General features: G+C 38.9%; 1 protein-coding gene across 1 annotated transcript; it reads left to right on the forward strand.

The window, feature by feature from the left end:
- Nucleotides 1–1,028: 1,028 nt before the first annotated feature.
- cpne7 (copine VII) lies at nucleotides 1,029–48,737 on the forward strand. The gene is made up of 16 exons (XM_041787417.1): nucleotides 1,029–1,075; nucleotides 2,218–2,544; nucleotides 10,939–11,121; nucleotides 11,390–11,464; nucleotides 17,159–17,233; nucleotides 21,046–21,129; nucleotides 21,219–21,308; nucleotides 21,497–21,595; nucleotides 22,056–22,142; nucleotides 22,374–22,433; nucleotides 28,551–28,684; nucleotides 38,194–38,248; nucleotides 41,861–41,912; nucleotides 42,343–42,476; nucleotides 43,466–43,702; nucleotides 46,967–48,737. The coding sequence occupies exons 2-16, from the start codon at nucleotides 2,371–2,373 to the stop codon at nucleotides 47,117–47,119; spliced, it is 1,692 nt and encodes a 563-aa protein (XP_041643351.1). The 5' UTR covers nucleotides 1,029–1,075; nucleotides 2,218–2,370; the 3' UTR covers nucleotides 47,120–48,737.
- The last annotated feature ends 23,352 nt before the right edge of the window (nucleotides 48,738–72,089 follow it).

Here is a 72,089-nt window from a genome sequence, read left to right on the forward strand (position 1 = left end):
ATACAGATGTAAGACAATAATGATACTGATAATCTGTAACGGTTGGTTTAGTTTTATTCTTGTGTAATGCATAAACAATATGACCTGCACAAAGAGGCTCTCAGGACACCATTAGTGATTAAAAAAACACCACAAACCATACGTGGACACAAAAATAATACTAATGAAATAAACTCTACTACTAAGAAAAATAACTTAAGAATCTAACCCATGAGACCCTGAGCTAATGTATGAATACCTAGAAAATAACAAATAACTCTATTTTGTATTGAATCTGAAATTGTGTTGGTTTATTTCCCCATACCCCAGCAGCTTAATCAAAATAAGACAAACACAGACATCATACTATTGAGAGTAAGTGGGATATCCAGATCTTTACATGCAGCCCTTCTTGTCTTTGTTTGTGTTTTTGTGTATTGTATGTCGTGTATTGTTGAGGTCTTCGGCTTTTTTTGTCATCTGAAAAAAAAAGATTAAAAACTGAGGAATATAAAAATATAAATGGTGAAATGAATTTTAAATTAAGAGTTAGTATAATGTATTAATGAAACTAATGACTTGAATACCTTTAAGCTGAAATGGAACAATCAATATGCACATATCAATATCAGCCAGCCTCAGACAAAAAAGACTGGATCATCAGCATACAAGATATGGAAAAAAATCCCCTATGTTAATAAGATCCATTCACCTATCCTGCAGAGGGTTATTGATCCAGATAGATTAACTTCAGTGTTATATTCTACTATGATAAGCTGTCTTTGAGTTTTAGATTTTTTATTAACATAATATTAATTGTATCATGCATGTCTACAGTCTCCTATCGTTCGTTTAAAGGCTCGATATTTGATTCAATCTCCCAATAATCGAGCCCCAGCTGAAACCTCCCCTCCATCCTTACATCAGCAGCTGGACTCTCTCCACTCCCCATCTCTCCACGCCGAGCCTACTCCCTCCTCAGCCGCCTAACCAATGAGTTTCTGTGGAGGAAAAAACAGAGAATCAAGCAGCGTATTATTATGGGAAAGGATTAAGCAAGAGTGTTTGACAGTAAGGAACAACGACAGGTAGGAAAGTAAGTTTTTGGTCATTGTACTTGAGAGGAGTTGATGTTTTATTGTTATTGATGAGGATTCAGCGAAGATTGTCAATAGCAAACGATGTTTTCAAAGTAGCTTTTTTAGTACGACGCTTTCCGTACAGTGTGATTTAAAGATATGATAACAGATTCCAGCCTTTAAAATGTATAGAGAAGTTATTTCTTTGTAAATCAAACGATTAAGGAGTATTCTCTGTGTCGCCGTCTCCTTAGTAGTTGGATGGAATCGGCCGCTTTTCGCTCTTTCACGGACGTGTTGCTTTACCGACACTTTCGTTTCTCTTTCCATCTCTCTTTCATTTTTTGACACCACAACTTTTCCGTGCTTCGGGTATCATAGCCTCTGAGTGTGAATGTATTTCGAGCACAGAGCTAGTTAGATGAGAGATGGATGCTTTTGGGTCACATCTGGTCTCCAGACCAGCAGCTGGTGAACAAACCGCGGGCGCTGTCCGTGGTGCTGAAAGCCAAACGCACAGCTTTCTTGTCCATTTGTCACCAAAGAATGCGACTCTTTGAGCCTAAAACGAGTATATAAGCTGGTAGAGAAATCCACCACCCCCATCCGACCCCCCACCGCGCCACCCTCATACTCACCTCTCCTTTAAAACACTTAAAGTGGGGTTAGAAACCCTCTGCTCAAGGTTGCCTACTTCACTAGGGTGGGTGCTCTCTACATTTTAAAAATCCTTAGTTGTATACCATCAAAAAAGACTTAGATATTTTTAAATTAAAACTTGCATTTATTTACCCACTGTTTAGAATAGAGAAATATCTTTCTCCTTAATGGAATTGTTTTACCTTATGTTTAGGACCAGAAGCAGGTTAGAAAGCAATATTTCTGTACCTGTGGATTGTGTTGTACATCAGATGCTCCTCTTCTTCTCTTTCTAGACATTTAAAGATAAAAAGATCTGTCTTTGCCTGTCTTGATTGAATCATTTCAGTGAATCTACCCATCTAAAAGTACACCTTCATGTCCTGTCTGTCATCATTACGGAGGTGAGATGATTCCTCTGACATGGGGATATCTCAGACAGGCAGTGATAACTGCTTGCTCTTGCTTTGCTCCCCTGGGACTTAACAGGAATCTTTCTTCTTTTTTGTGTGTCATCAAGTCAAAAGAGCCTGTCTCCTGTGAGCGTGCTGCTTCTTTACTGAGCTCCCTCTACCCACCACTATATTTACCCATCCCCTCGGAGCTACGACCAACATCCTCACACCGCTCACACTGCTCCGCTGGTTGGCAGCTCCTCTTGCCCCGAGCCAGGATGAATGACGTTCAGGAGGCCACCTCCCCTGCAACCAGCCTCAGCGGCCCGGCTACCTGTGTCTCCAAAGTGGAGCTGCGGGTGTCTTGCAAAGCTCTTCTGGACCGAGACACGCTGAATAAGTCAGACCCCTGTGTCATACTAATGGTACAGACCAACGGGCAGTGGACAGAGGTGAGCCCCCTCTTTTTTCTTCAATCTGACAACTGCTAGTTGGACCTTATGGGACCAATTCAGTAGGCAGCAGCATTAGGTTTTTAAAAATTAACCCACCATCTTTTATTCATCTTCCTATCGGAGTCATTACCCACTGCATTTAATGTGTAGAGTTTCACTTTAATTCACACATGTATGAGTTACAATTATACAACCTGAGGTGAAGTGAGCACATGTTTTCTTAATGGTTTCACAGCTAGACTTCAGGGATTGCACACTTGGCCAACCCTTCCCCTATAGTCCATTCTCTTAAATCTGGAGAGGCTCAGATTCAAAGATTTAGCAGTGATGTGTAAAATATTCTACATTGGTCCCATCTGTGCTGTTGAATGAGATTAACTAGATAAATCAGTTCATGGCTGGGTGAACTTGCAGCTGTTTTTTGACTTTTTTTGGGAAGAGATCAAGGCTCACACAACAGCAGGATTCAGATGATATGACAGTATTTCAAATCCGCTGGTCTCAATGCTTGGACAAACACCAGGCTGGTAAAGTGAAGTGTGTAGATTATTGTTCCAGCGGCAACTGTTTACTTTCTTGGATGGGTCCCAAGCTGATTTGGAGCGCAGGCAGCAGGTCTCTCACTTCCCTGTTAATTAAGCCGTTTAGTTCACGAGGGAGATCCAAAGCACAGGTCCCCATTAAGCGCAGGATTTGTTCAAATGTGGCGGAGAATATCTAATTATATAAATTTATTTCCCCCTGAACACTTTATCTAACAAAAACCTCCTTTTGCATTGAAATGGAAGGTAATGATTAACTTTACAGCTCTGCTTGATTCCTGCCACATGGGAGCCATTTGTTGAAGATGCTCATAGTAATGTCTGGGCTGTATGAATGTGGATCATGAAGATACTATTTCGTGGCATGTGACGGTGTAGAGCACACTGCAGTTATGGATTTTTCGTGGTTGAAAGTAGGTTGTTACATGAGAGGATTGACCTGGGTTCAATGTAGCATATATGAGTGGTTATTTTAAGCTCCTCTTACCAAGCCGATACATATAATGATGTCAGAGGGCTTGTTCTATCTATCTTTCTATCTATCTATCTATCTATCTATCTATCTATCTATCTATACTTCTTTAGTTTTTCCTTTACTGACAGTTTCTTGGCAGTCACCCATTTTATGAACAGAACATGATGCATCGTCCAGGATTTCACAACACAACTTGCTAAAACATAGTGCGTATTTTCATGTAACAAATTAAATCTTACTATGTATACTTTTACAACTTTAACTTTTAATCCCTGGAAACCCAAATGCTCAAAGACACTCTTTACCTCCAACAATGTCATCTAGAATTTATTGTAGGGCTGCACAATATTAGACAAAATACGGCTATGAATATTTTTCTTTGTTAGCATTTATTCATTTGCACTTATTGCTGTAATTTATATTTGGCAGTGTGGCTGTTCTGGGATCCACCTGCCCTCCTACAAGCCTATGTGGAAAGCATCAAGCAGGAACAGCACACATTCCTGCCAACCTATGCCTACAAGGAAAGCCTAAAACAAGGAGAGAAGCTGCAAAAACCAAGAGCAGAGCAGGCATCAGTAACTACAGAATGACACTGATTAAATCAGAAGCAAAATAAAGGAAGAGCTGGGGTGGAGGAGGGTTGCAAAAAGCAACTTGCCAAAGGAGCAGCAAAGCATAGCCAGGCTAGAGTAGTTTAAAAGTGGCAACATGAGTGTCATTAGCCATTAACATGCTCGGAGTGAATCAGCTGGCTATCAGCTGATGAGAGCTGATCAGCTGATCTCAATTATATAGCAACACTTTACTAGGTGGCCTGCCTGAACTATAAACTCAAATATATGTTTTACAAAATATATGTGATTACTGCAATGTGAAAAATAAAAGAGATAATCGAACAATGTTATGTAAAAATATTTATGTGTCTACACCCCCAGGGCAGTAAACAAACAAATATCGTATGAGCTATCACTCATAGTCTCTGTGCCTATCTGCTGCAGTGTTTCACACAGTACTTGTGATTACAGTATGTTGCCCCTGACACCAAATAAACAGGGATGCTTGATATTGATTTTTACTGATGTCTGACACGTTGATATTTACAAATTCATTTTCGCTGATACTGATATCAATGCAGATATAAAGACCTAAAACTTAAATCCTTAAAATACTAGACTGGGGGTCCTCATCAGTGTATTCTACACTGTATTCTGTATAACAAAGTTGGTTGGACATCACTGGCACAGAGACGTGATAAACACTTGTATGTTTTCATCAATAAATCCCTGATTGGATGTACACCGTCTTACGTAACATCTCTTTTGAATTGGACCACTGGACATTAACAAACATGCTCTACTGACTGTCTAATGCTGCAGGTCCCAAGGGTTTACCCTGAATTAGGAAAATCTGCTTTTAGCTTTAATGCTCCTTAAACAATGAACAATACTGTAACAAAGTCTCAAGATTGGCATTTTAGTGTCTCTTAGTCAATTTAAAATGATGATCTCAAAGCATTTCACCACAGTTACTCTTAGTGAGTATTATTCTTTCTTTGATTGTTTTAAATTTTTTTTATTGTGTCTGTTTATATCTTGACATCATTGTAAATGAGGAAACCTCAATGATTTTAAAGACTAAATAAAGGTCAAATAAATGCAGAAATAAAATAAAAGTAAATGGATGAACAAAGAAAAAGTGTTCAGCTGACATATGTCTGTTACAGTTTTAATATCCGTAGATATCTAAAATTTAGTCTTAGTCTTGTTCTTTGGATAAAAATGCCTTTTAGCTTCCAGCACATTTAAACCTTTGTTAAGCTTTGTAGTTTAAGTCTAATTTTAGTCAACAAAACTTAAAAATGCTTGGGTCAATAAAAAAGTCCTTATATTTTGGCTTTATTTTTAGTCAAGGCTTTAATTTTCTTTGAACTTGTTTCATCAAATTTAAATACACTGCCTGGCCAAAAAAAAATGTTGCCACCTGGATTTAACTAAGCAAATAGGTATGAGCCTCCTATTGGCTAATTACTGCATGGGCGATTATCTTTCAGCTGGCAACAAGTTATTTAACCCCAGCTGATGCAATGAGTAACTTCTCATTTCTTAAAAAACCATGTCGAAAGACACATCCTGTGGTCGTGGAAAAGATGTTAGTCTGTTTAAGAAGGGTCAAAACCACTAATCAGTAAGGCTAACCCGAAAAAAGGCTTCAGTTTGCTAGGGAGCATAAAGATTGGACTCTGGAGGAGTGGAAGAAGGTCATATGGTCTGATGAGTCCAGATTTACCCTGTTCCAGAGTGATGGGCGCATCAGGGTAAGAAGAAAGGCAGGTGAAGTGATGCACCCATCATGCCTAGTGCCTACTGTACAAGCCTGTGGGGGCAGTGCTATGATCTGGGGTTGCTGCAGTTGGTCAGGTCTAGGTTCAGCAACATTATGTGCCCAAAGAATGAGGTCAGCTGACAACCTGAATATACTGAATGACCAGGTTATTCCATCAATGGATTTTTTTTCCCCTAATGGCACGGGCATATTCCAAGATGACAATGCCAGGATTCATTGGGCTCAAATTGTGAAAGAGTGGTTCAGGGAGCATGAGACATCATTTTCACACATGGATTGGCCACCACAGAGTCCAGACCTTAACCCCATTGAGAATCTTTGGGATGTGCTGGAGAAGGCTTTGTGCAGTGGTCAGACTCTCCCATCATCAATACAAGATCTTGGTGAAAAATTAATGCAACACTGGATGGAGATAAATCTTGTGACATTGCAGAAGCTTATCGAAACAATCCCACAGCGAATGCGTGCTGTAATCAAAGCTAAAGGCGGTCCAACGAAATATTAGAGTGTTTGACCTTTTTTTGGTGGCAACTTTTTTTTTGGCCAGGCAGTGTATAAATGTAAAACATGCATATTATTGCACTTGCAAAATTGTAATTGATTCAAAACATACTGATGAAAATACAGAGATACGTAGCACAGAGGAGGAATATCGTGGATTTTGAATGTTCAACAGAATTTTTGTAATCAAACATTTATTTTTCACCAATCTTAGTAAAAAAATTTTCATATTTTTAGTTGACCAAATTAACACTGGTTTAGCCTGCCTCAAACTTGATGAACTTTCTTCACCTTATGTTTATAAGGTCTGCCTGCTCTAAATAACAGCAGAAATGTTCATTTCTGTTCACTTTCTCTGCCCTGTGTTTGTGAGGTAAAAACACTTAAAAGTTGCATGGCAGATATTTGGCTATTTACATCAACCATTGGTATCCTCTAGGGTCATGTATTGAGTGATGCAGGCACTGAATTTCAACTGCTGTAGTTTAGTTTGGGATGTTGTTGATCCATTTTGAGTGGTTGGAAGTTTTGATTTGTAATAATATAGCCAATAGTGCAGGCTACAGAGCTATCATTTAGCATTACATTTATAGTATAAGAAAATATATGTGCCTCTTAGCTTGTATAGCTTGTGTATCTTAACTGCTATGAATAATATGAAAAGCAAGCATTTTGTAACTAAACATTCAAGTGAATAATCTTTAGATGGAGGGGCTCTGCTCCTGTGGCTCTGAATCAAACTGGACAAGCACTAATCCAACTGTCACAGGCGTTGTTGTTGTGTACGGAGTCAAAAAGACGTCTATCAAAATGTGATTGGCTATGGTCACAGAGAATATTCATTCTCTCTCAGACTCTTGTGTAGGCTTACTTTACTTTGATTTAACATACAATATGCATTTTTAGTATCTTATGCCAGATTTCTAGACTCCAGGCCTTTTGATTCCACTAGACTGATAGTCTTATTATTTCTACTTTATTGATTAAAATGTCTGTCTGTCTGAGTCTTTACAGTACTGACAGTGCACACAACTTCTCCAGTCCTCCGCTGTCAAATCCCTCAGCACTGGGAGGCACCGTTGCTTGAGAAAATTGTTTACTTGCGTCAACATCTGAGTAAGAGGCTGAGCCCACTCATATCACTGCCACCCTCTTCCTCTGTTCTGAGCTCTCATTGTACAGTCCCTCTGACTTCCTGCTGTTTGTAGAAGTGCTTTATGTCTTTATTTAACCACCTGATGTCCCTGAAGGACAGAAAGACACAGATACATTGTAATTTTTCTACAGCAGATTGTATGAACCGAGCTCATTGTGCTCCCAAGATGATTAGTTGATTCAAATCTATCTGTTGATATCTAACCTAAGCTCTATGACGGATCACGCTCTACATAGCAGGCAGAACTTCGCTTTAATTTTCCATGCCAGGAAACTCTGTAGCTCTGGCCCCTCACCAACAACAAGCAGTCGTCACAGACTTCAGCACAACCTATCCTCCATAGCTCTGATAAGCTTTCATCAACAAACAGACTCTTCAGACTCATCCCAAATCTGTCCATCCAGATGGCACACATAGAGGAGAAGAAGGCAAGCAAAGACAATAATGAGAGACGGGAATGAATGAAGCTGAGGGAGTCCAAGATGATGGGTGGTGAGAAGCCTGGTGCTTCTTTAATGTCTGTGTGATGTTTTTCACAATGAAAAAAGAGACATCAGATCATTTATGAGCATGATTATTATTGTTTACATTTTACAAAGCTGAAAATGAGCCAGGTGATTACAGGTTATCCAGCTAGAACCATGACAGAAAACAAAACCTGTTCTGTTTAATCGAAGCAAATAGAAATGTGACGTGTTAACAATTTACCAAACACTAAATTGAGTTGCATATTGATGATAGAAAAAAAATGGCTAATGACTCAACACTTTCAACTCTGTTGTGGTGAATACTTAAAAGCAAAACTGAAAAACAACAGGAGCAGGACAGCAGTCCAATTAAAATGTTTATTCATGCATGAATGTTTTGGGCAGCCGTCCGTCCTCAGCATGCAAGCAGGCAACAGTGTGAATCAGGGATGAAAAACACAGAATTACAATAGGCAGGGAAAGCTTTTAGGATGTATTTTACAGACACAATAAAGGAAAAACATAAGGAAGTTTTAGGGGAAGATAATGATGATGCTTACATACAGGTGGGAGGAGTTTCCTTGGATTAGTGTGGGCAAACTTGTCCCATTAGACACAGCGGTCTAAGCTGATCAAGAGATCTGAGTCATCACTTTTATCCTGTGATGAAACATCTCTTTGCTGACAGGAGGGCTCTCTTTCAGGATGATGAAAGATGCCCCGACTCAAAGGGAACAAGGGGTCACTGAATGGTTTGATTAGATTTTGTTAATTATGTTATACTGCTCCAACAGTCACAAGGTTTCATCTGCATCACACAAATACAGAGCATTTTAGAAAGTATTCAGACCCCTTTCAGTTTTTTCAATTTATGTTGTATGTTGCACCCTGATGCTGCAGTCGTAATAATTTATTTATATTCCCATTAATTTGGCTCAGGTTGAGATGTATCTGCACCTTGATTGGTGTCCGTGGTAAATTAAGTCAATTGGACGTGATTTGGAAAGGGACACTCCTCTCTAAAGAAGGCCTCACTGCTGATAATGCATATCAGTGCAAAAAAAAAAAAAAAAAAAGCAACGAGGACAAAGGAACTGTCTGCAGGGCTCAGAGACAGGATTATTTGCAAGGCACAGATCTGGGGAAGGACACAAAAATATTTCTGTTGCACTGAAGGTTCCCAAGAGCACTCCATAAGTCCTCCATAATTCTGAAGTTGAAGAAATATTAGGACTCTTCCAAAATTCTGCTTTAATGAGTGTAGATTAATGAGGAAAAAATAATATAAGCAACTGCGATTTCAGGCTGTGACATCAAATTTAAAAAGTGAAGGGGGTATGTATGGGAGATTATACAACAGAACATTGATGAGTGATAAAGTCATATGTTTGAAAACTGATGTTTAACCCCCCTGAAAGACCTTAAGACTTGTAGTTAGAGGATATAAGGCTGCACCAATGGCATGGGTTAAACTCCTTCTTCAGTAAGGGTCAGGGTCAAGTTGTTTTCATAGTGTAGTCAGAAAACCTGCTGTAGGTATAGTAACAGGCAGGTGGTCATAGCAAGAACAGCAATAGTCCTTTAATAAAAGAAACAATGGTATAATTTTTAAGAGGACTGAAAAGGCAGCAATTGAAAGAGGTTTAAACACAGCTTGCTTCAAATCTTGCACAACCATTAGAAAGAAGGGCTTGTGGGCAAAAAACTATGGTCTGAAAAGTTGCAGAAATTGTTGCATGAAGCTCTTCCAGATCCAGAGATGAAGACAATAAGGAAGATGGCTGCAGGTATTATTTGACTTTTTTTATGACGATTTAGCTGGACCTTAAAAGGAAGGCCCTGAAGGCTAAACAAGCAGTTGCCTCCATTTGAGAGGCATCAATATTGCTTTTTTTGTCAAATAATCCCCTAAAGTCTTATAAATTGAAACTATCTGACTCAGAATCAGATATATGCCATAACAATTGGGCTATAAGCCCAAAGGTAGCAAAACATGCAACACTCACAAAATGTGTGTTTTCTATTGTTTTTTTGTTGCTGTTTTTGTTGTTGGCTTTTTATCCCTGTTGAATTCTTGTTTGCCCTGTTGTTTGTCTGAATACAGAAACATGCAGCAGTTTTACATTAGAACTGTTTGAAAGCTTTGATTGTAAAGGGGAAAGCTGCCACTGCCACAGACAAAAATGTGTTTTGGTTTAGGGTGACCACTGACAGACATTTGTACATGTGTCAAAAGCAGTTAGTCTATTTAGTCTGAAATTCATCCTCAATATCAGCTGTAGACTTGCCTTCTGATGGATCTGTTCTGGTCAACATTGGACATAGATTGAGACTTGATAAAAAATGTGCTTTAAAAGTAAACATATTTGCAGCAAATCATGAAAATCATGTGTGTATTTTCATTCTTCAATGCTAAAAAAATCCCCTGCAGACATGAATATCATTTTTTGATGATAATTTGTCCTTGTGACAAATTGGGCAGTGTACACATGTCCATGGATCTGTGTGGGAGCTAAATCCTACATGATGAGCTGATGAGGCTTCAGAGAGCTCAGCTTTTCTCTGTCAGCCTCTCAGAGACAAGCATGAGCGCTGAGATTAAACGTCCAGGGTCTACCAATCTTCTCATATACCATCCTCTTGACAGAACATAATAACATTTGCTCTACTGTATACACCGGGGCGCCTTAAAATAAGACAAATATGGTTTATTATTTCACTCCTATGAACTTGGTGTACAATGATATTTAATACAGTCTTTAAAGTCAGAGAAAGGCTTATTTCCCATAAGTCTGGTTCTGCTTTCATTGACGTTTAGTAAACGTGACCGAAATATTGTAATGTTTAAATATAATAGATGACAAATATAAAATACAAACTCTCATAAACTTTATTTCCTCTTAGCTTGACAGGACAGAAGTGATCAAGAGCAACTTGCACCCTGTCTTTGGGAAGGTTTTCTCATTGGACTACTACTTTGAAGAGGTCCAGAAGCTGCGATTTGAAGTCTATGACATCCACGGCACCCACAGCATCGGGACTCGTGATGATGACTTTCTTGGAGGGGTGGAGTGCACTCTGGGTCAGGTATGTGGATGCTTCTGCCTTTGTTGATTTGAATCAGTTTGTTTTCTCTTTTTTTTTACTTTGAAAACTACAATTTCTCCTAAACCACGCAGAAAAATTCCCTTCTGTCTGTGATGCTGCTGGTAAATCTGATACTGTTTATTTGCTGTATAGAAATGTAGAGTTAGCAGTGGATACCTATTGTTGGTGCTGATGACTCAGATCCCTGAGCTCTGCTCTTACTGCTGAGGACTTAAAAACAACATTGTGTTTATGTTGCACTTTGCAGATCGTGGCCCAAAAGAAGATGGTTAAACCGTTGTTGTTGAAGTACGGAAAATATGCGGGCAAATCCACCATCACGGTACGTTGGATCAGAAAAATGATGGGTGTTAGAAGAAAGATATCACTTGTTCACTCTCAGGCATCATTATGAGCAGTTTTTGTAATTTTCATGGTTTTTCTTTACTAACCAGACCTGGTTGAAAAGAATGAAGCTATCCTCGTCCAACGTTTTTGGACTATTTTTAATACTGTTTAAAGACAGAGTTTGTTTTGCTGACAGCTGTTATGTGTAATCATCCTCTTTGAGTATGTTTTATATCCTGCAGTGCTTATTTTTGTGGCATGGTGTGCTATTTCCGAAAAGCATGCAATCACATGCAGGGAAGCAAGGAAATCCACATGAAATGATCCAAGTTTGACAAATGACATATAAAATTGAAATGCTGTTGGCTCATTAAGCACCATCTTGGGTGTGAGCCATATGAAAACAGCCTTGTTCCTGTCTCTTGAGTAAACACTACTGTTGTCTATTTGACTATGTACAACATGTGCAGGATGTGTGCATATTGTATATAGACAATAACAACAATAACAACCCACTACAAGTGGGAGGAAGCTTTTCACCCTCGTCTCCGCACATAGAAGCAACCTGGTCTGAGAGTTGAACCCTGGACCTTTGTGCTGTGAAGAAAAAGTTAAGACAAACCCATCCGTTTAAATCTTTGTCATGTCATCTCTTGCCCGAGCTGGAATTTTTTCAGCCCACAGCAAAGACCTTTTTTAAGGTCTGCACGATAACAGTGAGAATTTACACAAGGGGATTTTCACCATCTCTTTTAGCAAACAGAGAATTCAGTGCACCATTTAGTGCTTCATAATGTTCAACCCTCATCCAGCATGTAGCTGCTACCCACACATGCTGTCTTTGTTTTTTCTGCATTTATAATATTGTAGCATTTGTTCCTTTTTGCTTACTGTACCCTTATAGAGTGGGATAATATTCTATTCATGAACACATCTGTCAATAAACTGTATGTATAGGAACAAAATAGTCTGAATACTGATTTTTTAAAGTAATAAAACAGGTACAAACACTTACGGAACGCTGACTATCTATTATTGGAGCCCTGCAGGCATATTTTATTTCTGAAACCCCTCCATTAACCTAAAAGGGGTCACTTCTTGGCATAATAAGACCCCAGACTTACCTCTCAAATCGAGTAATATGTTGATGGCCTACAGAGCTGTTGTTGATCTGGATGAGAGAGTTATGGAGGCTGCACTCTAACAAATTACTGTAAATTTACGGGGAAATTTCAACGGTAAGATCCTGTTATGTTTAAATACAGGACAACCCTGTAAAAAAATGGTTTAGAACAGTATTTTACTGTATTACTGCTTCAAGGAAAGAAAACAGTAATTTCTTGTATTTGTACATTGCATTTTTGGGAACAAGAAGGTGAGAGCACATGCTTGTAAGGAGAGTGAAGTTAGAAGTCACATTGTTATCCAACTCCATCCAAACAATAAACAGGTTAATGCCTTAATGCCTTGCTAGTTAGAATAGGCAAAAACCATCACTTACTAAGTTTGAGGTCATTTGTAAAATTAGCATTAGCTAGAGTTTGACATGACGCACAAACACCGCAGGCACACAGAGTGAGTAAATTCTTTGCCAGCTAACATTAGCTTGATCTTAACAGTTGCTAAAAATTGAATTTAGATAATTTGTTTATTGTATTATTACCTCCGCCAAGGAGGTTATGTGATTGGTAGGGTTTGTTTGTTAGTTTGTTTGCTTGTTTGCAACATAACTCAAAAAGTTGTGGATGGATTTGATGAAATTTTCAGGAAATGTCAGAAATGGCATAAGGAAGAACTGATTAGATTTTTGGGAGTGATCCGGATCACCATCTGGATCCAGGAATCTTTTAAACGATTCTTTACTATTGGGAGATAGGGCTAATGGCGGAGGTCTGCGATCTCCAAGTGCTTTTTTAGTTTGTCAGTTTTGCTATAAGGAAATGAATTCACAGCAAAGTATAGTATTTTGCTACAATTCACAGTAAAAATCTGTAAATATACTGTGGTGTTTCAGGAAGCAGTCGCCTGGAGCAGGGACTTCTGGATATTATTTTGTGCAAGGGAATTCACTCTTCTGATGTTCTTTAATGTTCATGTTTCATTGCGGGGTTGTAATTGTGCATGTTTTGTTCGTTGGTTCATGTTTTTTGGGGGAGGGTGTTCTTTTAAAATCTCACACCATGAGTGAGGAGGTTAATGGTGCAGACTACTCTGCCTGTATGCGTCTGTGTTGAAACTATATGACAGCTGCTCATGCTCATAGCATGAGGGCATGTCAAACTCATTCAGCTTGTCTATGAGCCATTTCTTATAACAGCATGCCACAACACCTCTAAAGAAAAAGTGTAATGAAATTTAACAGTATTTTCCTGTTAAGGTTTAAAATAACGTTTTTTTTGCTGTATTTATAAAAACCAGTAACTAACTGTAAATTTCAGCTACAGCAACATACCTTTAATTTTACAGTAACTTCCTGGCAACCCTAGTGCCAGCTGTTTACCGTTTTTTAACGGGGGAATTTCTAAGAGTGTGGGTGTGTGAACTCAGATCTGATAAACACTCAGGTATCACCTTTAACAGGAACAAAGCGGTGTCTTTTATTTCTTTACATTTTCATAACCATGTTGATCCAAATACACAAAACACAACATTTAATGTGTGTTTTTTTAAAGATGTAATGACTTAGTTCTGAGCGATTATGTCCCAAGGTTTGTGTACTGTGTCTGCTTTTGCCAGCCTGATGGTCAGAGCATTAAAGCAGCCTCAGGGTGTTTATTTCTATATTTTATTTCACACACAACAATATAAATACAAGGCCCTTATAAAGAAAAATAAAAGCATGTGGGTGTGATAGAAACATGTAAATGGCTCATGTGAAAACAACACAAAGTACCACAGACACTAACCAAACCAATATGAAATTAGACTTTACATATGAAATGCTGATGGGAAGTTTAACCAAGTAAAAGAATAAAAACAGAGACAATCAAAGGTCATTCCTAACAAATAATAAATAAACTACTAACAGTCAATATGTGTGGTCCCAGTGACCTTTGACTTCTAAAATCGAATTACTTCATCTTTGAGGTAAATTTGACATTTATGCCATGTTTGAGGAAAATCCCTTAAGGCATTCTTGGGCTATTATGATCACACAAATGGTCTGAATGGATGGAAGGAGGGACCTCTGGAAAATTTAATGCCTAAGGCTCTAACTATCGCCAGCATGGAGGCAAAAAAGAAATCTTTTAGAGATGATTACTGCACCATTTTATTTTCTGTCATCAAGGAGTTTATAAGTCAGTGACTGTTGCTCAGTAGGTAGAGTAACGTGCTGTCTCAAGAAAGCATACACAATGTGCTGGTGATTTTTCTGTTGAGCTTTCTGTGATTTTTTTTACACTAAGTATAGATATTAAGGATGCTTTCACACTGGGGGCCCAGAGCAGTCAGCCCAAAGGCTGGTTCTGTTTGGTCAGTGTGAATACTGGGCTAGCTTGGAGAGGAGGTCTCAGGCATGATTCAGGTGGACTCTGGCATAAGACACGTGTGATGTGAATGCAACCTTGCCCCAGTATGTCTTCTTAAAAAACCATCAGCGGAAGCCTATTTCTTCCCCTGAGCTGCAAATTGACATGTAAGTATTCACTGCATTTAAATTTGATTTAATGTATCCTCCATGGTGGCAAGGTGGACTCCTTTGCCATCATGAAAAAAGTATTGGTGCTCAGGTCATGACCCGAGTGGTTTCCATGTGGGGAGAGGGGTCCGGCTGTAGATCGTCCATCTCTGACGGCCACCCACTCTCACAGACCATCTGAGACGCCATATATCTCAGAAAGGAAGTGCCGTAATTTGCTTGTACAACGCATTTCCAGTTGTAGATTTAAAAAAAAATAAAATTAAACATAAAATAAAGTCTGACAGTTACATCCATGAAATAATCAAATAGCAAACATTGGACACTAAGAAATATTTCATAAATTAAAGAGAAAAAGATCAGAGGTCTAATCCAGGATTGAATTATTTATCGACCATTTTTAGAATTAGTTACACCAATGGTTGCTAGCTTTAGCTTCATTAGCTTTAACTAAAGCTAACATAGTTATGTGAGCTACATAATAAACCTTTGCTACATAAGCCAATGTAGCAAAATTAGCTTCAGGAAACATGGTTAAAGCTACTGTACTTATGTAGTTAACTTAACTACATAGCTTGCATAGCTGCTTTGTGAGATTAGCTTTAACTACATTAGCTTTTTAAGCTATGAAGCTACATAAGCTAAATAGCTCCTTTATCATAGGTAAGTTAGCTTTAGAAATGTGAGGTTTAGCAAGCATAGCTAAAGCTAATTTAACTACGTATATAAAGTAGATAAGTTGTTTATGTAGCTGCTTTGTTGGTGTAGCTTCAGTGGTTTACAGGCTAATAAAGAGTGTCATATAAATGCTCTAACAATAGAACTTAATCATGTTATTAATGCATTAATGCTGATAGCCTTAGCATATTCAGTCCATAAGACAAGATAATAACTAAAACAGGTAAATCTGAGATTTCATGATAAATTTAAATGGCAAAAATGTTCAACAAGGGCATGGTTGCAATATTGTTTTCTGAAGTCGGAACAAGGCTTCGTACTTAAAACAAAACCTAAATATTCTGCTCTGGGAAATTCACATTACTACATTAACCCATCCCTGTCTACTGTATGTTTATTATCAACCTCTTTTTTGGTAAAATGTGCAACATCCAACCTGATCTCAGCCCTGTAATTGATAACAATTTAGTTTTTAATTGGAGTGACATTGTCAAATAGGCACTTAATTAAAAACTGTAATATAAATGAAAGATCGTATAGACACGTAAGGAAAAAACACACACTCTTTCAGTCCAGACCTTTTATAAAAATGTTTCTATTCTCACCTGTCTGAGCGAGTTGACTCATAAAAAGAACAAGTTTCCTGCTTTGCCAATCATTACTGTCAGGGCTTGTCGAGGTCTGGCTGTGTGAGCTGCAGATCTGAGAGTTTGATGTACGTTTCTGTCAGTTTCCAACCGACAGAGAGCAAATGTCTGTGTTCTGTGAGAGGGCTAGACAGTCCAGTGCGGGCAGCAGACTGTGTTGAATCTCAAAAGGGCAAATCTGAACTTTTTCTTTTGGTACATGCAGAAAAAAGTGTACACATATATTAAAAAACTAAGATGAAACAATAAGCTGTGGGTCCCAGTGGTCGACGGCCACTGGGGTTCTATACTGGGACCATTAGCCTAAATGGTTGGCAGTCCTGTGTTAAATAAAAACCACTGTACTCTTCAAACTGCTCCACACATGAACACTGTTGTTACATTAAAATCTTGCGTTGTTAATAGATAGAAATAATGGTGTTTACATACTTGCATTGAAAAAAGGCTTTTGTTAAATGTCAGTCTTGGATAGAAAACATGACAAATAAAGGCTTTTGCACAGCCTTCCAAGTTATTTTTAGAACTGGGAGTTTTTGTGTAGGACTGACAGTTATTATAAAGTCTAACCCCGGGATAATATTGAAATAAAAAAAAGGTTATAAGTTCAGATGTACAGCAAGTAGGGAGTTTATTTTAATACTAGCATAGTCACTTTTTTTATTCACAACACTGCCGTCAAATATCTCTTGTCAAAAAATCATGTTTTCAATCTTATATTCTTCAGGTGCATGCTGAGGAAATATCTGGCAACAACGGATATTTGGAGCTCTCCTTCTGTGCCAAGAAGCTCGATGACAAGGTGAGGGGAGGACAGGCTTCTGACTGGAACAGCAACATGTTTTAGGATTTGTCATTTTAACAGCACTTGACAAGTTAAGTTATGCACATATGAGAGTTTTCTTTTTTAAATTAAAGTTAGATTTTATGTTACAGCCAGAGCAAGAGTGATACAGTGACATAGTGTTCTGATAATCTGCACTCGTCCAACTCTTACATGATAATAAATAATATCTCACATCAGGCTGTTTTCACTGGTGAATTCATGTGGTCCCTTTAAGGCAGGATGTGACTGGCCTTAGCTGCTCCTGCTCGCACACTGTCAAAGTTTGCTGACGGCATATTTCAATCAAAAAGACAGCGGGAGCTTTTGTCCAATTACAGCTGATGATCTGAACTTGCTCGTGTTCTGAGCAGCAAGCCTTAGGATTCAATAGTCTGAGGTTGACCTTGATCCCCAGTGGTGTTCCATTCAAAATCCCCACATCACATACATTTATTTTTTGCAATTTGCACCTACACCTGTTCTGAAAGGAAAGAGGAGCCTGAGTCTTACTGAAGGCAATGAAAAAAATCACTCCTAGTTTCATTTGCGTCATCTCCACTCAGTGTTGTGTTTGCTTCAAACTGTATGTCTGCTCTGCTATTAGAGATTCTGGTGAATTTACTGAGTTACTTTTTAATCTTACATGACTGCCACTGAGATTTCAGCAAATTCCAATAAATGACTGTCACAGCTGGATTTTTCAGTCGGATTTATCAACTACTTCAGCTGTAAATGGTTACCTTTCATTTTCTCCATGTGGAAGGAAATGCATGTGCACATGTGTGCTTTGTTTCATTCTAAAGTCACACCACCAACTACTGGCCTGGCATGCATACCAGGGTATTTTTTGTTATTTTGTGGATCCTTTTCCTCAGTGGTTGAAAGTATGAGGGTAAAGATAATGGTGTCTTGTAAGCCCATTTGGGCTGGGCATATTGTTTATGCATGACACAATAATAAAATTTAATCAATCAATCAAAAATAAGGGTGCTTGTGAACACTTGTCTTGGTTATTACGGTGACCGAATAACTAAAGGAGATATTATGAATGATCAAAGACCTTCAGTGTTTTATGGGTGTATTGGGACAGCAAGATAAACACATAGGTGACAGCCTAGTTCCTCTCTTTCAGGGCGGTGCTGACCAGAAGCATATGCATGTACACATCATATAAGTGATATCATAAAACATAAAAGGCAATGGCATGATACATACAATGGTACAATGGTTAAGCTTAAGATGCTCTGTAAAGAGAAATTCTTTGTCAGCATTTATAGATATGTTGGGTTTGCCTCAGTTCAAATAGCAGACCTGTTGACAATGAGCACATCACTTTCCTCAAGGTCTGCAGTCTTAACAGAAGTCCCCATGTCCAACTGTTGTTTTTATTGTTTTATTGTTTTATTTATTTTAGAGGAGGACAGTGGATAGAGTTGAAAATAGAGATGAGAGAGTGGGTGATGACCTGAGCCCCAGGTTGGACTTGAACCCCAGTCAGAGGGGGCAGGACTTAACACATAAGCAATCCATCCTGTTTACTGAAGTTCAGCTCAATCTAATTAATTCATGTTAAAATGTATTATATACGAGGCAGTTGTGGCTGTCGTGTGGTCTGCTAAAGTAACTTTATAGCGCCTGTCTTACTTTAAACTTTTTTATTAGCATCATTCAACTTCCTGTGATAATCAGATTCTATCAGCAATCAGGTGCATCACAACCTCATACATTTTCTCCACAATGCTAATTAGCTGTTATGAATCTCATGGGTGTAGCATTTTATCTGACACACATGGAACAATGATGAGTGAAGCAGCAAACTGTGTGTAATTAGCTTCCTGTCTGCTGTATCACCTCTCAGTCTGCAGTAAATATTGGAGAATGGACACTAATGAACAGGAGGATTAATGATGATATACCATTAATAGTGCTAATTGGCAATGATTAACACGTGAGTTATTGTTAGCCTTGGATTAAAATTTGATATGTGTGTCTGATCAGTCTGTGCCTCTAATGCCCCTGGCTAGTGGTTGCCATAACAACAAAGGAAAAAAACTACAGCTCTTTTTGCTCCCGTCCCTCAGGAGATGTATCTGGCTAATGTGGCGGGAAATGCAGAATTAACTGTCTCATTCGGTGTACACAAACCTCCCTAACCTTCCCCGCCCCTTGGTCACCACAGACACACACAAACACACACAGTAATTATTTGTTTTCCTCCCTGAAGAATCAATTGACGTAAATAATCAGCATCACTCAGCTCTCAGACGCATGTGCTCGAGACACAGGGGATCATTTAGGGCTACCACAAATAACCGTAAAGGATTGAAAATCATGTGCATTACTCCAATTTAGAGAGGTTTCTATGGACATTGATGACAGTAAAGCACACACCCTCAGCTGAGTTAATTTGAATGCATGATTGCAATAATGACAAGCCATTACTGGGCTATTTTAACTGACCTTCTGCACATGGGAAGTAATGGAGTGCAGAAGAAAGGGTGAGGTCTCTGCTTGCTCTGAGACCAATGAAGATATCTCAGGACTTCATATACAGTATTTACCTCTTTGAATGTTTTACGTTTTTATTGATTTTATAAATCAGTCATGGTCAATATAATTTGGCTTTTTTGACAAAAAACAAACAACAACACACATCTTTAATGTCAAAGTGAAAACAGATTTCTACAAAGTAATGTCAATTCAATATAAATTTGTACTGTAAAATAAGTGACTGCATACATATTCAACACCTTCAAGTCAGTATTTAGTAGACACATCTTTGACTGCAGAATCTTAATCAGGATCGCACATCTGGACACTGCAATTTTACTCCATTCTTCTTTGCACAACTGCTTCAGCTCAGTCGGGTTGCACAGGGATCAGGTATGAACAGCCCTTTTCAAGATCAGCCACAGATTCTCTATTGGATTGAGGTCTGGGCTTTTACTCAGCCACTCCAGAACATTCACCTTATTGCCTTTAAATCATTTCTGTGTACATTCGCTTTATGCTTTGGGTCATTGCCTTGCTGGAAAATGAATATTTTTTTATAGGATCTTAATGGCTGTAAGAAAACAGCATGTCATTAAACAAACAGGGATAAAGTTAGAATAATAAAAACTAGAGACTGACATGAGATCAAGACTCTGAAATATTTACAAATTCCTCTTTAACTCAAAGGTTAGAAAAACTGATATTTAAGCATGAGTATTCTTCATTACATTGATGATGTCTTTTCCAAAAGAGCCCCATGCTGGTTTGAAAATGTTATCCCTGCTTCTCTCTGACCTTAAATCAAAAATAATTACCTCTGTGTTTAATCAGAGTTAATGGCCGTTTATCCTAATTTCAAATATCCTTCATTTCCAGTCAAAGCTTCTGAACAATGCCAGATAAATACTGAAATAGACCAATAACTGAACACTGTATGCAGTAGAGACTCTTCTATGTAATTCAGTCTAACATTGGGCTCAGACTTGTGAGAAATATTGGGAAAACTAACCTGAGTCATTCACTTAAAGAAAAATGCATTGCTTGAAATCTGTCTAAAATTAACTGTAGGTGGTTATTTGTCCTCAAAGTTACATGTCTTAAGAGTGGGACTAATTTTTAGAAGAATAACTATAAATGGTATTTATTGCATACTTTTCTTCATTTGATTTACTTAATTTAATGAAAAAGTACAAAAGTTACACGTACTGTATCTTAACTTTGCAGACTTCCTAAGCATGCTATTATAATGAGCAGCCAGGTGGCTAGCAGTTTTTATATTCTGATTTTCTCTGCAGGATCTCTTCAGTAAATCCGACCCGTTTTTGGAAATTTACCGACTCAATGACGATGAAACAGAACAGCTTGTGCACAGAACTGAGGTAAATATAAACACATCTCTGCTTCTCTTTTCAAACAACAGATGTTTCTACCACTTTGCCTCATATGAAATGATTTCCTGCTCAAACAGGTGATTAAAAATAACCTGAATCCTGTGTGGGAGCCTTTCAAAGTGTCTCTCATATCCCTGTGCAGCTGTGATGAGGACAGAAAGCTCAAGGTACAGGACCTTTAATCACAGCAGTGAAAGCAATGGGGGTCAGTGACTCAGAAAGTGGACAGACAGGTTGTCTAAGCTGGTTTCAGAAATCAGCGCCAACTAATTGAAATGCATTTTTATATTCATGGACTTACATTAACGAAGAATATTTTAAGACGTGTATGAGCAGATGTTCTAATATTTTACAGTGCCTAGTGTGGGACTATGACTCCAGGGGGAAGCACGACTTCATTGGCGAGTTCTACACCACTTTTAGGGAAATGCAGAAAATTTCCAGTGGAAATAAGGTCAGTGAGTCACCTAATAGCCTTTTTACTGACTGGCCCTGAAACCCATCATAATGTAGCCTAATGTTCCTGCTTTAGTAAGTGAACAAGATTTTATCCTGGCAGTTACAACATGGATTTCAACCTTGGATAACTAGTTTCATCCAACAGGACTTGCTTCAAAGTTTGGGGGATTTTATCTCCACTACTTCAAGTTCATTAGGATGATTGCTTGAAGGTGCTATATTTAGTTTAATTTGATTTACAATGCTGACAGATAAATAATACAAAAACACTACACGAATACACCTAGTGCTCCTCTTAGAAACATTTACATTAACAGCAGTGTATTGATTGGAGTCTCAGGCATTAGATCTAATGCACAAACACTATTTTGTGCAAAAATCGGCCATAATGATTTGTTGCTGATCTGTAAGGATATCTTTAGAAAATGAAGATTCACAGACTTGTTTTCTCTCAGGTGACGTGGGATTGTGTGAATCCAAAATACAAACAGAAGAAGAGAAACTATAAAAATTCAGGAGTTGTCATCCTCAGTGACCTTAAGGTAAGAATCTGCAGCAGAGGTAATCAGAATGCTCTCACTGTCCACGTCAATATGAACATCTCTTAGCTGTTTACACCACGGACATTTTTGCCTTTACAGTCAACAGATTTGTTGAGTTAATTCTGTTTTAATGACCAGATGCTTCCATAAACATCACTGAATATTCATTCTCACACCCAAACCCCCCTGCTGAGATTTGCTTTATAGGGATCTGTGTTTTTTTTCTTGCAGCTCCACAGAGTGTACTCCTTCTTAGATTACATCATGGGAGGATGCCAGATCCACTTTACGGTAAATAGAGCTGTCTGAGTTTAATCAAGCCTCACTGTTATGTACTAGAAGTTTGAAGTATCTTGTATTTATGCTATGACTTATATACTTTATTACGTAGATAAATGATTCCGTTTGCATTGCATGTAGATAATTAGTTTTTGGTGCAGTTTGGCGCTTCATTAGTGAGCAATGTGTCATAAAATTTCTTTATTATGAATCACAACACAGCATGCTACATTAATCTTTCATTCAGTAAGTACTGAACTTAAAAAATGGTTTGAGTCATTTGCACGGAACTTGATTATGTTAATTTATGCAACTTCATATTTGTACTAATTTAGAGAAAGTAAAACTTTAACCTTGACTATGTACATGACTGCTTACACAAAGTCTTTTACATGATGTTACACAACATTACATTTATTTCATACATAATGATAATTATTTCATGGCTCCATTTTAATTTGTTTATAATCAGTTAATTCAGCGTACAATTTTCCTCATATTTCTGTCTGAATCCAGAGCTTTTACCACTTAAACAATTATCTATCTATCTATCTATCTATCTATCTATCTATCTATCTATCTATATATATATATAAATATATATATATATATATATATATATATATATATATATATGTATATATTATGGATCTATTTTAGAAGGTTTTTGAACATGTACAGGTGCATCTCAAGACTTTTTTTGTTTAAATGTTGATGATTTCTTACAATTTATAATACAGAAATGTTGACCTCCAACAAAATGTTCTTTTTTGCACTCATTAGTTGTTTGGATCTCTGTTTTGAACAAATTACTGAATCTATGTGGCACAGAGCCAGTTGGTCTGTGGCACTGCTGGGTTGTTATGGAGCCCAGGTTGCTCTAGCGGCCTTCAGCTCATCTGTTTTGTTGAATCTGGTGTCTCTCATCTTCCTTCTTAACACATCAGAGATTCTCTATGGGGCTCAGGTCAGGTCAGTTGGCTGGCCAATCAATTACAGTAACACCATGGTCTGCAAACCAGTTTCTGGTAGTTTTGGCTTCACTGTTGGCAGACCCAATGTCCTGCTGGAAAAGGAAATCAGTAGCTCCATAAAGCTCCTCAGCATTTAGTGCTTAAAATCTCCTGGTTGATGACTGGTAGTGTTGATTCTGGACTTGATAAAGCACAGTGGACCAACAGCAGGGTGTAGAAGACACAAACCATCACTGACTGTGGAAACTGAAAACACAGGACTTGAAGCACTGTGGATACTGTGCTTCTCTGATCTTCCTCCAGACTCTGGGACCTTAAATGAAATTCAAAATGAACCTTTTTCTGAAAAACAGGACCACTGAGCAATGGTCCAGCTCTTTTTCTCCTTAGCCCATATGGGATGCTAATAACTGTATTTGTTCAGGATTGGCCTTGATCCACTGACTCCAGCCTCAGTCCACTCCTTGTGAAGTTCTTCAATCTATGTTGTTTGACAATCATCTGAAAGTGGAGCTCATCCCTGTTGCTTGTGCTCCTTTTCTTACCAAACTTTTCCCTGACAGCCAACTTGATTGTCTTCTAGACAATAGTCAAGCAGTCTTCCATATGATTGTGGTTGTGTGTACTAAACCAGACTGAGAGAATGAAGGCTCAGGAAACCTTTGCAAATTGAATTTTTCCACAGTATTCTAATATTTTGAGATGGTGGATTTTTGTGAGCTATAAGCTGTAATCATTAAGATTAGAACAAAAAAAGACTTGAAGTGTTTCACTATGAGATCAGTCTAGATTAATGGAAGTTAAACTTTCTTAAGTAAATCACAGTAAAATAAGTCTTTTAACTGATATTCTCATTTTTTAGATGCACCTGTACAACGGAGCATCAAACCAACCTGGAAAAACCTGAGATTGCATTATTTTTTCTTTCTGTGATTTATATCACTTTTTAGATTTAAAAAAGTAAACCATTACAGAATAATTAATTGTCTATTAAATATGGATTCTTTGGGTCTTTTAGTCTTTTTTAGATTTTAGTAATCCCGCACTGAGTCCAGCCTGTGGCAGCAGCTCTGACACTTACACACAAACACACACAGGAAGAAGTAGGACAAAAAATGGTGAGAGAAGTAGTGGAGCTGCAGGTTTCCTTATAAACATCACAAATAAACAGGTTTCTTGTTATTGTTACTTAAATGCCATCCACCATTTCTAACGACATTCAAAGTTACATTTGGCGGAGCTGATCAGCCCCCTGAGTGTAACTAGTTAAATGAAAGCTTTCCGTGCTGAGCTCCTTTCACTCTCACACACTGCAGCACTCTCATACAGCTATAACGTAACACTCTCAGCGAACCATTAACGGAGCGTATATTAATGAGGGATGAGGGGCTACTGACTCAGTGCACAGTTCTCTGACTACTGACGGTGATATCAGATATTCATAAAAATGAGAAAACATACGGTTTTGGTTTTCATCTAACAGCACAGAAGCGGCAGCATGACATGCTTCAGGTCAAATGGCTACAGTTGTCCACCCTGCCATGGGACGATTGTGAATACACACATCACAACTGCACAATTATTCATTCAGACCTACTGTGTAAGGCAGCTCGAAATAGCTTTTCTCCAAATACTCAGTTATGGTGTGTCTCTTAAAATGCCTTTGAGCTCCTTCTCACCCTGCTTGTGTCTGACATGAGGAGCTACATGTACAAGCTAAGGTAGAGATACCAGCTGAGGTAGAGATACCTGGTGAGGTAAATACCAGCTGAGGTAGATACCAGCTGAGGTAGAGATTCCAGCAAGAGATACCAGCTGAAGTAGAGATACCTGGTGAGGTAGAAACCAGGTGTGGTAGAGATACCAGCTGAGTTAGATACCAGGTGAGGTGGAGATACCTGGTGAGGTAGATACCAGCTGAGGTAGAGATACCTGGTGAGGTATAGATATCTGGTGAGGTAGAAACCAGGTGAGGTAGAGATACCTGGTGAGGTAGAGATATCTGGTGAGGGACAGGTTTTAATCTATTGACTTTTTGATGACATCACTAGGAGCTCAAATTCTTCACAGAATGTCAGATTTAATCTATTCAGGCCTAGAATGACTATCAGCAAAGGACTGGGTTGGCTTAAGATAATAATTTGAATTCAAAAGCCATCACTTTCTCCCCACTGTCAACTCTGTCAGGTGATGGTTTTGTTTGTTTAACAAAAAATGCATTATCCTCTCTTCATTTTATCCTGCTTATTTGTTAAAATGCCAGCTAATCTATATGCAATCATCACTAATTTATTTTAAAAGATAGAGTTAGAGAACCATGAAATTCAGAGATAAGATACCTCAGGAAAAAATGAAAATAGTTCATAAAAAAGAAGGAAAAACCAGGCACTACAAACATAAAAAGATGTAAACAATGAGGAATGAAATACTTTAAAAGCCTTTATTATAATGGCCAAATCATTTAAGAAGCCAACGTGTTTTGACCAGGTCAGCCGTCATCAGGGCTTACAAACATTTGTTGTGTGGCCACACCTCTATATAAACTACAGCCAATGACAGGCAGTCACATGAATAAAAGAGAACAGAAATCAGGTGTGAGTCTTCAACCAGGGCTTACTAATCAGTCACTGTGGTGGCCTCTACTAACACCAGTGACAACTAATTAGAGGCAGCAACACCACTCACAAGGCAGGTGAAACCAAAGTAATCAATGACAAATGAACACACAAAATGTACCTAAATAATTTATAAAAGAAGAAAATACAAATATCAAAATATAACGAACATGCACAGAAACATCCAATGTATTGGTCTAAGAAAAACAGGAAAAAAATACAGAAATACCAATCATACAAATTACATGATAATCAATCATTTTAAAGCATCCAGCCAATGGATCCAGAGAGCTTCCCTTTGACTGAGCTTTTGGATTCTCTCACCTCCTCTGACCAAAGGTTTTACATGTTCAATACCTTTAATTCGCAACAAGGAATTGTTGGCAGTGTGGGATTCATTGAAGTGTCTAGCCACAGGGTAATCCTGATCCCTGATTCTAATGGCATATTTATGCTCAGCCAGGTGATCCCTCAGGCGTCTTTTTGCACATCCAATGTTGAAAAAAACCTTCCTTACATGGACAAATACAATGATATATGGCAAAAGTGGTGTTACAATTAATGAAATCCCACTGTTTGTAGGTTTTTTTTTAGTTTGAACATCCATAAAAACATTTTGTTTATGCAACATTATGACAGTGAGGGCAATGCACGCATTTAAATGTACCAGCTTGTCCTTTTCTTGTCCGCTTGAAGATGTGAATGCATTAACCTGTCCCTAAGGGTAGGTGCACATCTGAAAGAAACAACCGGAGTTTTCAGTTCAGTTTTCGGAGGTTCAGGCAAAATGAATGATGGCCCGGTTACTCTTGGCAATATGTTTAATCTGTTTAGCATGCATACGGTAAGTAGTAACAAAAAGGGCAGAGACTAAGACACTGGCTTGCATTTGTATGAAGAAGGGTATTAAGCTCTAAACAGTGTCAAATGATGTTTTCCTTTTTTAAGGTTTTCTAGGATTTTTTTTAAAAGTAAGACTCAAAAGAGCCACACATTAAGCATCACTGTAAACTCTGATAGCTATCCAGACTCACTCAAATTAAGTTTACTTTACTTAAAAACCAAGTATATGTGCTTGTTATTAGGTTTTTATCATGTAATGTTAAATTGCAGGGTGAAGGAAACCATTTAACTGTTGTTTCAAGTAAAGTCAACTTACAGAAGAAGTAAGGACGACACAAAATTTCTGTGATTTCAATTTTTGTGCTGCTCTATTGATGTTTCTGAAATGAAAAATAAGGCCTACATAAGGCCTAAAATTGCATATTTACTCTGTTAAGTCTGCAGCTTTGTAATGGTGTGCCAATCCTTTAAAAAACGGTTATTTTTGCACACATGGGCAGAGCTTGACAAACTTCTGTTTTCCTACTTTGGTTGATGGTTAAAACATGGTAAAGAGGAGAACTAAATTAACTTTCACTCGTGAAAGCCCATAACTGTCCTGGGACTGAACCGCTGATGGTTGTTAAAAAAACGAGTTGAATTAACGTCAAAATCTAAAACAGCTATTTCAGCACTATTTTTCTGAGTTGACTGAACACATTTTTAGTTTTAAGTAAACAGTACTCGATCACTTGAAGTATTCCTGACATTGACTTAAAATAATTTGACAGCCACCCCTTAATTTGCATAGATTTCCCAGAATGCATTTGGGCATTAGACTCTTTTGCACATGAGTGAAGTTACTGACTTAGTTAGAAGTCCCACCCGTAAGGAGCAACCACTATTGAACTTGGATGAATGTACATGGAATTGACAGTTTTAGTAAAAATGGGTATTGCTTGTACTCTTCACTTAGTGACCTAAGGTAATCAGTGATTTTTTTAAGTAAGGTTTACAAGCTGGATTTTACAGTGTATCGCTGCTTTGAATTAATAAGGGTAATAATCTTATACATTAAAATGTAATACTTAAATGTTCTATTATTCAGCATGAAGAACTTTGCTTTGAATGTGTGTAGCTTTTGCACTGACAACTTGTTGCTAAAGTTCATTGTTTAATCAAATCATAAAACTGTAGTGAGGTTCAAATACATTCACCTAAGTACAGAACTGATCACTTTCTCACTGCAGACAGGTTTTCAGATCTCTTTATGCCTGAAAAATCCCCACAGTGCCCGTGTCATTTTTTCTCATCGCAGGCAGCTTGATGGAATAAATTCTAACCTCCTTTAACTCTTGCCCTTTAGTCCGCTCTCTGCTCCTCTCACTCTGTGGCTGGATTATTACTGAAGCAGTGAATATTAATCTCGAGGACCACTGTGGTAGAGATGCAGTCGCTTGTTGAAAAAGCTGGTTGCTTGGATCTACTGTGTATGGGAGCTGTTGCAGCTTCAATCTACTGTGTGTGGGTGTGAAAAGTGCAAATTCTTACCACTGATAAGATAATTTATGCTTCCATTTGGAATATTTTTGGGCTTGTTCACACAGCATGGTATAATAACCAGCCAAACACAAGAATGTAAAAAAGTTAACATGCTAAGAATTGATGATTTTTTTGGTCATTTTTTTCATGTTGTACATTTTTAATCCTTCCTACAGGTTGCTATTGACTTCACAGCATCCAATGGGGACCCCAGGAACAGCTGCTCTTTACACTACATCAACCCTTACCAGCCCAACGAGTACCTGAAGGCCCTGATAGCAGTGGGAGAAATCTGTCAGGACTATGATAGGTTTGTCACTCTTTTGTTTCTCAGTAAAGACTCTTTGGTGCCTGAGAGGACTGACCATGTCCCCTGTGGTGAAAAAGAGCTGCAGAGTGCTCCTTACTCGCTGTTTCTGTAGGATCTCAAGCCACTCCATCTCCAACACAGCAGAAAGGATTGTGATGGGAATTATGGAGCACTGGAAACAGGATTGCAGCACAATCCAGCCAGTCATTACACTTCTATTAAGCAGTTTGCTGTAAAAATAATGGGGCTGAACTTCTGACCACTAGCTCTGCTCTCTCAGATTCAAATCCTCTCTGAAATACATTTTGCATTCTAAAATCTCTCTCTCAGTCGAGTAACAAGCCTTGTATTGTCAACACAGAAGCGAGGCAGCTTTGCTGCACAAAAACTATCTTGCTTTTTTGTCCACATTGTTTCATATTTGCAAGTCAGTTTAAATTTGCTTTAAGCTAAGTGACGCTTGAGAAAATGTTTGTACCCGCGAAAAGTGGAGCAAACAAATTAGGCTTCTGCTGGCATTACTTATGGATGAGGCTAATCTGGGACTGAAGCGGGTGTCTTGTAGAAGCAGCAGTCAAGGACACTGGCAGAGCAGTCTTGACCAAATCCTTTATGGTTCAAAGTATCTATTAAATTACAGCTTTCAGCAGTCCATCAGAGAGACAACAGGCTGACCTTTATATCAGCCACAGGCATTTAAATCACCAGATTTTTTGCTGACAGCTTTTTGCCAGAGATTTCACAACAACATTTTACAAAAAAAGAACCTCTTAACACAACATATTTTTGTGTTTCTTACTATAACGATGGGGTTAATGTCATGATTTTCTAGTTTTATGTCTAGAGGCTGAGCCTTGTAATGTTTTACCTGAATCTAATTTTTCGTGCAATACACCATGTATGGATTGAGATACATTTTTTCCTTTTTTAAAGAAACAGTTTCAAGCAGCCTTTTGGTGTTGGTGGGAATCTTGAATGAATTACTTTGAATGAATTAGCTTTTAATGGACTGAAACCATGTGTCATTCTTCATATTTCAGGATTAAGAAATGGTAAATCTCTAGACACACAGAAGGTTAATTCTGACTTCACTTTTAAACATACCTGGGATCACTCGCCGCACCAAACCAGTAATTCACTTTTAGTTTTTCTCCCTCATTCTGTGAAACTCATTAATAAAACAAAAATGGTGGCTTACTGTAGTATATCCAGTTTATAGGGTGCATTTTTTTATTGCTTAGGGTCCCCAAATCAAAACAAGAATGGTGGTGGTAGAGCTGAAAACCATGTTTTTTCTGTACCTAGACATGTCTACTGTAGCTTGATTGGCTGTGGAAGGAGGAAGTGTGTCGCAGGGGGTGCTTTGGTGACAGAAAATGCAGCCAAATGCAGAGAATAATTGTGGTCCATCTCACAGCACAAAACATGAATGAGATACAGCAACAGAACATCAGCTTCCAGCAGGAGTTCACAGTTGTGTAACAGTATTTGATGAAACATCCAGTCTGTCACAGCAGCTCTATTATGCTGGCTGCCTTGACAAGAAATATATTGTTACAACTATCAAACTTAGGGGTTTCTTTTGCTTTGAAAACTGTAGGAAATAGCTATGGTGATCAAAATAGTCAACTAATAAATATTTTTAACATAGGAGTAGAGTTTGCCTACTTCTTCTCACCAGTAAAAGCATCAGTATCATTTGTATTATATTGGTATTATTAGTTTGTTGTTGATATTTGACATCCTGGTGGCTTGTGTGATTAAGAGATATACCATAAAGCAGTTGCATTCCTGTGTAAATGAAATATGGTAGATGGACTTGAGCTTGTATAGCTCTTTTCTAATTGTCTGACTTCTTAAAGGGCACTGCACATCACATCATTAGCACCAATTCCATCCACGTTCACAGACTGATGGTGAAGGCAGCTATGTAGAGTGGTCATCAGTCTTATTCATACACACACACATAGCACTGACGCAGCAGTAGGAGCAATTTAGGGTTAAGCGTCTTGCCCAAGTACACATCGACATGTGACTATAGGAGCTGGGGATTGAACCCTTGACCTTCCTGTTCAGAGCAACTCTACTTACTGAGCCAAAGTTGCCCACATCTGTGTCATCTTGAGATATTTTTTGCATGTAATATTTTCCCCTCTTAACCCCATGTTTTTTTAAACTTCTGACACCCTTCAAATAATGACAAATGTAACCATTTTTAGTAGTTAAATCATACTATATTATGAGCTGTGTATGCTCCTTATAGGAGTGCATGTGAAAACATCTCCTGAATATAGAATAAAGGCAGTAAGAGGAAAGTCATGCTTTTAAACGCACATACACAAACACACTCCCACATATTTAAGCATTAACCTGTTCCTGTTTACACAATGTTGACAATCTTGCATGTATGACCCTGCCTCTCTGTACACGGTGGTAGCTGATCAGGCTTTCTCCTGTGGATAACTCAACAGTTCAGTTTCCTATCAGCATCTGCTGCCGCTACAGGTCCGCACAGGCTCATTACCCTGAACTGAAGAGGAACACATGCAGAGACTGGGGCTGCCATCAGTATAGCAGGCACTTCAGTGAGAAGTGGGAGGCACAGTGGCAGTAGAAATAACAGCGTGGTGTGGAATCAGATGTTAAGACAGAACACATGCAGAGTAAAGCCCGTTTGAGGAATCATTATAGACACTGAAGCTCTTTGAATTCTCGTTGCTGTAAATATAAACACTGGCTGATATCATGCAATCAGGATCTGCCTTTATATCAACACTTTTTATTAGATTCTGACTGACTAATTGAGAGCAAATATGAGATGATAAATGTGCAAAAAAAACACTACAAATTGCAAGCAGGCCTTTAGGTACTTGCTGATTAATGTGAAACTATTTATAATATGATAAATTTCAGAGAAAGACCATCTCATCTGTCAAAACTAAGCCAGATGAGGATTAACACTCGTGATTTATGCAGATCCTCCTATTGAATATCAGGGGAGCACTGTCTGGCTAATTATAGCATCCTGGAGATCACACTGGAGACATGTAAGAACCCGCCTGAAAATCAGCATCTCATTCTCGTAGCTGTGAAATGTTCATGTTTACATAGGTGCATAAAAGCGTCATACATGGAAGCATGCCTCTGAGTGTGGGCAGCCCCTCCCTCTTAAGTTGGATTCATTAGTGAGGTACAACATGTGGGCAAGCAAACCTTTTAGCCTTTAGTGAACATAGGTGATGTGGGATTTTAGAGTCCTTGCAGAGGAGTGCATTATGGAGCTGGAGTGACGAGCTTTAGTCTGTGTGGGCAGAGGCTCGTTTACTTTGCTGAGAGGGCTATTACAGCAGGCGTATTTCCCCGTGGCTCCTCACACTGACAAATAGAGGAAAACAAGGACTAGCATGCACATTATGGCAAAAAACTGGATGATAAAAATGATGAGATGGTTGCATTTTGTGTTGTTTGTCTGAGCTCAATTTGCTTTGTCACATCTCTGTAGATAACGAGTTTGACAAGCTCTGACATTTCCTCATTGTGCATATACAAATCTTTTCACTGAATCTCCAAGGACAGCTACTGTGGAAAGTTTGGGAATATAATATGTTGAATTTGACCGAGCAAGAATTCTGTTCAAATCTTTTTTAAAGCTTCTGCAAGAATCTTTTGGGTTACATTGATTTTGGCACCCCCTGTGGACAAAGGATCACCATTTGTCTGTTGCTGTGCAACTGGATTGGTTTTACCAGCCGACCTTTGATAAAAAATAATTGCAAAGGGACGTCCGTGCTTTTATTCCAGTGCAAACAGACCATGTGTGCAGTTTAAAAGTAACTGCCCAGGGCTAACCACCAACCATGTAACCATGCTAGTTTGAAATAGACACAAAATACTTGCCTTAATGAAAGGATGAGAGCGCAATTAAAAGACTATTAATCTCAATTCTGTCCCTGTGCAAATCCTCTGATAATAGTAATCCATTTCAAATTAGCATCAGTCATTTGGGTGGAAACTTGTTTTTTTGTTGTTGTTGTTGTGGGGGGGGGGCATGTCAGTGCATCTTTTTCTGAACTTTTTAGGCTGAAAATAACAGAGTAGCATTGGCCATTGTACACAAAAAAAATTATGTACATACGCTTCCATGTTCCATCATATCTAATGTGTTAAAACACACATTTGGGCTTGAACTTTACAGGGTCTTTAATGCTTTTATTCAGGTGTGCCACACAGCCTAGCCAGGGAGCCGCTGTAATCTGACCCAGAATGTATTTTCAGGAGACAGTATATTTAAAAACTAATTATATATTTTCATTAATGCAATATAAGCTTTATTTGAGTAAAATACCAGCACTAATTTCAAACATGTGTCAGACTTCACAGGCATGTTTTGGGGACCTCTGAGACCAAGATAAGCTTGTTTTAAAAGGGTAAAGTATGTCCCCTTTAATGACATTATGATGTAACTATCTTTTGAAATACACTATCTCCAAAAAACAGATTGTGGCTCACTGGTTTATCTTTATGTCACACCTGATATAAAACAATGCTATGTTGTGTTCACACCAAATGCAAATGATAGCCTTTTAACTTGTTTCTGAATGCACAAATATTGGGAGTTTACGTTTTTTTAACTTGAAGTAATAACTCGCTCCACTAGCATGTCAGATTGCATGAATGCGAGTGCCCAAAGGGCGCAAGAGGGGAGGGGGTTCCTCCGCTTGCATCCGGCACTTCAGTCAGTTGTCAACAAACATGTCAAGTAGTGAAGGAAATATTAGCTTTCCTGATGGGTTAATGCAAACTCAGGCAGTGCTAACCATGGTGCTAACTAGGTATGAGATGGCTGAAATTGAGAGACAGACTAAGGTTTTCACAGCTTACCAGGCAATCTGTCGTACAGCTCAGGGTAGCCACAGATAGACTCCACAAGTTTCTCCTCTATTTTCCGGTTGAATATGGCTCTCTTTCTATAATACCTGACATCCTTCAGGTAAAGCCGGCGGTAAGACATGAATTGTCACATTGCATCTTTGTTTTTTTAGTAGTGGTGATGTCTAGTATAGATTCATTGTTAGTGTTACATTCTATTGATTGATTTTCAAAATTTATTCTGTTTTACTAGCAGTGCAAAATGGTGTACATTGTTTTATTTAGCTTTGCTGAGACCCCCCTGTCAGTGCACCAGCCCCACATTGAGAATCACTGTGTTGAGGAAGGAATTCCAAAGTACAAGACATCCACTGGTCAGACTAATTCATGATGAATAGTACCTAAGAAGTGATTTCACCCAAATCTCAGCCTTCTTTGTTTCACATGTCTAATGTGTAATTCACAATGAGGATCCAGCAGGGAAACTATTTAAAAATGCTCTTTCTGCAACATGCTGTCCATCAACTCACTTATAACACCTAGCCTGTGGCAGGGTTCATAGGCATTTATAAAATCTATTTCTAAATAGTACTTTTTTCAGATGATCTTGTTTGCTTTAGTGGGTCAAATAGAGAGACCAATATTAGTTTGATTGCTGCCAGTCAAAAACTCCTCAAAGTAGCTTAAAAATGTTCTCTACATGAGCACAGCTTGTTAAACCGACATAACAACAAAAACACATTTATTTTTTCCAATAACTTTGCCTACATGCAACACTCCTCAGTGCATCTGAAAGGTCACAAAAGTGGGTGTTAGGTCTGCATTCAGAGGATGGCAGATATTTTGATGAGAATTCAGTTAAAATATGAGTTGAAAACATCTAAAAGCAGAGACATGTTTTTAATTCCATTCGATCTGTTACAGAATGATTGAATGAGTTCAGATTGTTTGGAGCATTTTTACTGAAGCATTTTTCTATCTGGACACAGAACAGCACACTGTCCTGGACATGTGGAGAGGTTGCATTACAGAGAAAAAGAGTTGGACTCATTCACATGTTTATTGCTTTTTTCCCTCTTGGACTAGCAGATAATGATGGTAACCAAATATGAGCTGAAATTCTCCAGAGCCTACAGGCTGTTTCTGTTGCCATTTGCAGCCACAGTAAAAGAATACTTCAAGGTTATGGGAACAGATACACATAATCATTTTTCTCCCTGAGCTTCCTTTAGGAGAAGGAGGAGGCAAATAATATTAACCATTAGAAAATAATCTCCTCTTCGTATTGCTGCTTGTACATTGCCAGTGATGCTTTAATGTTTGTAAAAATTATGGTAGATCAACAAAATCTTTCCAGGTTTAAGATGTGCCTTTCAGCGTTAACAAGAGTATATTTTATAGTCAGACAGAGTAAAATCCTAACTCTGCCAGCTTTTATTTAAGTCCACACCCATCAGCGTTAATTAAACACTTCTGATGTCTCTGCAAAGCTGCCTCTAAGCCGTGTTAGCTTTCAGGGGTGGATAAACAACTCCCCAGTCTCCACTTGTCAACTCAACAAATAAATCAACACTTACAGAGTGGCAAACACTGCATGGTAACCTTTGATGCACCACGCCATGTCCAGAGTGAACACAGCTTTTCTGATGTTGTTCCTGATATCCCGTGGAGCTGGAGATGCTATTAGTGATGCTCTGAGCTGGAGAAATTCTGAGTTTTGTCAATGATAAAGGCATGTACAAATGTTCTGAGAAGAAGGTAGGCAAACAATCACTGATGTTACTGGAAACAAACTGGCAGCTCTTATCTCAAACAAGTCCAGTGTTTTCAGTTAACATGTTACCTGTTTAACATGTACTTATTGTAAGCAGGTTGTCTCTCAGCAACAAGGCATTAACATTGATCTAGTGACATTGATTTAGTGGTGGTTATCAATATCATTGTCTTTAAGAGCATAGATTAGGAAGTAGGGCCATACTGTTTACTAAACAGCTGATTATAGGTCACTATCATGTGCCACACATCTGGAATTTATTTCAACTTCTACTTTGTAATTGTTTGTTAATATTATAATATGTAAGTATAAGTATATAATAATACTTGCCTATAAAAATATGTTTCCCCTTAGATGTTTTACCCTTTTATTGATTTTAGAAATAAACCATGGTGAATAAAATTTGGCCTTTTATAAAATAAAGGCACCAAAAAAAAAAAAAAATTTAATGTCAAAATGAAAACAGATTTCTACAATGTAATATCAATGGAATAAAACTATGGAAGGTAAAATAAGCGATTGCATCACCCCCTTTAAAATGACCGACCTAATTCAACAGAGGTCCAGACAGTTGATGCTAGTATTCTCACAATTAGTGAAATGGGGATCACATGAGTGCAGTCCATGTGTCTCGATTGTTATGTAAAGACACCTGAGTCTTGAAGGTCCAGTCGCTGGTTAAACAGTATTCTTGGATACCATTTCACCATGGAGAAAAAAAGAACACTCCAAGCAACTCAGAGAAAAGGTTATTTAAAAGTATAAGTCAGGGGATGGATCCAAAAAAAATTTCCAAGGCACTGAACATCGCCCAGAGTTCAGTTAAATCCATCATCAAGAAATGGAAGGATTATGCCACATGTGTAAATTTGCCTAGATCAGGCCAACCTCAAACTGAGTGACTGTGCAAAAAGGAGACTAGTGTGAAAGACCACCAAGACCCCTATGACTACTCTGAAGGAGTTACAAGCAGCTGAGATGGGAGAGACTGTGCTCAACAACTGTTGCTCAGGTTGTTCACCAGTCAAAGATTTATGGGAGAGTGGCAAAGAGAAAGACACTGAGAAAGAAAACTCATTAAATCTGGACTAGAGACCACCAAAAGACGTGTCGGAGACTCCATGGGGAAGTGGAATAAAGTTCTTTGGTCCGATGAGACTAAAATGGTGCGTTTTGGCCATCAGGCAAGACACCATTTTAAGTGGACGCCAAACACTGAACATGACCACAAAAACACCCTGCTGCAGTGGCAGCATCATGGTGTGGGGATGCTTCTTGACAGCCAGCCCTGGAAGGATTGTAAAGGTAGAGGGTAAAATGAATGTGGTAAAATAAAGGAAATTCCTGGAGGTCAATCTTATACAGTCTGCAAGAGAACTACAGCTTGGGAGAAGATTTATTTTCCAGTGAGACAATGACCTGAAGCATACAGTGAATGCTACACAGAAAAAGTTTAAAGACAACAAGGTGAATGTTCTGGAGTGGCCGAGTCAAAGACCAGACTTTAGGCCAAAAAAGAATTTGTGGCTGGTCTTGAAAAGGGCAGAGCTTGAGCAGTTATGCAAAGAAGAATGGTGTAAAACTGCAAGCCAAGCGCTCTTGGGCTTTACCGACTGATAATAAACTAATAGCTTATTAGTTTAATAGCTTAGCAGTTATCTTTTCTCAGTTAAGCTTGTTTTTCTGCCTCTCCATCTGTCTTTTGTTTCAAATGTTTGTATCAGTTCTCCTCTAATGCCTCAGTGTAACTTACTATTTACAGTTAGACCAAGACTCATTAGAATCAGATGAACTGGCACTCCTGCAGACATGTAATGAACTGTTGGAGCAAATGGGTTCTGAGATTGTGAACGGAACAAAGCAAAGTGTAAAGTTGATGTCTTAAGAGTGAAAGTCCATAGCAGTATATCTGGATGGTGGCTAAAACAAACATAATTCTTTCACCTAAGAGACCAGCTTGTTTCTCACGTTAGACCAGAAGTCAACATTTCTTTATTTTAAGATGAAGCTGAGGAAAATTCATCAGGAAGATGTCTTTATTTTCTTGATAGCAGTCACTATCACTTCCTCTAATCCCCGTATCTCTAACCAGCTGATCACAGTTATTCATTCATCAACATCAGCCAATTATCTCAGTCCTGTAAAACCTTTTTCATTTACTGAAGTACAGCACAACCTTGGTCAGAATTGAGACTTGCTGTACAGCAACAAGTCGGCAACTGTCCTTTACATTTCTTTAAACACCACATTTGTTGTAGGTGACAAGTGTGAAGCTGTTGACTGAGTACACATCTTGTTTTTGTTCCCTTTGACAACAGTTTCTCTTTGGAGAAAAAAATGCACGATTGCTGTATCTTAACAGGGATTGGGGCTTTAATTGTTCTTTGTTTTTTGTGGTTCGCCACATAGGGTCAATACTGTTGACATTAATATTTTATTTTTCATTGGGAAATTTTTTCAGGACCCACAAAGTGGATTAAGATTTCAAATTGGTTTCAGACAGATCCTCTGTCTTGCCATTTATATAAAAACAGAATCCTGGTCTTTCACCAGGAGCCCAGCAGCACAGAGCCTCTTAGAGGGATATCTGCTCATATAAATGGCAGGATGAAAAATGGAGAGGATGAAGACTGTTAGAAGCTCTTTGAACAGGTGCAAACACAGGCTGCAGGGACTGTGAGATGGATTTCAAATTGTAATTCAAGCTTTTAACATTTATGAAATGCAAACAAGTGGGGGGTTTGCCCTTGAAAGCATGAACAGATGGATAAACCATCAATATTTTTCAGATCACTGTCAAATGCTATCCCAGATTAAACTGGGGTTGCTGCTATTGTTTGACGGGCTCATTTGCTTATCGTTTCAGTGACAAAAGATTTTCAGCTTTGGGATTTGGTGCCAGAATCCCTCCAAATTATGAGGTGAGTATCTCTATTCCTACCTTGTTTCTTCCTAGTCTTCTATGCCTGAACATCATCAGCATTATTATGCATAATGTATATTCATGTGCTCTTATCAAATCCTGTTTTTTACCGGCTCCCTGGGATTTTACACCAAATGAGCTGATTTCCATTACCTTTTTGTATGACACAGTTTGTCATTCTGTCAAAATTTCACATTTAAAGTAATTACTGAGTTTATTTTTATTCATAAGCCCCCTGTTTTAAAATATCGACTTGTCTTGAGAAAATAACATGTTCCCATGATATAAAAGGCCTGCAGTGTTGAGGCCCAATTTGCTCAAGGAAATCATGAGTTTTACTGCATTTGTTTAAGCAAATTGAACCTGGAGAACCAAAAACCTTAAGTGGTTGTGAATAGATGCCTGTGGGGATGTTTGAGACGTGGAGAATGAGTGTGTGCTGCCATACACACATTCAGAATATCCTATATCTGGTGTAGGATTTCACTTTAGGTTGTGCTGAAATAAAACAATGATAATATTCATTTCATTTTTGCAACAACTTCTTGTCTCATTGAAGTCTGAAACAACCTAAAAGATTTCTGTTTGAGAGACTCTGCATATGAAGACAAATAATGACAGATTTATGGGTTTTGTTCTCAAAATGTCTGCTGTGCAATTAGATGACCAACAAAGCATGGCACATACTAACAGATTCATTCACCATCAACCAGTCTTCAAACTCAAAAATCAAAACTCAAAATCTCACACATTAAAATGCAACTTCAGGGTAAACAAGCTAAATGTGTTTGTTAGTTAACTGCTACATCCATTAATGAAGCTATTTCAGTTCCGCTCCTCTCCTTGTCAGTTCCATTGTGCTTTTTATTTTTACAGGACAGGTTTTATAGACACTTCTGTTGTTGCCACAAATCAACATGTTGGTCTCCCATATCCACCATCCATCTGACCCCAGGCCTTTCCATTGTCACCATGGCTGTGTTTGTTGTGCTTCGTTTTTCAGTCAGCTTGTTTCCTGATTGGCTCTGATTACTTCTACCCGAAAAGTAGTAACAGTAGTAATTAATGTGACTAGTTACACCTGTGCATTTCCTGCTAAAAAGGTCCATTTTGAAACAAGACTGTTGAATAGTTAAAAAAAATGTTAGTGCTTGCTTTTTGCATCTATGATTCAATTTTTTAAACATCAATAACTGAATTCAAGGTTTTCAACACTTTAAAGACAAAAACACTTTTAAAAAATAGCCAGTAGAAAAAGTAGTTTAATGACCTGGCTGACAGTCTGTGCTTGTGTTGAAAAAAAAAGTTTTCTTGTTAGTAAAGACATGAAAGAAATTTTTTTTTTTTTGGCCCGTTTATCGGCCTTGAAGTAAACAAAATGACGCTGACATTTAGTGAAAATTCAAAGGAAAATAAAAGAAGGTTTTCAAACTCTTTTCAGAAACTAGCTCTGAAGTGACTAGTGCATGATAAATTTATGGTGTGATGCATGGATTATTCAGGCTGTAGGTTAACAGCATGGTATTCTAAATGTAGATGAATCAGTAAAAAAAAAACTACTTCTAATCACTCAGATAGTCTGTGACATATGCAAAACCTTCAAGACTGTAGAAAGAGTTTATTGTCTCTGGAGTCAGCAGTTTTTTCCCAAGCCATTAGGCATCTAAATGCAAATTCATCATTTGCAGAACAAATGTATAAGCCTGAAATAAATCAGCCACCTGTTACTTAATCATTTAGATGTCAGAGGCTGTGGTTTATGTAAAAACAATGGTTATTGCTCAGAATATTTATTCATTTCACAAATGTTTAAGTTTTTCTGAACTATGAAAACAGCTCAAACTTAAAAGATATCCAAGAGGCACTTGAGAACAGCTGTCATTAGTTTTTCTTTTGGCTCTGTCTGCTCTGCTTGACTCAGTTTTTTCAGTTTTGTCTGGTCTGGCCAAATGGTCTGTTTTGACTTGTGTTATACTGAAATGGTGAGTCATCTTAAATGTGAATGAGGTAGAGGAAAATGTCTGGTGACATATATAAAGAGAGGAAAATGTATGGATAGATATTATCATAGAAATAGGGACAAAACAAGTGTTCATGTAACTTACCTGTCTGAATAAAGAGGCTTTTTTTTTTTTTTACCCAAATTGAAGCACTGACATTGTCCGACAGTTTCAAATATCAGAAAGCTTTTTATTTGCACTAGGTCCCTTATTTCAACATTTTGTGTCCATCCATTTAACCTTGATGTAAATCTCATTGAGAGCAGCTGTCATTTTCAGTGATGTGGACAGTATAAAAACAACATGTTACAACACAGCAGTCACATACAAAGACAGAATCATTTAAAATCATAGTTTCAAAATGACCCATGGGACAAGTGTGTGAAGTCTGAATGTTTGTTGTAAAGTGTTTCATGTGTATGCAGCAGAAAAGCTCAAAGCAGTTTGTCCAAATTGAGTGTTTTGAGCATCAGCCAATCACTAGATCTGGCTGAGTATTAATTATGAGAAGGATATAACAAATATGTGTTTTATGATGGCATTTTGCCAATTGAGGTATTTCAAATAAATAAAAATCAGCTCCTATCACATCTTACAGTTCCAGGGGCCCAGCCTACTTTTTCATATAAAAAGCAGTGATGAGTAAGGTAACTGTCACAGATTTTATTATTATTATGTTCAACAGATTACTTTTCCCTGCCCCTGGTTTTGTGCAAGGACATCTAGAGCACGACCGGGGTTGTGTCAGTCCTACTGCAGCCTCAGTTTTTAGCCCAAACGTGCCTAAAATTATGCATAGTACCGTGTGTTGGAACAGCATACTAAACATGAACTTAGGATGCAGGAAGAGTTTGATGTTCTTTAATAATTTAATTAAAGTAGTATGTAGAATGTGGTTTCAGAAAACCCCTGAATTAATGAAGCTACGTATGTCTTTGAGTTAGTTCAGGCAGACAACTTGAGCCATGCTGACTTCATACGTGACATGCATCATAATCCAATCACCTGATAAACATAATCCAAATGTGGCGGTCTGTTTAAGCAGCTGGATTTCCAGTGTCTCTCTCTCCTCTTCTATTGCCAGCTCTGCCTTGAATCAGTACTGCGCTCTTACTTTAAACCCACCACCAACCCAAGCATCCACCTGTAGGCTCTGATGGGAGTTTAAGATGCTATTGCATCACCCTTCATGTAAAATAAATCTGCGAGGGGTGATAAGGTCTGAGCCTGACGTCGACCAAAAACATGTTATGCTGCAGCAATACAGAAAGCTCATACCTAAACAAAACGCCTGTATATGATGACTGCGAGCGTTTTTCTCCATGGAAGCTTCTGTTATGACTTTAACGTAACCTCACCTAAAGAACTGATGTCAATAGACCTTCTGTTTAGTTGTCAGCTACTTCACATAAAGTTACAAGTGCTTTCAATTTTTTGTGGTTGTGACAGCTTTATTAAATTTCAAAAGTTACTAGATAGTAGTTGGCCTCAACCTGCTCCAAACATTATGTCCACTTTTAATACAATATAAACTGATAAGGAGCTCTAGCCAGCAGCTTGATTGCATTATGAAATTACAGTGTTTTACAATTGTCTTTATCCATCCGCAGGTGTCTCATGATTTTGCCATTAATTTCAACCCAGAAGATGATGAATGTGAAGGTAAGAGAAGACTTTGTCTTCCAATTAGACTGTAAAAAAATGTGGAATGATACTTGAATAAACTGTGATTCAACTGCAGAAAAACAAAAATATCAGCTTTGGTCACTGGAATCCTCTTCCCAAGTTAATTTATAGATATGATGGATCAAATTCATAAAAAACAGTTGGTCAAAGGTAGCTGTCCTAATGTGTTTACTGTTGACTCATTGTTGAAAAAAGTACATAAATAAGCTTTAACCGTAAGCTTCTCTCAAATGATTGGTCTTCTGTAACTTGTATAAGACACTGATCATGTTCTAGCTAGTCCCTGTTGGATGAAGTGGGTGATTCATATGACTGCTACTCTTTAGTGTACTTTGCTTGTTTAGCGATGGGTGCAGATAGCTGTATTGATGTTTCCTTCATTCCTCTCTGTGCTCTCTTTGATCAGAGATCCAAGGAGTGGTTGAGGCATACCAGAACTGCCTTCCTAAGATCCAGCTGTATGGCCCAACAAATGTTTCTCCCATCATTAACAGGATAGCTAAGTTGGCAGCGGGGGATGGTAACATTAAAGATGCCTCCGTGAGTGTCCCTTTATACTCTATAAAAAAGAAAATATGGCTGTAATATAGGCTTTAGTTGTTTTGCCTCCCGCTGAGCTCCCAGGGTAAGAAGCCTTTAGTTCACCTCACTGTTTAGAGCCACGATGCCCTCGAGAACTAAAGAAGAAAAGGAACTATTACAGAACAAATTAAAATTTCCTGAATTATGAACTGAATCCATTGAATTAGGTAATAGTGGGGTATATTTTGGACATATTTCTAATTCTTGGACCCCTTTAGTTTCAGAAATAACCTCATGAACTGCACTTAAATTGTTAAAAGTCTTAAATAGAATTACTTTGCTTCTTGTCTTCCTTTCATATTCCTTTAGGAGATAGGCTATTATTAGTTTTCTATTTTGTATCTCAAATTACCCAGGGCTGCGTGGACATTGTGTTCTGAACTATTAGACTCCTGTTACTCTGCTGACCTTCATCTAATTATTTACTCCTCTATGTTTTCTTCTTTTTTTGATCAGTAAATGAACTACAGTAAACAAGAAGGCCTTCAGGGCACACATTAAAAATTCACTGACTGAGGACAATCAGTAAAACAACACGTTCACCATTACTCCTCTTCTGTAAACTATCAGAATAATACAGGGGGTCTTCTCAATATGCTTTGACTCTTATTTTACTGCTCAGTGGACACGTGAAAATTAATTTCATACATTCATGCATGGATGTATGAAAAAATACGTCTCAGTTGAAGTTGGTGTAGTGGTATCTCTGTTATTTGGCTCTCTTTTGGATCCATTTGTTTCCTGTAACACTTTCATAAAGTGCCGTACACATTTATACTTATCTACAGAGCAGAGGCTGTAAAATTAACCAAGGCAGCGTAAAAAGCCTACTTCAGACCATAACCCACACTGAGAGGTGTCCTTGTTTGAAACTGCACGTTGCTGTTATAATGGGTAAATGTTCCCATGGATTGATTCACACTAAGAGCTCTTATCTTTTTTTCCAGCGCTACCACATCCTGCTCATCCTCACCGATGGTGTAGTGACAGACATGGCAGACACGCGTGAAGCCATTGTTCGAGCCTCCTACCAGCCTCTCTCCATTATAATTGTTGGTGTGGGCAATGCAGACTTCACAGACATGCAGATTTTGGATGGTGATGATGGAGTCCTACGCTCGCCGAAGGGCGAGCCAGTCCTCAGGGACATCGTGCAGTTTGTGCCCTTCAGAGACTTCAAAACGGTCAGTTTGTTTCTCCTTCTGTCCATGCTCATCTGCTCACATACTTTGCTGTTTTCTCTTCAGACCCACTCCATCGAGACTCATGGGGACTCACTGCATCTTTCTATAACATCCCCTCTCCTCGTGTTATTTAAAAGAGCAAACAGGAGGCTTATGCTGGCTTTGCTTGTACTGCAGATGGGCATCATGGACTGGAGGAGATCCAGAAATTTCTTCAGACAAGAACACATCTAATTGCAGTTACATGCAACATTTCTGCACCGCAGTTAAAGTGGATGTCTCAGTCACAGTCCTGCCAGATTTTCAGTGCATACTGACTATACCATACAGAGAGGTAGCAAAGAGAAAGAAAAGTGAGTGAATGAGTTTTGAAAACAAACAAAAGCTTTCATAAAGAGAGGAGCACTTAGACAAATGAAGTCATGAGCTATAAAGCAAATGAGCAAAACTCATTTATAAAAAAAAGAAGAAAAAAAAACACAAATCATCAAACTAAAGACACTCAGGCTTTTCTCAAGGTCTTTAAGACATCAACATGTTTTGAAAGTTTATAGATTGTATTTAAAGAGACTGGGCATGCTTTGCAGGGGACATGCAGCTTCATGTCAGTCCTACATCATACTAAGACATTAAAAGGACTGAAAGAATAACTGAATAACTGGGAATAACTAACTGATGTGATCGCTAATGGGTCACCAGAGACTATAAACCATTGACATCGTTGATGACAAGGGGCTTCAAGACATCATCCGGGTCACCTCTGATGACCCGTACCACAGAACACCTACGAGAACTACTGTCACAAGAATCCATGTACTGTATGAAAGCTAAAAAGGGACTAAAGTGCCTAAAGTGGAGTAGCTGGCCTGAGCTACATTTATTACACTGACAAGAGCTCACGGGACATCAGTCAGCAAACACGGCTACCTCAGGATAACAGCACACCTGATCATTCACTTTACAGCAGAAGTTATTTTGTGCCTGATCTGTTTGTCTTCTGGGCTTGTTTGGAGTTTATAAATATTATTGCTCAGTGAATTAAGACACTGATTTACAAACCACAAATAAGTTTAAAAACTTTAGTTTGTTTAACATTTCTTCATTTAAATACCATACTTGTACTAATTTATTTCAAACAAAAATGCAAGTAAATGGTAGTATTTTAAAAGTTGATTTATAGATAATATAATAATAGTAATAATAATAATAATAATACATTTTTTAGTAAAAAGTGCTTTCAAAGTGCTTTACGTAAAGATAAAATAATGAAAATAAACACTTGATAATAAGAATGTTTAAAAATTTAAAAATGCAGTTAATCACAGCATAGTGATGCGATTAACTTGATTAATTTTTTAAATCACACCTAGCTGCAGTCAGCTGATGGCCAGCTGGTTTCAGTTTTAGTCTCCCAGCTCTCACAGCTAATCACAGCTTGTTCTCTCACAGCTGGAGGAAAGCTGCTATTTTCAGGGAATCTGTTGCCCTAATCCGTGTCTTTTGATTGGTGTAAGGACTAGTGCAGTCAGCCAACTGGTTTACCCCAGAAAACTAGTTTGTAAACTGAGAAGGTGTCTGAGCCAGTTTCAGCTGCCAAACACCATACTGCTACTTGGAATTTTTGGATATACATCGTCTTTTTTGTGTGCTTGGCCAACCCTGCTCTCTGAAACTGCTCGCTTCTGTTAATGACTTCTGAGTTTGATTCACCTACTGACTGTTTAAAGATGATCGGCTGCTAGCCCCAGCTAGCTTGTTTTTAGCATTGGACTACCCCTCAAATTGTCATCATGGAGACTGTTTATTGTGAAGGCTGCCTAGCACTCTCTTGCACAAAAAGAAAGGTTATCAACTTGAAAGATGACATACGCAGGCTTACACAGGAGCTGCAGAAGAAGGGATACTCTTCTGTCCAGTTACATCAACATAGCAGCTTCTGAGTACAAGAGGAAACTTTCAGTTCACTCTGAAATCTCCGACACGTTGCTGTGAGATCCTGTGCGGCCTCGATCATCTTGCTTGACTCCCAATCGGCAGGAGTCTTGGATGGAGGGGATTGTTGATGGAAAGAAAGGCAGGGGGAGGCGGTCGTGCTCTCCCTCACTGCTCCTCCTCAGTAAACACTACGCAGTGCTGCGGGATTCAGCCTTAGACAGTAAAGGAGAGGCTGGTGGGACCTGCACTGACTCTGGCCAGGCACCTGTCAATCCAGCAAGCCGCCCACCAGAGCCTGCACACTGCACTTCGGCCATGACTGACCCGCTGTGGCCTCCTCTCCATCTGTCCCCGCCGCTGTCGCCTCATCCTCCGCGACTGCTGATGCCACCTCTGCCTCCTCTACTCTCACCACTGCTGGATCGTCACAACTAGTACCCTTAAAACCCTGACAAATTGCTTAACAGATGCAAAATCATGGATGAACAAAAATTTCCTTTCACTAAATTACAATAAATCTGACATCACAATCATCAGCCCCAAGAACATTCAAAACTTCAGCCTCACTGTTGACAACTCTTCCCTCACCCCCTCCCCTAAAAATCTTAATCCATGCTTTTATTACTTTCAGATTTGATAATTACAATAGCGTCCTCTACAGTACATCCTCCAAAGTTCTCGATAAACTCATATAAGCTCATTCAAATATCACATCCTTCTCACTAATCCCTGCTTCATCATTGCCAATCACACCACGCTGCTGCTGGTGAAGCTTCACCTCCACCACCCCAGCCGCCTCCTTTCTAAACTAAATGTTTTGTTGTACCCTCACATTTGCTTTCATCCTCATGTGGAGTAAATTGCAGCTAAACTAAATTTTTACGCAGTCAGTATGCATTAGTACAAATGTATCTATATGGAGGCTTCTATGTGCTGCCTGGAAAGTCAAATCTTGCTGCTTAACTAACCCAGGAACATCTTTTGAGCAAAGCCTTCACCATCAAGTAAAACTGTATATTCATTTTGCAATAAATGGTTAAATTTATAACCAGAGTATTCTTAACTTAGTATGTTTTAAGTATGTTGTAATAAATTATTTTCAAATATGCTTTAATAACTTGGGTCTTTTTAACAAATGTTTCCACTCCTGGAAGCATCATGAACAATCATGAACAGATAATCTTTCGGCCCTTCCTCTCACATTTCTGATATTAACATACTTCAAATAAATGTCTAATACAAAACAACTAGCAATATCAGTTGTAAGCCTAAAGTCTCATTACCTCAGATTGATTAGTTTTTTCTAACTTATCTCTGTGTCTTTTTCAGGCTTCACCTGCAGCCCTGGCTAAATGCGTTCTCGCTGAGGTGCCAAAGCAAGTAGTGGAGTACTACAGCCACAAGGCCATCTCCCCTATGTGTCCTCAGAGGGACTTACCGACCCCCATCCTCAGCCCACTCGCCACCACCCCTACAGAATAATCACCCACTCTGATCCTGAGACCATGCTTCGACCACAGCACCCATACGGAAATCTGAGAGGGAGAAAGGACGCATGCCTTTTGTCCATTTTGGACAGAAAGAACTGAGAGAATACCTTTATAAATGTGTTATTACTCATTTATTTCATTTTCCACTGCTGACAAAGTGTTTACATGCAGACAGGGCGGCAGAGACTGTGGGTGTCTTTTTTAAATTTTCTGCTCATTGTGATCATCAAGCACTTCTACTTAGCTGTGCAAAATGAGCATCCAGCTGTTTCAGCACCATGGGTCCTGAAAGATCGTGCTTTTCCCCTCAGTTTTTTGCATGCAAGCCAATCACTTAATACAGATCAGTTGATTGGGTACAGGGTTATCATTCCCCAAAGCCTGTGGATTAAAACACCTCAGTTTGTATATCACTGTCAAATAATTGTAAAGCTCCAGTGTACAGATTGCTTAACTTGAACATGCTAACAGTATTCAAACCAGATATGATGGATGATTCACACAAAGTTGAAAGACAGGAGGGTTTAGTCAGACTGGTGTTGGCCGTATCTTGAACTACAGAAATTATAATTTCAGACTCAAACATGGATTGCAATTCCTAAAAAAAAATTCTGTTAGACCGTCTTTAAAAGAATGGCTCTGAGCTAGTCTAGCCTCGGGACAGACCACAACCTCCTTAATGAGAAATCTCAAACCAAATTTTCCATAAAACTTCAGCCACCCAAATTTATTCAATGAATAATATTTTATTTTGGACCTTAAATGGAAGGAAGTGTATGACTGAACATGAGACAAAACAAAATAAAAATGTTTACAATAGCACATCACAGGGGTCAGTGGTCCAGCAGTTAGTTTGTGCTCCCCGTGTACAGAGGCTGATGTCCTGGGAGGTTCAAATCTGACCCTTGGCCCCTTTTTCTCAGAGAGACAGTCCTGTCTTTCTAATAAGAAGATAAAAGTATAAATATAAACCTTAAAAAAGGGCAGCATCACAGAAGCTTGGACATGCATGCATTTTATTGTACTCCATTTTCCCATGATAAATAGAAAATTTGAGTTGTTTTACTGAGAAATTGACATGTTATTTTGGGAAAAAATAGCTTTGTTGTCAGAAGAATTTCTCTTCATTTGGCACTCTTTTGCGACCTTGTGAAAACAGCTTTATGGCCCAATTTTGGGTCCTGACCCACCAGTTGAGTACCACTTACTTACAGTGCTTAAAGGGAAATGTAAATAAGCTATCATAACATTGTGATGACATTAAAAGCTCTGTACTCCACAGTGCAACAGCCATTCTCAACACTAAAGCCTGTGTGCAAAACTATGAACCATGAGACCCCACCCCTAGACAAAAAATATGACAGCAAGCAATGATAACAGCCATTTCAGACTGGGTGTCAATGTTATGGCTGCTTTGCAGCTTGATTTCCATTTCAGCATACATGTCAGTAAGTAAGGGCTTTCACACTGCCTGCGTGAGCATCGTGTGTCACATGCCTGATATGCGCCACTCACTCTTATAATCTGGAGAAAAGAAGGCTCGCCTATTCTTACTGTGAGCGCTCTGTGAAAAAAGACAGTGAAATGATAAACATAGCCATATTTACTCTGTTAAAGCAGATATGTAAGCTGACATCTGTAGAATATATTTGCAGTGTGTTTCTTGATGACTATGACGAAGGCCACAGGCCATAATCTGTTGGTCAATTGAAGTTGTCCTCTGAACTGCAAGAGTTGCAGGAGCTTTCGGTTTCCAGGTTAATTGAATACGTCACAGGGTAGATAAATACAGTACGTTTACACTTCCGGTTTGTGCTTTTCAAAGTAAAAGTTCAGTTTAGCTTTTTTTGTTTTGAAACTCCTCATTTGTACAGAAGGCTTTCAGTTTAAATTTTTCCTGTCTAGTTAAGCTATACAATAAGAAGTCACTTGTAGGGAGAAGGTTGACATGGCTGTGACAGCAGGGAGACACAGCGCATGTACCTGGTATGAAAGCCATGGCGACCGCAGCTGGAGTGGACACATGCTGCAGCCGGCACGCTGCAAACACACACCAAGTCTGAAGTGTGTTTGGCAAGTGCATGTGACCAAATTAGAGTATTAAGGGATGTAATGGTAACACTTTATTGTAACTACAAACTTTTAGCATAAATACAGCATTAATAAAGCATAACAAATACTTAACTCATCACTTATAAAACATTTTTAACTAATTTATATGTCATTTACAATTATAATTTATCAGCTCATAAAAAGTCATTAATAAGCTCGGCAAAAAATGCTTTATTGATAAATAAGTAAAGCATTCATAACTTTGCCCTTATTCTAATGTCAATAAAGCATTTCTAGCTCTGTGTTTAATTGTATCAGCTGTTTGATAATCTTTTATAAATGGTGAGTTATGTATTTACTAATGCCTTACCAATGCTTAATAGTGTGTAGTTTTTATCAAGTGTTTTATAATGGATAATTATTGAATAATAAGTTAAATCTTATATAATGAGACATTTTAAAATAAGGGAGAGCAGGGTTTGTTTTGTATTCAGATGTGTATGCCTCAGTAACAGTGAAGGAGACATTTTTTTATAGTGCTAGGTCTTTGTGCTTTTTCCCTTGAGACAAGACAGACAAAAACAGCCAGGTCACCAGCTGGCAGGTTGAAGGACAAGATGTTTTTGGGGTGATTTCCTTTTCAAAAGCCATGAAAAATGTCAGAATGCAATTTTTCTCCCAGACTTCCGAGTGATCGCGCCCTCATTTTAGTCTTTTGTAAGTTGATTGTGGTTGAGCTGTGAAATCACCTCGCATATCAGGTGAATCTTTTCCCCTATGATTTTTTTTTTTTTTATTGTTGTCTTCTCTAAACCAGCCATCAAACAGGTAGCATTCTTCACCTTCACGTTGTATGTCTCATTATTTTTTTCTGGAAGTTTCTTGAGGAATGTAAGTGTGAAGCACAAAGTTCAACTCAGTGAAGGCACAAACTCAGTCATAGCTGTTGATAAACCAGTGCTCTAACATGTTTAAACTTTCCACATCTCTTTATAAAAAGACTAAATCATTTATCATCACTTAACTTCCCTGATACTTCAGAATTCTTGAACTATAAATTAGTATAAAATTCAACTTAGATCTTTCATTTCAAGCTTCTCCTGTAAACATGGAAGCCTTTATTTGATTTTTAAGCTCTTTTAACAAGCTTTAATATGCTCATCATGTACAAAAAGCTCAACTTTTTCTTTCAGTTCCGTGACATATGTTGGTCTCCATATGCAGATAATAATTCAGTAGAGCTGTGTCATGTTTAACCACAGAAACATGAATGATAAGTAGTGCAGGCTGAAGAAGAACCTACATCTTAAACCACCTCTTCACACTGAGAACACAAGTTGCAAATAAGATAGTTTTTCAATTAATAAACTTACAAGAAAGAAGAAATGAAATCCATTGATAGATACATAGCAAAATAGATCAGTTTCTAAACTTCTCATCAGCATCAGTCTGGCATTTTAACATTTTCATCGCTCACATCTTGAACACAATGACCCAGAAAATAATGTGTACAGGCTCAGTCAAGCAAATACACAGAGAATTAATCCCAAAAGTAAGAGGGAAAACATTCAAGTGCATGAATTTTAAGATATTTTGAATGAAATATAAAATATCAACTGTGATGCATCATTTTCTCTGCCTTTATTTGCGTCTGCCAGCAAATTTCCCACTACATTAAAGATGAAAAGGCAAAAAGATTTACATTCAAAAGTAAAATAATAGAATATCTTCTGCATCTGCACCAATTTTAAATAAACTCAAGCAAATGTTGCCCACATCAGCAGTGCCAATAAAAAGCCTCTGTTTAAATCTAACTTTTCCTCTACTCTAGTACCTCTAATACTCTTACCTCATTATTTAAGACTATTCCAACAGTGACTCTTTAATCTGAATAACTTCTTAGTGTTTCTGCATTTATCGTCCCTGGAGTATTTGCTGTATGATTGACTTTAAATGGTGAATAATTCACTTGGCCAAGCACAAGGCTGTCCTTGCACAAGGAAGAATATGTACAGTAGTCTTTACAGCTGCTCTAACATACACATATCCAGCCCAAGCTGCAAATATTAATCTAACTTTGATTTCTCCCCTGGAGCTTCAGCAGCCCTCCCCAGATACAGACTATTGACTCCCCATGAATGCACCTAAACATGGCGAGCGCTGCTGTAGGCTGCTCCCTGAACTCCTTTGAAGAGCACAAGTATTGAGGATCCTTCAGTCACTGTGGATCACAGGATGAGGCCTATTGATTCAGCAGGCCTGGATCTGCAGCCATACACAGTTTCTTAGAATGTAAATAATCCTGGGGGGACTTTGGTTTTACGATTGAAGTGCAGCTCCAAGTGACTGGTTGATATCAGTTAATACTGATGCAGAACATAGGGAATAAATACCATTTCAAGATAAAGGACTACCTTATCTTCAGGACTTGTAAGGATTTTTTGTTGGTAATTTTTAGATCCTTTTTTTCTGAAAAAGCACAACATGTCTGTTTAAGGATAAAGATTTGCAGCTGAAATGTGTGACCATAAAGTTCTCATTTGATAAAGAGAGGTACCTATTTTTGAAAACTGACAAGTTATCCAGGTTTGTCCTTTCTTTTATGTTGCTCTTCTTAGGTCAGGTACACTGCATGATTTTGGGCTGTCCTAGGCGAAAGATGACCAATCGTGCTGATTGTTGGTCCTACGTCGCACTGTGAGACAGGTTGACAGAAGGCTGTTGTTGTAGTCTTGTGACCAAAGATAGCCTGGGATAAATTCTGACTGTTAGAAATTTAGGATGACCATCTCACAATGTGACCACTGCTACGACCATCGTCGACTAACCAACAAAAAGGAACGCAGCAAGAAATGACATAACAATAAAGAAGACACTGGCGCCAACAAACTAACAAGTTAGCATTAGAATGGAGACAATGCCAAAAAGCTGAGGTTTGTGGGATTCCATCAAGGAGGAAAATTTTGATCTTAGATGTTTTTCTAAGCATATGATTGCTACAGTTACAATGGTTTTGCTACATTATTTACCACAGCACTGGCAGGGTAGATAGATGATGTGCATTGATATGGTTCATACTGATGACATGTATTTCTTGCACATCTGTGTACGTCATAACCTGTGATTTAGCAGCATTTAGAGGGAGATGTTATAGAACAGTCTGCACACATCAAACTTTACGTATAAGGTTCATGTTGCACAGTTTAGCATGCCAGAAAAGTATAAGATTGCTAAAAATGCACAGTCTGTATGAGGCTTTGGTCACCTTTTGTTCCAACTTAAACCAGGAGATGCAGACCCATCAGCTTATATTTTTGCCTTCAGGGCAAAGCGGCTCACACAATAATATCTTAAAAGCATAAACACCCCTGTGAATCGTGCCTTACATGGCAATTTACTCTTAGTCCCCTATTACCTGCATCACTTTCTTACTTAGCCTCAGGTTATGAGCATCAATTGCTCAAATGGTCCATTACCCTGCAGCATATGTATAATGAGGTGTGATACACACAAATACTACAGCATTCAGAAGTACCACTTATAGGTTTTTAAATCATATTTAAGTGGAATATAGTAATCCAAAAATGTGGGCTCTATATAAATGTATGATGCACCTCTGGGTTTAGCTGAATGAAAACTATTTTTTTTTAAGTCTTACATTTTAAACAGTGATGCCTGAGACTTTAATGCCTCACCACACTTGCCCCGAAACAAATAACTCCTCTTTAAGGCAAATAACCTCATGTTCTTTATCTTTTTCATGAAGTGAGACATTTCATTGCAGCCAACCCTGTGTGAAATGCTCGAGTATTCAGAGAATGTCATTGTATGTACAGCCAGCTGAACCCAAGAGCACAGCCAACATTTTTACCAGCTTCCCCCAAAAAATATGCTCATGTCTTAATGTGAAAGCATTCATTTTCTACAGTGGTGCTAACAAAAATGAGCTGGAGACAATTAGAGCAGAGCTCATTTGGCCATCTAGCACCAAAGATGATGAAGCAAAACCTGTGAATGATGATCTGTAAGAGAACATATTGAAGTCATGGATCACGTACGACACTGATGTTTCCTTTTCAACTTAAAATCAGAGCAAAGTTTACAGCCTGGTACCTTAATATGCAACTGGTGTAACTACAGGCCATGTAGGTGAGAAGCAACCAACGCATTATTAGTCTATATTTGATTTCTTCAAAAGGGAAAGGGATTTATTGCATGCTTACTTTTACTGTTAAGCTGTGCTGTACAGTTATTCCTTTGGGTCTTATGATATGCTAATATGCAAGCCTGCATCTGCACAAACTTATGTTCTTGTAGTTAACGCTCTCTGTCTTGCAGTGAGGTAAAATAAATCTCATCATTTAACGGAAACTGTCTCTGTGGTTTGTCTACTCAGAAGTTAAATATTACATCTGTTAACTGTGCTGGCTGGTCTCTCTGATTCTACATGTTCATGCCGCCGATCGTCTCACTGAATATTTCCTCTCAGCTGTACAGCTGATGTGAATAGAAAGAGCCTGATGAAATGTAGGTTATGCTATCATGTACAGATTTGCCCTGTATGTCTTTGGCTGTGGGTACTTATTGCATGGAAAGGGACTGAGCCTACTCTTTAATTCCATCAGACAGCTCCTTTCATTTAGCAGCTATTGTTGAGGGCGCTGAATAATGGTTGTTTCCATGGTGACACCTACTTGTGGGGAGACGTAGACCTTCATTTTTTGTCAGATTCAGGGACAAAGATGCAGGATGTGCTGAGGGTGCTCTGGGAGGAGGCCATCCGCACATTATAATGAAAGAGAGAAAGCTTTGATGGTGATTGCTGCTCCCTTACCCAAGGCCAATGAATGTCCAGCGGAGCTGTGAGCCTCAGGTGAGCTCCCTTATTCCCTCTCTCTCCCTTCTGACCCTTTTTGTGCTCAGCCGTCTGATTTATGGCCTCAATTAAAGTACGTTCACCACCGTTTAACATTCATTGGCAATAAAATCAACAACAGGCGTGCACCCTGGGACCAACGGGGCGCTGTTGTTCAGTGGAAGCAGCCCATTCACTTCATGTGATCAGATTACCTTTTAATGCGACTTGGCTTCCCTTGCACTGCTGCAGCTCAGGGCCACGAGGTCTAGCTGGGGCACAGTGGAAAAAAAACAAAACAGGAAAGGCAGCAGATAGATTAGTTGTATTCTCAGTGGCTTCATGCCTTACGCCTGCTTGTAATGAGGAAATGGCTAATAAGAGGTGGAGAATGAGAAATCTCACTTGTAATTAGCTGTCTCCTCCTTTTCCCTCAGGAGCAGAACACACCTTTGAAATGCTTCCAGCAAGCTCTTCTGATGTTGTCTCTCACATGCTCTCAATCCCCCAGTCAGTGTGCGTTTACAACACAGCACATGCATGCATAAATGCACACACCTACATACAAATACACTTTGAAGAATGAAGTCGAGCTGAGAATAATTCCCAATATAATTATAAATAAAGATGATTTTGTGAAACCACCTTGGCAGACTGTGCCGTGTTACATATACAGCGCATTATAAAAGGAGGTTTGGACTTTTTAAAAAATACATTGTTGCTAATATGTTATCCTACTATTTTTAAGTGATGCAGTGTTCCAGTTCATCAGCAGCTTTCTCAGTGTCCTTGGTCCTGGGCGTACGCACAAAGCTTGATCAAAGTGAGACTATCGAAAGACGTCAATAGATGAGTCATCTGGATTCACACACACTGTGAGGAACTAAAGGAAGTTACAGCTCCACAGAGGGGACCATAGTTGTGATTTTTTGATGAGTTAAAGCGAACCCCTGGGAAAAATTTTCTCCCTGAAGCAATGTCATAAAAGTCCTTTACTGGGTCTCACCTCCTATCTCCCTTAAGCTTACATTCACACACTCTCTCCCCTTTGTCACACGCACACACAGAACACACACACATTTTAATTTTCACATTCATTCTGTGATTCAACTCAGTCATTGTGTGAGAAGACAAAAAACACCCACTCATGATTAGCATTCTATATAAGTATTTCTGTAACACTGGTATTTACGTCCATTTCTTCATCCTCACACTAGAGGAATTAAAAACAGACAGAGAGAGAGATAGGGAGATAGTGTGCTTGCAATTGTAATGCTAACATACCAGTTAATAAGGCCGAGGCTGATGGGAATGATGGCAGGTCTGCATGCATTTTTTTAAAATAAAAGTAAATGAAGATTCTTGCCTCGGGATCCAAAATTTAAGAGATCCCCAAAGAAAATACAGTGATCTCAGAGAGGACAGGAATGTCTGGATGAAATTTCTCTGCAATCCAGCTCATAACTTAAGGCTATTTTTTTCCCCAAAATAACAGTTTCCATACACAAAAGATCCACAGAAAGGATAAATGTATCATAAAGTGTTCAAGCATCAACCAAACTCTGTAGGAGTAATCTTCTTGGGTAACCTGACAGGCCAAATAGACTGTTTGACATATCCTTAACTCCTATCTATGAAAAGGGGGTTGGCCTCCCTTGCTTCCAGAGCCTTGGGTTTGCACCCCCAAGCCCTTGGACTACATTGCAAGTGAACACCGAGAATGAAAGATCTGTGCAGGGGTAGTACTCCTGACGCTGCAGCCATTAAACAAGAGTCAGTCAGGAAGGTTGAATGTTGCTGGTGGTGCTGAGGTATCATCGAATGGTTCTCAACAGTTTCTGCTCAACTTGAGGCAGTCTTTCCGGGGCAGCTCCTGAACCGTGACTTGTCTTCAGGAGGACTTGTGCCTACCAGCAATCTCGAGGGAACTGGCTCGGCTTGGGATTGCCGTTGCTGCCTTGTCTGAGATGAAATGCGGAATCTGTGTCCATGAATGGTGAGAGCGTGGAAGTTGTAGAGTGGTTCACCTACCTTGGCAGTGTAATCCATCGATCAGCTGACTGTAAGGCTGAGATCAACCACAGACTTGGTCTCACACATGGGGTGATGGGTTTGCTGAGCAAAAGAGTGGTGTTCCCGATGTCTGAGGATATGGGCAAAAGTCAACATCTTTTAGTCCTTGGTTCTTCGGGTCTTATTGCACTCGTGTGAGGTCTGGACGTTGACTGATGGATAGAGGTGCTGACTAGACTCCTTTTTGACAACATCTCGTTGGTACATCTTTGGGTATCATTGGCAAGACCATGTGTCTAATGCTGACATGTGAGGATACCTTGAGGATAGCTAGAGATGGGGCATGGGCCTGGCAAAAGCCTGGGTGATGCCCATCAGGAGGCCAGAGCAGTACAGGACCAATGTTGACCTGACCTGACAAATCCAGTTCTGATAAAACGTCCATCATATCTAGGCACATTTATCTCTTCATTGGCTGCTGCCTGCAGTACAGCACAACTAAACCATGGCTGTAGCTATCACCTCATTCTACAACTACACATTTTGCAATATGGATCTGCATGATGACAGACATGCAATCTGAACAGTCCATTGGCTTGCAGGGTTCCCTTTGGAGACCAGGAATATCTGCAAATCTGATGATAATCTTAAAAGTTTCCATTGTTTCAGCTGACTGAGCCCACCAGTGAAGTTCAAATACACACTAAACAGATTTGAACACAAGAAGACAAGCACACAAAAATGCATAATCATTAATGACACCAGATGATGTTGTCTGAGTCACGACAGGATCATTGGCACTTTGACTCTACAGGGACATTGTTAATGCTAGGGTGACTATATCCCACCTAGCAGCAGGCTGTGTCCCCCTATGGTGTTGAAACACTGGTGGTGACAGAAGGGCTCGTGGCTTTTGCCCAGGCTTGTTAAATGAAGCTGACGAACCTGATGGAACTGTGAAGACTTGGTGATGACAGGGGTGAGGGGGTGCACATGTGAAGACATCCTGAAAAAACTTAAGGCTGAGGAAAGGTCTTTTTTATAGAGATGACAGTATGATAACAGGCTAACAACAAGGGTGTGTCACATTGCTACTGGATTGATGGGAGCAGCTTTTAAGAGCATTTAAAAGCCTTACATTTATGTTTCAGAGGAGCAGACACAGAAAGGTATGAAGGATAAATAACACACAAGATAAAGTACTTAAATTAGCAGTCTATGAATTTAAAAGTAAGAGGAGACAGGCACTCTTGTGTAAGTGGATCTCCCTTTAAGTAGCAGAATTAACACCCTAACAGGACATTCAGATGTGGACCATTGACTTCATACCTCTGTGCCCCCTCTTAATATCCTAAATCCCACATATTAAGTACACTAATCAGACTCTACAGGGACTTGTTGACTTGTTTGGCAGCTCTTGACAGCAGCACTCTGGCCCTGCTTCTTGAACTAAAACTGCTTTCATTTGTCATTCACCTTTTTGTTGCTTTACCAAAATAAAATTGAAGAACTGAGCCACATATGGGTATCTGTAAAGCCAGCAAGCTTAGAGTTTGGGTGTAATTAATTCAGTAGTCAGGCTCCAGTCTCATTGCTTTTTCCCTGTTATAAAGACTCCTCTTCTTCCGTTTCTGATGGATCCAAACAGCCAGCAAGTCTGTTTTTGAGACATCATTATTATTCATCATTATTCTCCAGGACATAAGGCAGTGAGAGGTTAGGAGAATGTGTGTGGGTAGCTGTTAAAGATACTATTTTTGCTTTTAAATTATCTTCATTACACATAAATTGCTTGGCCCTGTCTTGTCAGCTTTGAAGACTGGTATAATCACCATGCTATACCCTGTTTGTATGGTGCCTAATATTCCCTCTAGTTGCTCACATAGATGCTTGTTAATTTTTGGTGATACCAACAGAATCTTATTCATGCAGAAAATCACAGAATTAATAGTTAACGGCAAAATCAAGGTCGTCTGGTATGTTACAGAGCCACTTCATTGAATAAACAGCAACACATTCATAGCAAAGGGCAAAAATATTAATATCAAATAAATCTATTCATGCTCAAAATGCATGTTCAAGCTGTAGGCCCCTGAAACAGTATGCAGATCTATTTCATTTATTTCTCTTTTTTCCTGTTTGCAATCTTGGTCACATGGTCAATGTGTGTCCAATTTTCACCTTAACCTCTGTCTTTGGTACCATAAATCTTGAGGAACATATTGTTCTAGTTTGCTGCTAAATGCTAACCTGACACGCCAGATGGGAAACTGGGAAACCACTCATAGATGGCGTTTGGGAAAGGACAGAGCCTTTGAAAAAAAAAAAAAACTTGGAGGGTGATTGGATGAACGTTCTGTCTGTCACATCTTTACAGGCCAATCAGAGCAACAAAACACGTGACGTAGCCGCTACCGAGCTGTAGACATGTCAGTACATGACTTTTGCCATTTTTGAAAAGACAACAGCTCAATTCTGTTCTTTGTTCTTCTTTTAATGAAGAAATGTCGTCAAGTTCTGATAAAACTGGCGCTTTAGCAGCATCCACGCTAATCTCTTCCACCATAATTGCACTTGGACCCCCAAGGGCCTCCCATTTGGCAATGCCCCAGAAAGCTCTCCCTTTTATCCCACTTAAGAGCGGCCTTGGATGTAGCTGTAGAAAAGTGGTAGATAATTAGACTTTGGCCACCTTTCTCTATTTAAATAAGGACAAATAACCACAAAGAAAGCTTCTCTCAGCAGAAAAGATGTTTTTGTACGTCTCCTGATAGGCTTCAGCATAAAATGCTTTGCTGTTCAAACACTACAGCAGCACTAGCCTACACAGTTCAGGTTACCACTGGAGCTGGGCATGTCTGCTACATCATTTTGTCTTGTCGCTCTGATTGGCCAGTCAGGAATGTGACAGAACATTTGTCCAATTACCTGCCGAGAATTTTTTAGAGAAATTCTTCCCTCCCCAAATGCTTTGATGGGAGGTTTCCCAGATGAGTGTGTATCTTCTGCTATAGATTTATGAAACAGTCAACACTTACCAATTCACACCTTTTCACTCAATCCTTTAATCTCAGTGAAGTAAATTAGGGTTAAGTGTCTTGCCCAAGGACACATCAACATGTGACTACAAGAGCTGAAAATAAAATCCACAACCTTACAGTCGACTTACTTTACCTACTGAGTCACAGTTTGCCTTGATCTGGTCATTTGCTGACCATGAACAAGTGTGTCAGCTTGAAGATTTGCATGATAGATTCACCTTATGATGGACACAGAATCTAGCCGTCTGCTTTTCATTACTATACCTATTTAGATTCCTGTTTTTCTGCTGTTCTGTGCCTTGCATTTGAAGACATTGCAAAAGGTAGTGAGAGGAAAAAGAACAAACAAGAACAAAACAAGAAGAAGCTGGTCTGCTAAACAATGCACTGAGACTAGAAAGTTGAGTAAAGCTGCAGATTAAGGTTTTAATTCTCCTTATGCTCGTTCCTAAGAGGCTCCCCTTTCATATTGTCTCATTGTTTTCACATTTCATCTATTAAAATATTGATTTTAGCCTCTGTGAAGATAATAAAATCCCTGTTAGCACCATCAAAAGTGTCGAACACTGTATTTTCCCCCTGCTATCTAGTGTGCTGTATATACAGCAGCCCCTGTGGCAGTGCTGTGCTGTACTTAGATAATAGACAGTATTAAGTATTACAGTATTTTATGTTAAACTGTCATGAGTCAAACATGTCAAGGACAACAGCTGATGGTAATGATGTCTTCTACAGTATGGTGGCAGCAACACAGGAGTCATGCAGATACAGCACCTGCAGTACGAGTCAGTGAAACAGATAAGTGCAAATCACGAGTAGCAGAGGAATGATTTACAGATTCTCTCAGTGCTTGCAGATATCAACTCATCATGCTCTGCAATATTAGAAGAACAACTCTGCTCTGAAAAAAGAGGCACGTAGTTATTGTGTAATATGTGTGTTTAATAAGGCTTTTGCTTTGGGGGATAATACAACGTGAAGCAACAGGAAAGCAATGATGGCAATGCTGACAACATGATGATTGGCAATTATATGTTAACCAGGTTAAATGAGCTTCTTTTATTCATGCTCTTGCCAGTGGTGGGAGTCAATATTATGATTGTCATGTGTGCACCTTTTTACAGGCATTGTGAGTCATTTAATTGAAGTGTGAGTTGGCGGTGCAGTTCAAGATTCAGGTTTCATGATTAGAAGTCACCAAATGAACTCACATGAATGGTGCTCTAAATTTCAATCTTAATATGAGTTTAAAAATAATTTATTTAACAATATTTAGTTGTACAGAGAAATATGCAAAGTCTTTGGCGATTAGACTCCGACATGATGACTTCATATACTTGAAGGGGTAGTGAGCAGGAATAAGATAGCCCAGATGAAGTCTAGACACTGGTGGTTTTAAACATTTTACTGTTTAGTTATGTATTTATTAGTTTATTCTGTTTTCTAAAGATTTATTTTTGGGCTTTTTCGTGCCTTTATTAGATAGGGGAGGACAGTGGACAGACCCGGAAACAGGGAAGAGAGTGGAGAGAGACATGCGGGAAATGGTGCCACAGGCCGGACCCAAACCCGGGCCGCCCGCATACGTGGTGTGCACCCCAACCACTCAACTTGACAGCCATCAAAGCTATGGCAAATATGCATTTGAACATTTTCAAATGCATTTATTTTGCCTTCATAGGACAGCTTAAAGGATACAATAACAATAAGCAGAGAAAGAAATACACCAAACAGCACCATAGACAGGAACTGAACCTGTGACCAGTATGTCAGAGACCACAGCCTCTGTATATTGATGCCTGCTCCACCAACTGAACTGAACCTGCACCTGCTAATACTAATTTAATGCAAAGAGGTGCATCTTCTGTCCTCTTTGTCGGGTTATCAATTTCTCTCATTTCTACAGATAAGTGGCAGCCAACATGACCTTGTGTTCAGACATTTCTAACTGTGCTGGGGATTAATTCCTCTATCAGTCACATAAAATGTCACCAATGTCATATTCTTTGAATTAAAGAAAGTAGCATTTTTCTTGTTTCCTCTGGCATTTAGCCATCCGAAAGGGACACATGTGTTGTAGAGGGCTAAAAAATCATTTATTCATTGACATATCTACAAACTGCAGATAGCAGAAATCATAGATGTAAATTACAACATCAAAATAGTTTCACAAATTGGATGCACGTTAATGAACACAGTAAGATGCAGAGATTGTTTTGCTGATCCACTGAAGAAGACGGCCCCAGAAATCCATGGAGAGAGTATTTCTCTATGTGTGCCGTGGCCACTTTTCTTTCAGCATAGTCAGAGGCTGTTTTCAGAGACAGATGGAGAATTTATACGTGTGCGTCAAGTATAGTGATGATGTTGTGAGTCAACTCTCAAAAATACAGAGGTCATAACTGTGTGCTGTCTTATCAGAAAATGACATCTGTTGTGGACTAAATGCTATAATGGAACTCTCTGCTGAAGATAAAGGGCAGTGTGCATCTGTGAATCAGCATAAAGCTGCACCAGAAAGAAAATCTGATGTTTTTAAGGATACGGGAATGAATCATTTGGTGTTTTATGCAGAGCTCGTTTTTAATAAAACAGAGGAAAGAATGGAAAATTTTGAGGTTGTTTATGTGTTAGTCTGATGAAAGATTTCAAAGTTTGGTGCTTAGGTTGGTATGCTAAACCCATCCTCCCCCTTAAGGTCAGATTGCAGTGCAACACCATGCACATTAATGACTCCATTCTCTGTTGAAAGAATCAGCTTGTCATATTCATCAGCTCTTTAATCAGATTGTGTTTGCATGTTTTTTAATTCTGGTAATGTATGTCATCTCACCAGCCTCAGGAGATGGTATTCCATCGATTAGTATCATCATTACTCAAAGCTTGCATCAGCATATGAGGTGCCTTAATCCTAAGAGAAGCTTATTGATCAGCAGTGTTTTTAAAGACACAGCCCTCCCTTTCCTGCTTAGATGTTCATTTTAATCTTAATTGTAATCTCTCTGTGTGCATTGAAGAACACTGACAAGACAAGGATTATATTCTATTGAAGCACCCTTCACTAAATGATTGATTTCTGTCATTAATGAGCTCTTAGAAGAAGAAAGGAGGTCAGTAATTTGTTTATTATTAACAGTTCATAAGACTGAATTAATCAAAGTTTGTGTAATCCATCAGGTGCTGCTACATGGTTAAAAATCCTAAATAATAACAGGACATGAGCAGCCCTATTTATGTTGTCTGACCACTCAAAGCGCTTATTTGCTCTCTAGTCAAAATGAACTGATCTCATTCACACAATCCATACACCTACACACCACTGCACAGCAGTGGGAGCAATTTGGAGTTATGTGTTTTACCCAAGGTTGCCAATAAGGGGGGATAGAGGGTAGAGCTTTATGGGGCTCAGTCAGGGTGCATGGAGGTCAGCAAAATCATAATCCACTGTAAAGCTAAGCTGTGATGACCATATTTCATGACCTCAATTATATCCACTCATATCAAAGAAACAAATAATGAATTTTATTTACTTTTATGTGCTGTAGCCTGCGGTAGCCCTTTCAAAATGTAAACGCATTTTCTTAATACAGAGTTACCTTTTATTCATAATGTTAAAATGTGGAAGGGCACACTGAACTAAACCATTAGGAAAGTAATGTCAGACTTCAAAGTTAAGCCATGATGTGCACAAACATCAGGATACCAAAGAATAAATAAAGATAACTTCAAGGAAAAAATGATAATGTATTTGTACAATAAGGGCAAAAATGTACAAAAATAGGAAAAAGTTGCAAAATTTGGCAGAAATAAGTGGGTAAAGGGTTGAAAAAGTGGTAAAATGGTGAAAAGGTAGGAGGGCCCATTCTCTGGGTTTTTCAGCTACCCAGTTAACTCTGTGGGAAGGCCTGAGGCTTGTACGACGAAGCTGGATGAACACGCCCACGATATCTCTCCGCTAGCTGGATTGACTTATCAAGACATTTGCAATCCAGATCAGCTGGTTATCAACTCGGTAAGTACACCCAGGGTTTTCCAATCTGGAAATCTCACATAAAAGGGGTGGTGTTTGCAGCGTCTGACCAATCACAAACATGGAGGAACCCTGCAGAGCAGCATATTTCTCAACGGAGGAACAGACAATCATTCTTTAAAGCAATCATCCTGGCCAGAAACAACACTGTGGCAGCAAAAGCCAGAAAGGAATGCAGTTATGCCATGTGTTATTTCAGATGCAACCCTAGGGGAGCAAAAAGAACTTGGGAACAAGAGAAGATCAAACATAAAAACATACATCAAAGCGGCGAGTGACAAGGCTTTATTTCTCCACACTGTCTCTGTTGTATAGATGAAATCACTGGAATTTATCTATCATCTATCCCTAAATATTCTTTCTCTCCTAAGCGCTCTTCTCACGATCCATGCACCATTGCTACAGGATCTTCTAAGAATGGGCAGGCCATTTTCCAAGAGAACTGATTGGTCAGGAGGTGATGCTTTTATACTCGCTGATACTAAGCATAAGTTACCGCGTTGATTTATCCCAGTAAGAAGTGAACCAGTGTCGTCGTACAGAAAATCCAGGGTTAATCCTGAAGTTATCTCGATAAGAGAAAATCCAGCTTCGTCGTACAGGCCTCTGGTCTCATTCAAGCACATGTCAACATAAAACTACACGAACCCTCTCTTTGAGAAACAACTGATATGACCTGCTGAGCCAGAGTCGCTCCTTATCATCTCATTCTGTTTATTTATAGTAATCTGAAATTTACTTTCAACAATAATATTTTGTCTCTGAAAGAGAACTTAAAATTATAGAGATTTTCAAACAAAAAGACATTTAAGAGTTCTTCTAGAAACCCCTCACCCTACCAAAAAAAGGAGACAGGCTACATTAAATCAAATAAAATCCTCACATACATATTAGATCTGCTTGATTCTCTTGTGTTTTTGCTTGCAAATATGTTTTTGCAACTCATTTGTTGATTCTTTGAATATCTCCTATTAAAAAACATAGCACTGGTATAAATACATAAATTGTCACGGTAGTGTCGGTCTGTTAATTCATCTGCCTATTTTTATGTCACATCCTTCCTCCTGAGACACTGCGCAGTGTCCCCTTCTTTACTACAAGGGAAGTCTCGTGTGAGACGTCTCAAGAGTGAGTTGCGTATGTGAACAAGCAACTCATAAAGATTCATGTTTGGTAAAAGCCTTTATTTTCAGTTTTGAACTCATTTCTACAAGCAAAAACCATCAAAAAATATCAGTAATATGTCAGGTGGACATTTAGATGTGGCAGAAAACCATCATAGTCAGGTGGTTTTAAAAGGTGTTTCTGGTGGAAAGAGATACAGTCAGTGTGACCAGTTCATTGAAGTTTAGAGATGTTCCAAGAAGGGTTAATTACAGCTCAGCTCCTTTCTTCATCAATCAGTAAATCAACCTGATCTGTATACCTTTACAAAAAACCTGTCAATGAGCTGATGCTTTTTAAAGTCAGTGAAAGGACAGTAATGGCAGCGATGACATTACATTTATGATGCTCTGTGATCTGTATCTGTAGGGCTTTAACAATGACCCAGAAAAAGAGAGGGTGGGTGTTTTTTCATTTCGCTGTAGCCTAATTCATACCAGAGAGAAATTAACAGATAAAACAGCCCTAATGTGTTGCAACCCATTGTGTCAGTGTGGCTGAATAAGCCAGCGATGTGAGGAACCAATTTCCAGCCTCCAGTGGCTCCGTGTCTCTGTAGGAGATAAACAGTCTTCATTTTGTCCAGCCTGCCCGACTCCATCACCAAAGCAACAAAAGCAGGTCAGAACTGAAATGAAACAGGATCTCTACGGTAGCCTGAGAGGTCAAAATAGAGATGAGAGATTTTTTTCCTTTACAGCTTCAAAGCATGCAGAATCGCCTAGCAATGTAAAATAAATTTCGTGTATCACTTAAATTCCTGTATCAACACTCAGGTAAACACATGGACAAGTAAGCCCTGCACAGAAGAGGATTTACTTCATATTATACAACACTTCTTCATTATTCTACTTCAGCAGTATAAACACTATCAACTTCTTTTACACATGCACTGTACTGACCTCCAGTGAAGTTTGATTAAAGAGATTAAAAGCCCTTCAGGAAGGTTTCCTATGGTGATGGGGAGAATATTATAAAGCCATGAATAGTTATGCAGTCTTTGTTATTAACCTTGGTAGAAATCAATAATATAAAGTAAATCATTTCAAACCAATAGCTATCAGGGCAGGTACGTGACAAGAAAGTCAACTGAACAAAGACAGAATTTCTTCTACATCTGTAACTTTGACAGAGACATAACAGCAGATAAAATCAGAAAAAGTCACATTACACCTGGAAGGAAGTGGCCCCAGGTTTCCCACTGGTGGAAACATTTGATCCCATCAAAACAGTCTTGACATGTTTATCTGGATTTAACTGGATTTAGGTCTCTGTTTTCTGGTACCGTTGAACTGAAATAGGGCATTTAATTTCTTAGTTTCTTGTGTTTTAGTGCTTTGGAAGTGTGCTATAAAAACAATATTTACGTTAATGTAAATATCCCAGGCTAGTACAACACTCAAACACAATTCTAGAAAGAAGCTTACAGAGCAAAGGCATAGTAACACTATTAGGGAGTCTGTTATAGCATGTGATCTGACAGCAGTATTTTTACTGGTTTGATGATCCCAGGATATAAAGGGAAGGGTAATTTCCTCATCTGGTCACTGATAAAGGTTCTATAAAGGGGCGACTATTCATAGGCCTAAAATCTTAAGACTAAGTAGATTAAAAACTGACAGAAAAGAAGATCTAAGGCAAGCCACCCACTAAGCATTATGTGTTTATCATTAAAGATGGGGCTTAATCTTTGTCCATATTATTATTATTATCATTATTATTATTATTATTATTATTATTATTATTATTATACAGACAGTACATGCAGAGGTTCTTCATTGTTCCACTGACATTTGGCTGCTTTCTATTTTTTTTAAAGATTTTTTGGGGGTCTTTTTATGCCTTTATTCACAGAGGAGGACAGTAGCTAGAATTGGAAACAGGGATGAGAGAGCGGGGGAGAGACGTGTGGAAAAAGGAGCCACAGGACTTGAATCCAGGTTTCCCATGTACATGGGGCAAGACCTAACCATCGTTTCCATCTGTAGTCCCTAGGCAGATCAGAAGCAACAGTGACATACAGATCAGCTTTTCATTTGATTCTTTCCTTGTGATTCTTTTTTTTACCACAGATTTTCTATCTATGAAAGTAGAGCAGCCACAAAATTCTAGGTAAATAACTTCAATTTACTCAACACAGTCGTGGAGACTGCTGTAATAAAAGTTCAATCAGGACAGACAAGTGACTGATTTGAAGATAAAAGTTTATTTCACAAAGACCTGATATTGAAAATGTTTATAAACATACACTATATTGCCAAAAGTATTCACGCACCCATTCAAATAATTGACATCAGGTATTCCAATCACTTCCATGGCTACAGGTGTATAAAATCAAGAACCTAGGCCTGCAGACTGTTTCTACAAACATTTGCGAAAGAATGGGTCGCTCTCAGTGAATTCCAGTGTGGTACTGTGATAGGATGCCACCTGTGCAACAAGTCCAGTCGTGAAATTTCCTTGCTCCAATATATTCCACAGTCAACTGTCAGTGGTATTATAACAAAGTGGAAATGATTGGGAACGACAGCAACTCAGCCATGAAGTGGCAGGCCACGTAAAATGAAGGAGTGGGGTCAACGGATGCTGAGGTGCATAGTGCGCAGAGGTCGCCAACTTTCTGCAGAGTCAATGGCTGCAGACCTCCAGACTTCATGTGGCATTCAGATTAGCTCAAGAACAGTGCGTAGAGAGCTTCATGGAATGGGTTTCCATGGCCGAGCAGCTTCATCCAAGCCATATATCACCAAGTGCAATGCAAAGCGTCGGATGCAGTGGTGTAAAGCACGGAAACAGAGAGCCAGGCCTTCTTGTCCAACACCAGTGTGTGACCTCACAAATGCGCTTCTGAAAGAATGGTCAAAAATTCCTATAAACACACTCCTAAACATTGTGGAAAGCCTTCCCAGAAAAGTTGAAGCAGTTATAGCTGCAAAGGGTGGACCGACGTCATATTAAACCCTATGGATTAAGAATGGGATGTCACTTAAGTTCATATGCAAGTCAAGGCAGGTGAGCGAATACTTTTGGCAATATAGTGTAGATGTGATATTGAATTATTGTCAATCTCTTTGGTGCTTGAACTCTACTAGGACATAGTGTGATCAAAGGGTGTCTGCCCTGATCTTTCCCTCTGTGGAGTCTAGACACTGTGGTGGTGTAATCTGAGGCTGATTAGATGAATGCTCATCAACTTTAAATACCAGTGTTGAAGAGATGATATCTGGAGCTGTCGTCTGATGGCGCAAAGAGGCCGAGTGCACTGTGTCGCCACAAAGTTGGAAGCATAGCATTGTCCAAAATGTCTTGGTATGCTGAAGCATTAATATCGCCTTTCACTGAAGATAAGGAGTCTAGCCCAAACTCTAAAAAACAGCCCTATTCCATTATCCCTCCTCCACCAAACTTCACAGTTGGCACAATGCAGTCAGGCAGGTAATCCACCAAACCTAGACTCACTTATCTGAAACAGAGAAGTGTGATTTGTAACTTCACAGAACACATTTCACTGCTCCACAGACCAGTGTTGGCGCACTTTACACAACTCCATCCAGTGCTTGGCATTGCACTTGGTGATGTGAGGCTTGCATGCAGCTGCTCAGCCATGGAAACATATTCCATGAAGTTTTTGTGCATAAATTAATACCAGCGGAAGTTCTGAAGTTTTCAAACATGGAATCAGCAGAGCATTGGTGACTTTTACATGCCTTAGCAGTCATGACCCTGCTCTATGATTTTACGTCTTCTTAATCTTCATGGCTGAGTTGCTGTTGTTGCTAAACGTTTCCACTTTCTAATATCACTTACAGTTGACTGTGGAATATCCAGCAGGGATAAAATTTAATGAACCGTCTTATTGCAAAGGTGGCATCCATCACAGCACCCCACTTTAAGTCAATGAGCTCTTTAGGACGACCCACAAATGTTTGCAAATGTAGACTGCATGGCTGAGGGCTTGATTTTACACGCCTGTGGCAACAGGTCTGATTGAAACACCTGAATTCAATAAGTAAGAGATTTGGCCGAATACTTCTGTCTATATAGTGTATATACTTTGTCACATGTATAACACACAAACCATTATATTGTACTGGACTTTAATTTAATGGATTGTGGTGTTTATAAAGTGGAAACTGGCTCTAAAACAAAGAAGATACCTTTATATAATTATCTTAAAGTGTAAATGAAATATATAATTATATCTTTATTGTTTTGAAGCCTGTGCGCTGGTTCAGGCAAGTTAATCAAGCGGCACTGTTTTCACACTTGAGATTCATCATTCTTCACAATGTCTTGACAAATACATCTGTCCAATTTGGCAGTCTTTTTAAGCTGTAGGATTTCTGGTCTCCTCCTATGCTCTGTTATTGTAAACATCAGAGCTGTGCTCTTCTTCCAGCACCACCACATCCCCTTTATCCTCCTGCAGGCTCTGGATAGGCCTAGGGGGTGTGAGATACTATCTTATCGCTCATTACATTTTGCGCTTTACAAATCTATGAGGAGTAATAAGGTTGGAGCATAGATGCATAACATAAACAGTGCTGCACATCTTCAATAAACTTTTCAAACCCAGACAAATGTAGTTTATCTAAATTAGTTGTAAAAACACTTATGAGAACAAAAAAGGTTTTCTAAAAGGCTGTAGATATGGTAAACTCCTCTGTGATCTTTTTTCATTCGATATAGGCTTGGACTGAGAATAATTCCCTTTTGGGGCCAGCCTCTGGTGGTCACTTGAAGAATTGCAGGCTTTATTATCAGACGCAAAGATTGCTTATGGTCTGAGAAGATCTGTATTTTTGCAACAGTTGAGTTATTAAATTGGGAAAAATCTAAAATACTGTGTATTTCCACGGCCAGACTTTAATCATGACAGAAGTCACTTTTAACAAAGTATTCATGGCGTTTAATTGGTTGTTGGAGTTGGAAGGTGAAGCATTCAGGTCACAATCAAAGCACACATGGAGAACATGTGTGATGGTTTGACATTTGAATAGATTTATGTCTATGTTCTGCACACTAACATCCCTTTGTTTGGTGTTGTCAGTTAACTGATGAATGGTGGACAGGTGCTGTCAGTTTCACTCTTTCAAAAAACTAACAATTAGAAAGTGATCGGTGTAAAGTTTGAGAGATGAATGCGCCTAACAGAAGCTAGTAATATATATTTTTTCACTGTCCACATAACAGAGCAGTCTGTCCTCACAAGCCCATCCACTGTGGGAGTAATGCATTGCTAACATTTTTCCTGTTGATGTGTCTGAGCAATGTGTGAGGGGGACTTTAAACAAGACAACTGGCTTTAATGGACACTGATGATATCTGCCTCTGACTGCAAACCCATGACAGAGGTGCTATCTATCAGAACTGACAATGCGGATAAATACATCTGTCACTGTTTTTCTGTGAAACACACCACAGAATTGTGTCTCTATTCATTACAGTCTCAATAACGGGATGCTTACAGTCAATGCTGCTACACAACATGGAGGGACATTTGGAGAAAGAATTTGGAGGCAATGACTTGTTTTCTTACAGTCTAAACTGTTGGAAGAAAGAAACAATTCTTTAGTACAAGTGAGCCGTAAGTAAAGAGATGAAAGTAAGAGCTGCAAGGGGTTTAAACTTGGGATGTGACAATACAGTTTTGGCACAAAAAGCTTTGTTGTGTCTCACAGCATGATCTCACAATCACAGAGGTGATAGGAGACAACCAGAAGAGCTGGCAGGGCTGTAGAGGGACTTCAACCCAGCAGGAAGACTGGTCTCATGTTGTGCATTTCTCTGACCATTCAAAAAACAGATTTCATGAGGGTTTCATGGGAGCCTCGACGTCATCTAGTAGGGTCTGTAATCACAGCCCAGCACTGTGCAGTTTGCTTGACATTTACCAAAGAACACTTGAATTGACAGGTCCACCATTGGCACCCTGTTCTCTTCACAAGTGACAGCTGGTTCACACTGAGCACAGTTTTGTGGTGGGTCAGTGACAGTCTGGGAAGGCAAATCCATGGAGAGTGGCATAGTACAGTATCGTGTAGTGTAGTGTAGTAGCTATAGCTATAGATATAACTGTAGCTATCACCTCATTCTCCTACAATAACACTGATCGGTCTGGTCAATCTATGGCTGGAAGCAAGTGTTCAGACTGAAGTGTTGTGAGATGGATCCACCTGATGACGGACATCCATTCATCGGCTTTGACAAGTTATCTTTAAGTTACTGTGTGGGTCTGACTCTTTTTGATCTTTTTCACGTTTAGCCAGGTCCTCTGCATACATGGCGCGCAACCTTACCACTAGGCCATCTGTGCCCTGGGCCTTACACATTTTAACCACTAATATGCCCATGTAAATACTGAGGGTGCTAATTTTACATACAGTACTGTGCATAACTTTTGACATGTTTTGACTAAAAAATTCAGGCTAAAATAAAGTGTGCAATAGTGACTAAGCCCACCTGAGGGGGAAAGAGGATTGACACAACTCTGGTTTTGCGCTGGATGTCATTAAATTTTACCAGGGGCTGGGACTAGCTTTGATAGCGTTAATTCTGGACTCACTCCTGACTTGGCACTTTATGTTTTACAAGCCTGGAAGAAGCTTGACCCATTGGGCACTCAGTAGAGGTCTGGTCTGAAGCAATGTGTTTATTTTTTATCAGCCAAGCATCCATTACTGACTTTAGCTCTTTTGTCATCCAGTGGTTGGTAGAGCCTTGTTTTGTGTTTTATAATGGTGGAAAGGGTCAGTGTTATAGGGTGGAGTCTCCCATGTGTAGTACAGAAATAAATGTCACATTGAATAGTATAGCAGATCATGAAATCATGAAAACTCATTTGGTGACCCAAAAAAACCTCCTGCGACCCAAATGTGGGTCCTGGACCAGACTTTGGGAATGATTGGCCTACAGTACTGTCTGGGTAGGTTGTAGGGTTGCCACAAGTCCCTGATCATTCTGTGGATGTCATTCTGTGGTGTAGAGAGAAGCTGCCGGGCTTGACCTTGGCTTCCACGCAACATATGTGTTGACATGTGCCAAGCTTGTCTCTGGCCGCCAACCCCCCCACTCCAGCCCCAGGCTGAGCACGCCCAGCCCTGTGCTGAATCCTTAGGGTCCTACATATCATAAACTTATGCAAACAATTGCATATAAATGTGGTGGTAACAGTAATTTATAAAATAACAGAGTGTTCATTTATATGCTTAATAGTGTCTTTAAGCTTTAAATTACTATGGATCTCACACCATGACTGATGTGATTAACGTGACCAAATTAAAAGACACTGCACAGTAACTGTCGAGCATGCCAAACAGATAAAAGCTCCATTTAAATGTATTACCTTCTCAGATATAATATTTGTGAACTTTCTGACTCTATTCTAACAATTACAACCATTAAAATTTAACATGAGCAAAAACAAAGCAGACACATAGTTTGGTGGGACATCAGACTGGGTTAGTTAAAAGTAGTTTAAAGTAAAGTTTTGCCAGGGTCACAAAAAGTTTTCACTTCAGAGCCACTGCCTTATAATCAGACAAAAAGTGAGTCCTGAGCCTGCATAGAAACCTTCACTCAATCTTTGCTACATCTCATTAAGATAAAGGTGTAATTCAGATTTTTAAAACAGAAAATAAGAAAGAATAAAGTTGAGAAATAAAGATAAAGGTGGACCTACAACCTTATCCTGTGCTCAGTGTACACATGCATGGGGTTGTGTTTCACTAGTAGAAGTATCTGGTGTGTGTGTCTGCAGACAGAGTCACGTGGAGTCATTGACTGAAACTATAGAGGCATTATCTAC

Source organism: Cheilinus undulatus, linkage group 1 (assembly GCF_018320785.1).
Source record: "Cheilinus undulatus linkage group 1, ASM1832078v1, whole genome shotgun sequence".
NCBI classification, from domain to species: Eukaryota; Metazoa; Chordata; class Actinopteri; order Labriformes; family Labridae; genus Cheilinus; species Cheilinus undulatus.

Excerpts from the sequence above, each read along its gene's own strand:
- cpne7 (XM_041787417.1), top strand. The coding sequence starts at position 2,371 with ATGAATGACGTTCAGGAGGCCACCTCCCCTGCAACCAGCCTCAGCGGC. Across the intron at positions 22,143-22,373 it reads TCATCCTCAGTGACCTTAAG|CTCCACAGAGTGTACTCCTT; the intron begins GTAAGAATCTGC and ends TTTTTCTTGCAG. Across the intron at positions 22,434-28,550 it reads GATGCCAGATCCACTTTACG|GTTGCTATTGACTTCACAGC; the intron begins GTAAATAGAGCT and ends TCCTTCCTACAG.